At 42.5% G+C, this 62495-nt stretch overlaps 4 protein-coding genes across 5 annotated transcripts; 3 read left to right on the top strand and 1 right to left on the bottom strand.

Moving 5' to 3' along the window:
- The first annotated feature begins 2888 nt into the window (after positions 1-2888).
- Positions 2889-19548, top strand: kitb (KIT proto-oncogene, receptor tyrosine kinase b). 2 transcript variants are annotated; one of them, XM_071532078.1, is made up of 21 exons: positions 2889-3022; positions 4865-5140; positions 5224-5508; positions 6826-6965; positions 7268-7436; positions 10368-10557; positions 10657-10772; positions 10983-11097; positions 12084-12277; positions 12642-12748; positions 13628-13754; positions 13978-14082; positions 14237-14347; positions 15088-15226; positions 15345-15409; positions 15532-15623; positions 15743-15865; positions 16370-16481; positions 16967-17066; positions 17555-17660; positions 18232-19548. In XM_071532078.1, exons 1-21 carry the CDS (start codon positions 2968-2970, stop codon positions 18379-18381), a joined length of 2877 nt encoding a protein of 958 aa, XP_071388179.1. In that variant the 5' UTR covers positions 2889-2967; the 3' UTR covers positions 18382-19548. The 2 variants fall into 2 exon arrangements, with proteins under 2 accessions (XP_071388179.1, XP_071388178.1); XM_071532077.1 differs by having other exon boundaries at positions 15342-15409.
- Positions 19549-19704: 156 nt separating this feature from the next.
- On the bottom strand, positions 19705-38470 carry clockb (clock circadian regulator b). Its single transcript, XM_071532079.1, has 24 exons — positions 38375-38470; positions 36862-36955; positions 36030-36165; positions 35340-35428; positions 34344-34403; positions 33708-33856; positions 32919-33010; positions 32493-32582; positions 32187-32307; positions 31329-31442; positions 30618-30736; positions 30324-30406; positions 29974-30080; positions 29708-29855; positions 29406-29481; positions 28650-28788; positions 28342-28439; positions 27989-28108; positions 26893-27039; positions 26532-26740; positions 24846-24940; positions 24417-24547; positions 23424-23558; positions 19705-23118 (listed from the first exon to the last, which is right to left on the bottom strand). Exons 4-24 carry the CDS (start codon positions 35354-35356, stop codon positions 22852-22854), a joined length of 2517 nt encoding a protein of 838 aa, XP_071388180.1. The 5' UTR covers positions 35357-35428; positions 36030-36165; positions 36862-36955; positions 38375-38470; the 3' UTR covers positions 19705-22851.
- Positions 38471-43240: 4770 nt separating this feature from the next.
- exoc1l (exocyst complex component 1 like) lies at positions 43241-45016 on the top strand. Its single transcript, XM_071532040.1, has 3 exons — positions 43241-43361; positions 43746-43924; positions 44750-45016. Exons 1-3 carry the CDS (start codon positions 43241-43243, stop codon positions 45014-45016), a joined length of 567 nt encoding a protein of 188 aa, XP_071388141.1.
- A 1170-nt stretch (positions 45017-46186) lies between these two features.
- smc2 (structural maintenance of chromosomes 2) lies at positions 46187-57132 on the top strand. Its single transcript, XM_071532072.1, has 25 exons — positions 46187-46471; positions 46708-46857; positions 46941-47063; positions 47179-47217; positions 47311-47421; positions 47553-47597; positions 47738-47971; positions 48313-48462; positions 48769-49002; positions 49284-49443; positions 49649-49766; positions 50283-50421; positions 50542-50661; positions 50874-51078; positions 51718-51853; positions 52139-52263; positions 52475-52668; positions 52830-52973; positions 53307-53381; positions 53696-53815; positions 54433-54633; positions 54752-54868; positions 55164-55324; positions 55951-56098; positions 56423-57132. The coding sequence occupies exons 1-25, from the start codon at positions 46304-46306 to the stop codon at positions 56606-56608; spliced, it is 3603 nt and encodes a 1200-aa protein (XP_071388173.1). The 5' UTR covers positions 46187-46303; the 3' UTR covers positions 56609-57132.
- The last annotated feature ends 5363 nt before the right edge of the window (positions 57133-62495 follow it).

Genomic DNA, 62495 nt, shown 5'->3' with positions numbered 1-62495 from the left:
AGATGGCGGCCCATTCATTCCAATGAAATTTGCTCACCCAGCGCATACGCCGAAAAAGTTTCTACGACTCCTACTTCCGTGGCCGACAGCACCTGCGCAGTAGTGTTTTTCTTGGCCCCGCCTATCCCACATGAACGAGTCAAGTGACGTTCTCGTAGCGTCCGTGACAACGGCGCGTTCATGTGCAGCTTTCTAGGTTCTAGCTTCTAGCTTCCGATTGACTGTTGCTGCTGCAGACTCGGCTCTTCGGGGAAACCATCGTCCAGGTATGACTCTATCATTTATTCAAACACAGAACATTTGCTTTATTTGTATAAATCTTACATCTGATGTGAAGTGATTCAGTCTGGATAAAGTTGAGCTAAGCTAACGTTGGTAATAACGGTTAGCATAACGAGACGGAGTCAGCTAACATAACCATGGGTTAACGTCAGGCAAGTTAAACAAACAAACAAAACTCAGTTAAACATAGAAATGTTGGTTAGATCATAGACTAAACTTTGCATTTATGATGTATGCTCCACTCGTGTTGCTCCACTTGTGTTGAACGTTGTCTTGTGTTTCTCACAGCGAGTCAAGTTCATGCCACACATCGCTAGCCAGGTCCATGTCAAGGGTTTACTCGTGCTTAACCAGATGAGGAGATTTATTTTGAACTTAATTTAGAGCATTATCGATGTGAGATGGTTCACGTCGGTCATAGATAGTAATGACTTCGTAGCTTTTTCACCTCTACTGGAGCCAGTGCTTCACAAATTAAGTACTTTTCACCCTGTGCTGTAATCATCATGATGATGTATGCTAACTGTTACTTACTGCAGTTTCTTCTGTTACAGAAACTCCTGCTCTTCAAGAACCACTGACACTTCTCTGGAAAATGCTCCCAAAGAAATTAACTTATTTATGATGTCTACATGTATTTAACATGTAGAATGGAACGTGTTTTGAAATAAATCTTTACTTTACATATAACAGTTTGTCTTGGATCATCTCTTAAATAAGTCTTAGTTGTCATCACTCTGTAGTCCATTGCCCTCAAATTACTTTTCCATCTCCATCTTACCTTGGTTATTACAATTACGTTATAACACATACAACAGTGTGAGTAATTTCTGACAATATTGACTAAAGCCACACATCTAGACCACATAGTCCAAGTTAACCAACTTGCTGTTGCCTCAGTGTAGAGATAGTATTACTTGTAGCCATTATTATTCTGCTGCATACTGATTTAATCCATGGGACTGAACTACACTGGATCAAAGGTGGGTCACCTCACAACATTTAGTCATGACATAAATATTGGTACTCTTATCAAACAGTCCTATATGAACAGTGTATGAAGATAGGTTTGCATTATGCAACTTAGATGTAAGGTTTGCTAGTGAAAAAAAATCAGTTAAATTATTATCATTGGGAATATTCCAGGTTTGTTGTGTCACACCAAGGTTTATTTGAGTTTGCAAGTGTTACACTATGTAGACTGTCATAGCAAAATTTCTATAAGCTTGATCTCCCTATGCAGTGCCCAGAAACACACCTGGTTGGAAGAAGACTCAATGCCATTTACATAATAGACATTATCAGTAACTCAAGCAGGTTAACTCAAATTGGACATCTAAATATAAATTTACAGACAGTAATAGAAATGAGAACAACCATCAAAGCCCAAATATATTCATAACTTTAATAGGATAAAGAAAAGTACATAGGCATAGTCTGTAAACGGAGAATTTTGAGATGTAAATAAATATACAATAGTAAGTAGGTGCATAGAACTGCATATGCTGGTTAACTACAGCTATGTTATAACGTTATCTAGCTTGCAAGCGACCTATTTAATCAAGAGAGAAACAAAAACAAATTAGAAACCATCCGTTATTGTTCTGGAGTCTTGCCTGTTAAACCTAAGTGTCGGCGGACGTGTAGGTTGAGTTTAATGTGATCTAGTTTGATCACATACAGCTAAAAGCCTCCGCTAACAACCAGCTAGCTGTATAGCTTGTCAACAGTGGAAGTAGAAGCGGTGAATGCGCACGGAGCGTTCCCGTGGCCTGGAGGCGCGTTCACGGAGCTCCAGAAAATACACCTTTATATGGCTCTTGGTGGCTTCCAAAGAAAAATGGACCCAATGATTTCAAAATTGATAATTCAAAGACTCCATTTTGACTATGTGCTACACCCAGAAAAATTTTCCCGGAGTTTTACAGGTGTTTCTTTCCCCATGTATCTCTATGGGAAAAAGTCTTTTTGGGCCCCATGGCGTCACGTGACTTGCAATACCGGGCTTGGCCACTACGCCAAAATCGCCGCACAGCCCAGAGCTGTTCCTGGGGGCTTGGTGATAACAGGTAGATTATCTTGTGATCTCGAGATAACAAAGCTCGTTTTCTCGAGAAGAACTCGTGATCTCGAGATAACGGCATTAAAAAAAATAATTGCAAGCACGGCCGTTCTCGGCTTCTGTACTATATTATAATATTCCTATAGGGACTTATGGTGTCGGTGGTACTCAGTAGTGATTTTATAGTGACCTTAATGGTATAATGGTGCTGTGATATTTGTCTAGTATGCGTCTAAAACTTTACTATAAGTTCACTGTGTTTAGTGTATCTTATAAGGGCCCGGGTGAAAAAGTAGATGATTTGGACAGAGTTGTTTTTTTTCCGGTAATAACCGACTCATCACTTTGGCGCGTGTCCAGCCAATGCGGGACAGAAAGGAGTGGTACGGACTGAGAGGGAGATGGATAGAGAGAGGCGCTGCACTGTGTCTTTAAGGACCACTGAACTCCATCAGGGGGAGTCGCAGGCTTCAGTATCATTTTGCCGTGCGCTCATTACGGTGGAGGGACCTGTTTTTAGTCGGGCTGGACGGGATCTGGTTTGAAGCACATCAGGATAGTTATGCCTGCACTTGACCGAAAGACGCATGGGGTAGAATAATAAGCCTGATCACCGCCTAATCATGAGATGCCACTGGATTGTATTTGCCACACCTTTTATTCTGCTACCACTAACAGGTGAGAGAGCAATTCCAACCTTAACTGAATTATCACTGTAACATTCCTCTAATATTGCTATAGTGACTTATAGTGTGCCTGTGTACTAATAGTGCATTTATAGTGACCTTCGTATTTTGTGGGTTTTTTTTTTTTTATCTGCTGTATCACCAGAATATTCCCCTAAAGTATTGTCGTCTGTTCCTATAATATTCCTATAGGGACTTGCAGTGTGTCTGTGGTACTCACTAGTGAGTTTATAATGACCACATCATACTTTTTTATATAGCCTAATATTCCCATAGGACATTATAGTTTATACTTTTACTGTGGAATTTGTTATGTATCCCTATAAAATGCATTATAGGATTAGGCAACTAGCCTATAGTTATTTTTCAATCGATGGGTAGGCCATACTGTGACTAATTATTAGACTATAGTTTTCTGATGTAATTAATATAAGAGTCATTGCACAACTTATTTATAGCAGGGTCTTAATTGTCACCCTTAATTGATAGTAGTCAGGTGTAAATGGCGGAGAAAGCATTATTCTGTCATCACGCATGTTTGGTTCGTGGGTGACATGTTTGACTTTATCTTAATGATTACTGTTCCACACTCTTCCTGGAAAAGGAAGTGGTTTACACAGCGCGGTGTTTAACAGTTGTCTCCTCATCCTGTTGGCTCAAGTCAGATCAGATACGCAATTTGCATAACTGAATGCCAAGGTATGGCTTTGGGCTGCGTCTGCCTCTCCCGGGCAACAAGTGTGTGTGCGTGTGTGTGTGTGTGTGTGTGTGTGTGTGTCTGAGCCGCCTCCGGGGGCAATTAATTATTTACTGAAATAATAGGGATTACGTTGCGCTGCACAAGGCATAAATAGCCAGTATCCTACCCTGCAAAGCTATTTACACAAACACACCCAGCAGCTCCTCGACCTGGGCTCATCGACTGGGACTGCTGCTCTGATGGATTTTTGTTTAGTCATATAGCCTCAGGTTTGCTGTGAAACCTTTAGCTTATTCAAATAGGCTCATTGCACACAATGTCCTACTGGAGGATAGAACCTGGGCTGTTTATAGGGATCAGGGTTCTGGTATAAAACAACATACACTATATAAAATGATACAGCCAGCTACAACACATAGACTGTTTTTTTGTTTTGTTATTATTGGTCCTTGAGGCTGGTGCCTATTTGCATTCAACTGCGTCACTCCTTCGACTGCATCTGCGCGGGCCCCTGCCTGGCCCTAAGGCACAACAGTCACATGGAAATACTGTTATAGAAATGGAGACTTATCATGTGGAAATCTGCACAAAGAAGCCTTGAGGGGGGCCGGGGGATGTTGGGGTGAAGTTGTGATGAAAATGTTAGCGCAGTCTACCTCTCCTAAGAGTTTGGATTCAGGTCCTTAATGCATGATTACTCAGCGGGGAGACAGCTCATAATTATTGATTGTTCAATTGAGCTGATGGTGGTTATAGATAGCAGCCTGTCTTAAGGGGCTCTGGGCCAACATTCTGTATAACCATAACATTCTGCATTACATTCTGCATTCTATTCTGTTCTATTCTATTCTATTCTATTCTATTCTATTCTATTCTATTCTATTCTATTCTATTTTAATCTATTCTGTTCTGTTCTATTCTGTTCTGTTCTGTTCTATTCTATTCTGGTCTGGTCTGTTCTGTTCTTGCTCTTGTTATTCATCTCTCTTCTGTCTGTTTCTGTTCTGCCTAGACGAGAGAGCAGATAACTCATCTATACTAGTGAGATCTGTACCCAGACTCAACCCGTCCCAGCCTTTACAATCACACAGCAGGCCCACCGTATCCCAACATGCTGTCTGTCCTCCGTTCCAGTCTGGTCCAAGCCGGTCATCTCCCCCAGCGGGCCTCACACGGTGGTTCCCAAGGGGGGGAAGCTGGAGCTGCATTGCCATGACGATGCCACGGTGTCTGGTGCCCCCTCGGGGGTGAGGTGGCAGAGGGACAGGGGGCGCAGGCTGGAGGGAGAGGTGGAGGAGGGCGGGGCCACTTACATCAGGGTGCCGGCCGCACTGGCTTACCACATGGGCCGCTATGTGTGTGTCAACAACAACACGCTGGAACACAGCTCCATCTACGTCTATGTGAAAGGTGGGTGTGTACTGACTCTCTATTTGCCTATTTGTTTATCAAATGTCTCTCTTTATCAGTCTGACTCACTCTTCTCCCTTCAGACGCTCAGAATGCCTTCCAGCGCACCATGGTGAACAGCATCCTGGTGCGCGCGGGTGAGAACTGCACCATCCCCTGTCTGGTGACCGACCCCGAGGTTACCCTCCTGGCCTTAGAGACCTGCGATGGGCGACCTTTGCCCTCCAGCATGAGTTACCGTAGCAACCCCCAGCGCGGCGTCATCATCAGCGGTGCCAGAAAGGAGTACGAGGGCTGCTATGTGTGCGTGGGGCGGCTCGGAGGAGTCACAGTGACGTCCAGCCAATACACCGTGGATGTACGACTAGGTGAGTGAGAGATGGGATGGAGGAGAAAGGGGGAATATCTAGTTTCCTAAGCTACGGTTCATGACTCATGGCTGCCTAATGGCTCTCCACATGGTAATGCTTTACTAGGTTTCTCATTCGGGTCTCAGGCTGTTAATAACGCTAAGAGAGTGAGGCGAAGAGCGATGGAGTGAATGCTATAGGAGAGAGAAGGAGGGTGAGGCTTCATCCATCTTTACAGAAAGCATTTGTACCAGGAAAAAGGCGGGTCTGCAAGTTCTGTGTAAAGACGACTATTCACACTCTGGAAATCTGACCTCACCTGTGTGTGAGGTGATGATTTAACTCACAGCGATCGTAAAACAACAAAAAATATAGTCATACGCATCCTGGCAGAGACGACATATCATTTCCCCCTGGGCTCTCCTGAGCGATATTAAGATGAAATGTAGCATAAAGGCAGTTTTTTCAGCGGACGTCAGTGGAAATTGATGACGTTTCTACTTGTCCCGGCACTGTATCAGCATTTTCAGCTGGGCCGGCAGTGGAGAGAGAGGGCTAAAGAGAGGCGAGCTGGGGCGGGGGGGTTATGGTCTGGCTTCTGTTTGAGAGGTGGAGTAATGGAGCGAGGGACTAAGAAACACAGCGGTGAGGGAGGGAGGAGGAGAGCACGAGAGAAGGGGGATTAGAGGAGATTCATGAAGCACAAAGCTTTGAAACAGAGCATGAAGCCACTGTTTGTGGTAAACACAATTAAGCTGGCCAATCCAAACACAGCCGCCAAACTGACAGCAGCAGGCAGTCACGTCAAAAAGAAGTCAGCAACTGTATGTATGCATGAGTATGTGTGTGTGTGCGATGGCCATGTGAGTCTAAACATGCATTAGTGTGTGTGTGCAGCAGTGTTTTACCTACCATTGAATACGCAGAGGGAGCCAGCCCATCTATAGGAGCTTCCATCCTACATCCAAGATATTGATTTGTACTGGTTTCAGTTTTACATTTTTGTATCACATAGTCTAAATTGTGTTTCAGAGGCAGTTCCACCTCACCAAGATATATGTTTAGGGGGTTTACATGCATTTACATTCACAATTTAGGCATTCAGCTGATACTTTTATCCAGAGTGACTTGCAGTGAGTGCAAAGTAGAATAAGCTAAAATTCCTAGATCACCAAAATTGCAAGACACTAGTAGGAAAGAAAGCAAAGGTCAGAAAGAGAAGAGTCAAATGTCAGGAAAATAAATATAATAAGAGAAAGATGGAAGTTTTTTTTTAGAGCGTGCCTGTTTAGATGAACTCAAATTCATATGAACCTTTTGTACCTCTTGTTCCAGTGCCTGAGGTGCCTCCAGTGCTCACGCTGTCCCAGAGAGACGTCGTCATCTTGAGGAGGGGAGAGCAGTTTGAGCTGACGTGCAGCTCCTCCAACGTCAACCCAGACTTCAGTCTCAAGTGGGACTTCCCCTCCACAGCGGTGAGAGGACTGGCTGCTTCTCCTGTCCTCTCTTTGTCTGTCTGTGCTTACTGTCTGGCTGTCAGACTTTCTCTGTCTTTCCATTTGGCTTCTCTTGCCTTTTTTAATGGAATGCAAGATACAGTCAAATATTTAGACCATTAGCTGAGGCGAGATTTGAGGGAAACTTCAGCTCACTATCCCGAAAAGTACTCTATATTGACTATATATTGATTCAACATAGTATATGAGACCAACTATCTGTCCCATGATAGCATGCCAACAGTGGATCTGTTTGACCTTTGCCCCCTGACGCCCTGCAGAATCCTCTCGAAGCCCACACCTCTCACATCCTGTCTGGTTCCCGCGGTTACAAGCGTTCCACCTCGCTCTGGATCAGGGCCGTCAACCAGTCAGACTCGGGCGTCTACCGCTGCCACGCCCACAACGAGAGAGGCGCCAGTGCCACAGCGCTGCAGCTGGACGTCCGCGGTGAGTGTTAAAGGAACGCCCCACCCCCCACCCCAAACCCAACATTTGTTTGTAATTTTTATGAAATCACTTTTGGATGGTTCTCAGGTATTTATCATCTGTCTTTTGCATACCATGCAAATTTAGTGGGTGTCATGGGAAACATTTTGCATTATTCAAAGTGTGTTATTTCATACCTCAGATCAAGTCTCTGAGACAGATTTTGAGGTTAAAGCTACACTTGGCAAGATTTTTATATAAATATACACCTATCTTATCAGCCTAAACCACAAAGTGGGGCTGCAACAGAGATGAGCGTCCCATCCCCGTTAACTGAGACATGGTAGATTCGCCCTATTTTCTGTTGGGTCGGGTGTGACAGTGTCTTTACAGGTCTCCCCAAAAAATTGATCAGACAGCTGCAGCTGATTCAGAACGCTGCTGCTCGAATCCTCACTAAGACCAGGAAAGTGGATCACATCACTCCAGTTCTGAGGTCTTTACACTGGCTTCCTGTCTGTCAAAGAATTGATGTCAAAATACTACTGTTGGTTTATAAAGCACTGAATGGTTTAGGGCCAAAAGGGCATTCTGCTACGTTATGAACCATCCAGACCTCTCAGGTCGTCTGGGACGGGTCTGCTTTCTGTCCCCAGAGTCAAAACTAAACATGGAGAAGCAGCGTTCAGTTTTTATGCTCCACATATCTGGAACAAACTCCCAGAAAACTGCAGGTCTGCTGCGACTCTCAGTTCTTTTAAATCAAGGCTGAAGACTTTTCTGCCGCTGCCTTTTATGACATCAAATAACTATTCATCTCTCACACTGCACTGTAACCTTTATTCTTGTATTTTACACCTGTCTTATTCTATTTTAGCCTTTTTTTTTTGGGGGGGGGGGGGGGTTATTCTCTTAGCTCTTTAATGAACTTTATTTTTCTTGGTCTTTTATTTGAATTTTATCCTTTTTGTCTCTGTCTTTGCTTTTAATGTTTTATGTAAAGCCGAATTGCCTTGTTGCTGAAATGTGCTATATAAATAAACTTGCCTTGCCTTGCCTTATAACCGTTGCGTACGCACAAAACGGGGCCTGAAAGAGGCGTACGCCACTTCCCACGCAAAAGTTGTGATCTATAAAAACAAACTTGAGGGGAGAATGTGTGCACCTGTACGTAAACTCTGACCCATTCGTACGAACATTTTGGAGACAGTGGGAAACGGCGACTGAGATGGCAAAGTAGTAAAATAAAGCAAAAAATGGCCTTTACACTCAAGGTGCTTTCACATCAGGGGCCCGGATCCGAGTACACTTGACCCCAAAGTCCAGTTCGTTTGATTAGTGTGAACACTGTGTACTGGACCCGGTTCGTTGATCCGTGCCCGGGTCCACTTGAAAAGGTGGTCTCGAGTACGATTCATGTGTACTCGGGTACGCTTCGCATTAGGTGTGAAAACTACTGTACCAAAACACAGAAGTGGACTGCTATTTACAATGTGACATCATAACTATTCGACTGTCCCGTTCAAAACATGGCCGCGAAAATGGCCGCGAAAATGACCGCGAAAGGATCTCTCTGGTCTACTGAAGAAATAAAACGCTTACTCGCAATTTGGGCAGACGAAAACATACAATCACAACTGGACATTACACACAAAAATGCCAAGATTTATGGATTAATTCGAGAGTATTTACATGCGCATGGGTAAAATAGAACAACAGAACAATGCCGTGACAAACTAAAGAAAATGAGGCTGTAATATCAGAAAGTGTGGGATGCGGTGCGTAAGTCTGGCAGCTCAACTGACGAAAAAGACAGATTTCTTCTTCTTCTTTGTGTTTATTGGCGGATCACAAACCAACTAGGTGCATTCTGCCACCTACTGTATCGGAGTGTGTAGATACGTAAGTGTACTCGGGTACGGAACATTACTAATGTGAAAGCTGAGTGGCGGGGGAGTGGAGAGGGGGGACACTCATACTCAGGCACGGTACAAAGCAATCGTACCTAATATGAAAACGACCTCAGTTAATTTCCAGGCCGACTCCACATCAACTTAGAAACCCCTCTAATAATAATAGTCCTTGTCGGTAGAACGTCTAGGCTACAACTAAATAGTGTCTTTGTTGCTTTAGTTCCAAACCCGATCATTTGTCCAAAAAGCATCTATATGTCATTATAGGCTGACATGGTGTGAATCTCAAGTACGTACATTACAGTCTTTTAGCAGAGACCCAGTTTGTCACAATTAAATCCCACAAATTCAAGGTGTTAGGCAATTGGACTGGAAGTCTCAAGGTAATAAATACTGATGCGTTATGACGCACGGGGCGCATTGGAGACGCCGGTGCCAGGCGCAGCCCTCCTCTTGTTCACCGCGGTGTCACACTGTCTGATCCCTGAGTCAGAAAACGAGAACACAGAACTCGTCTATGCGTTTTTTATTCAAATCAAATGAATGTGAAATGCTGAGCGCGTGGTTCCGTTCACTCTTTCCAAAAACAAAAGGCACATTTACGATACCTGGGTCAGCATCTCATCTTCCTCTCTAACGTTAAGTCAGTGTCACGCTGTGTTTCTGGCACAATGCCACTAAATAGGGTTTCCCCTGTCATCGAGGTGTAACGTTCAAGAGGAGAGAGCTCTGGTATCTCCTCGACCCACCGGTGGTGCTGACACAACAATCCAATGCACTTCTTGGCGTCAACCTTTATATTGGACAATTTATTTTTTAGTTTTAGTTTTATAAAGGTTCTGGCTCTCGGAGCTGGCAGCATTAACTGCTGCTGTGACATTTTGCCTCTCAACAAACTGTTTCTGGTTGGTGACGCCCGAACTGAGGCCACCGGGGAAATGTATCTTTAATGCACTAAACATCACAGATTGACGATATCTAACAGTGTAAGAGTATCCGAGGGTGGGTTTTCCCTTCAACTATTTCTGTTGTGCTCCAGATCGAGGCTTCTTCACTATGTTGGGAGGCCCGGGCCTAAGCCAGGCTGATGTGAAAGAGGGGGAGAGCCTGAGCCTCAGGGTGGAGTTCGACGCCTACCCCGTACCCAGCAGCCTCAGCTGGGCGTACAACGGCAAGCAGCTCCGCAACACCACCGAGCACGTGATCACCGTCCATCGCAGAAGATACAGGTACTGTGGACAGTTAGGCCACACAAGTATACACATGCCCACACACACACACACACACACACACAGATTCTCACGTTTTTTCATTTCTTTTCTCATCAGATACATCAGTGAGCTGAAACTAGTGAGGGTTCACGGCTCAGAGGGCGGGATCTACACCTTCTCAGCCAGTCATGATGATGCATCTGTCAATCAGTCATTCCCTGTCTATGTCAGCAGTAAGTCCTGTTTGCTCTCACATGTGTTACATTGCTTTGCATGATTCAAAAAGCTTAATATGAATGCTTTTCAGTTCAGTTCAGTTCATTTAAAATGTGGCTTTACCTATGTTTTTCAGTCAACCTTTTCTGTCTTTGTCTATCCATCTGTCTGTCTCTCGGTCTCTCTGTCTATCCATCTCACCCGCCCTCCTGTTCTCTCTCTGCAAGGTAAGCCAGTCATCATCTCCCAGGAGGGGCCTGTTGATGGACAGGTGCGGTGCATTGCCGCTGGATACCCGGCCCCTAAAATCAGCTGGTACTTCTGTGAGGTGCCACACACACGGTATGCCCAAAACACATCGAACTACTTTCCTCAAAAGATTATTTATTGCTTACAGTGGCAGGAAAGATGGGAGAGAGACAGCAATTTTTAATTTTTTTTTTATAAGTGTTCAGTTTCAGTTTAGTTTTTATTTATTGTAGTTTCAGTTCTAGTTTTAGTATTTTTGGTAGAAGTGGTATTTTTTAAAGGTGTAATAATCGATGTCCAGAGCAGGAATTTTGTATTATGCAGGTATTGTGAAAACAATGAATAAAAAATTACCATTTAGCTCAGAATAGTCCCAAACAAGTGGGTCTTAGTAGTGCCATAGTGCCATCTTATGGCGTAGTAAGCACAAAATAGCTAAAAATTCTCCACCCAAAATTGATTCCCTATTAAACAAAAAGTAGACATGATAGTTTGTTTAATTTTAGTCTAAGTTAAGTCTTGATTTTAATTTTATTTCAGTGTATGACTATTTTTTTACACCTAGTAAATGTCTTAGTTTTTGTTTACAATACAGTAATACCCTACAATACGTGTCATATTTTAACTGTAATAATCATGACTAATGATGCAATAACCCGTCATGACAATATTCTTCATGAGTTATTAAATAATTTGTAAATTTGATTATGACATCATCAGTTAAAAATATGTTATACAACGTATGAACAAATAATATGATGTTACGACGTATCCATGAAATTTATGACATTAACAGTTTTTATTACATTTTCAACCCATTTAAAAGGATATTTTATGACATTTTGAGAAGCTATGACGTTATCCAGCAGGTGTTACATCATCAGTTGCTATAGGAGACGAGGGGATGGGCACTCCATGGCTCAGTAGTATGTATTTACAGTATAGTGGAGCTAATCCAGCTCATGCTGTAAATCACATGAAGTAAAAATGCTAAAAATTGGTCTTTTGTATAATAGAGAGGAGAGGATGATAGAGGAAGGATGAAGAAGCATCTCTAAGCCTTCATCACTCTTCCACAGGTGTTCGCACCTGCCCAACGCCAGCCAATGGGAGGCTCCGGAGGTTGCCATGGTGACGGAATCAAACTCCGCCTTCGGGAGGAGTGAGGTGGAGAGCCGACTGAACGTCAGCAAGGAACACGCACACTACCACACCCTGGAGTGTGTGGCCACTACGGAGGGGGAGGAGGCTTACACACTGTTCTCAATCAGTGGTACGCTAGCGTGACAGGACAGCAAAACACACACACACACACACACACACACACACACACACACAAACAAACTCATTGACCCTGTTTCTGTGGAGGCCAGGTGTGTGGTCACTGGGTGCAGATTGAATGGGATTAATTGTATGCTGACTGTGCAGGCTGGGATTATATGGTGGAGACTCGCTAATCCTGGACACACAAACAAACACCACTGCTGCAGCTGTCTGCCTTTAAACTGGATGAGGAGGATGTGATTTGTGTATGTGTGTGTGTGTGTGTGCGCGCGCGCGTGTAATTTAAATGGTGTGTATATTCCAATGCCATGTGCGTTCTGACTGCTGGTTTGTTGGTGTGTGTTTCCTCGCAGAGCGCACCGTTCCCCATAAACTCTTCACTCCTCTGCTAACCGGCATGGTGGCTACTGGTGTCTTACTCAGTCTCATTCTGGTGGTGCTGCTCTATAAGTATCTGCAGGTAAGATAGCAAACAAATTATAAATGCCACATCATTACCGTCAGGTGGAAATCATATCATCTTATAACTCTGGGGCCCATGAAGCCCATTCAAACCCATGTATTAGTTTGGAAATTCATTTTTTTCCATTTTCTGAAAAGCTGATTTTCAGAAATACAAGGTTTTCATCTGGCAGCATCAATATGCAGAGACCATTTTACGTCTGTTGATTGCAGTTGGCATCACAGAAATATAAAATCCTACAATAGTCACATTGAAGCAGAATTTCTGGCTTAGGGCCCATCGCTCATTCACTAATGGCTCATGCCTCCATCCTATTGATTTCCTCCTTTTTGGGTAGGCTGCATATATATCTGTATATATGGTATGGTGATAAGATAGAAGCCTCCCACTGAGTGCAGTGCAGGGAATATCCTGCTGATCAATTCGAATGTGTCCTAATGAATTTGAGATGAATCATTCAGCCATTCAGAACGCAGACATGCTGAGTTTAATCTCATCATGTGCTCCCAGTTGTATTTCCCTCTTGAATGGCATTTTTGACATTCTGATCACGCCTGGAAGCTTTGACTAAACCCATATGGCAACTTGCTCTCACTGCACTCAGATGAGTCAGACCTCTCCAGAGTTAGCTTCTGAATTCACGGTGGGATCATCAGGCGGCAGTCTAGAGTCTAGACACAGTCGGACCGCTAGAGTGCTTAAAGTAATATGAAGTGGATGAAAGTGGAAGGAAAACAACACACAGTATATGTATGTTATGCAACCATGGAGTGATGTGCACCAAACATTTCAACACCAGCATATGGAGACATACAGGACCTCAACTTTCTGTCTGTATGAATGCCTGTCTCCAATGTTCTCTCCAACTTCCAACAGAAACCGAAGTTCCAAATCCAGTGGAAGGTGATAGAGAGTATCCATGGCAACAACTATATTTATATCGACCCCACCCAGCTCCCTTATGACTCCAAGTGGGAGTTTCCCCGGCAGAAACTACGCTTCGGTATGACAGCGTGTGTGTATGTGTGTGTATGTATGTGCATGTGTATATGTGTAACAGTGTTTGTGTGTGTGTGTGTGTGTGTGTTGTTAGACAAACATGAGGATGCATGTCGCTGAGTTAGATACACAGTAGTATTTTTGGGATTCGCTTTGTGATTTGTTTTTTTCTGAAGTAACTGTAAAATATTGATGATTTGTGTGTGTGTGTGTGTGTGTTCCTATAGGTAAAACCCTGGGTTCTGGGGCGTTTGGAAAGGTAGTGAGGGCCACAGCCTACGGACTCTGCTCTGTCGATACTGTCATGACCGTGGCTGTTAAGATGCTCAAACGTAAGTGTGTGTGTGTGTGTGTCTCTCTCTCTCTTTGCACCTCACTGTCTCTCTGTCCCTGCCCCCTGTCCGTCTCTGTTTCCGTGTGTTGTAACGAACATATGAGACACTGTTGTAATGTATGATTGATGAAGTCCCGCTGATGTCATCCCAGCCAACGCCCACGCCACCGAGAAGGAGGCGCTGATGTCAGAGCTGAAGGTTCTCAGTTACCTTGGAAACCACGTGAACATCGTTAACCTGCTTGGAGCCTGCACCGTTGCAGGTGAGAGAAGCATGAGTCAGAAAGCCACACCTGTGTTCATTAGGGCTCTGTGGGATTTGGTGGGTCCATGTGAGAGAGACCTTTCTGGGCTCTATAAACCACTAGCATATGCACTCTAGCTTTGTTATTTTATTGGGTTTCCCTTATTTATTGATTGATTTTGTTGTTTATGGTAATGGGTATTATGTATCAGGGTTAGACCAATATATATCGCTTTGCTGACATATCCGGAGAATATTGGCCTTTTATTAAAAATCAGATATTGGCCCGTCAGTGTCGACCACCTCCAACGGCTATTACGGCTATGAAGCAGTTTGCTTAATAACACATTAAGTGCATAATCGATCAATATTACACTGGTTGTCTATGGGAAGCCCTTTTGGATGCATACTTAATATTTATATTTGGATTCTACACAAGTATGCATAAATATGTTATTATTATATTTAATTATTATAGTTGTAGTAGTAGTATCCTGAGTTTCAATGAAAAATTTGTTTCCCATGGTCTAAACACTGCTTCAGTGCTAAGAATAAAATTATGGGGGAACAGTAAATACTTAATCTTTTGGAATTTTTGAGAATGACAGTTCAAATTGAAAGACTGAATATATTTATATTTTGAATCTGTAGCCTATCTGCAGTTTAAATATAAAAAATATTGCTATCAGCCTTCAAAAACCCATATTGGAGCTTTAAGTTTCAGTGTATTTTGGTTTTTTAACGTCTGTCTCCTGTCAGGTCCAACTTTGGTGATCACAGAATACTGTTGCTATGGCGACCTCCTCGATTTCCTGCGCAGGAAAAGACGTTCCTTCCTCAACTCCCAGATCCCTGATGGCTACTACCGCAACGTCTCCAACCAAAGCGAGCCTGCAAGGTGTGTGTGTGTGTATTCTGAATTGTGTCTTTGAAACTATAATTGGTTATCCATATCAAAATTCAATGCTTTTGTGTGTGTGTGTGTGTGTGTGTGTGTGTGTGTGTCCTGGCAGCAGAGAGGAGACTGGAACAGGATACATGCCCATGCGTCCCTCAGAGAAAGAAAGGTCCTCCCAGTCAGGTAGAAAATCTCTCACACTACATTTACCATCATGCATTTCACCAAGCCACAACTCACTCCTCATGAAGTCTATGTAAATCTGTGCTTCATTCAGTAAAGCGGACAATGTAACCTTCCTCTAGATGACGTAGACGAGCTGTCGCTGGATTCTGAGGATCTGCTCAGCTTTTCCTACCAGGTGGCCAAAGGAATGGAGTACATTACTTCCAAGAACGTAAGGCTTGCAAACTGCGTGTCGATTTGCATACGAGTGCTGTGTGTCACTCATTCACTGCAGGAACCGGTTCCAATGTCAATATTCATTTCCGTGTTTGTGTGTGTGTGTGTGTGCAGTGTATCCACAGGGACCTGGCAGCCAGAAACGTTCTGCTGACTCATGGCAGAGTGGCGAAGATCTGTGACTTTGGCCTGGCGCGAGACATCACTACTGACACCAACTATGTGCTGCGGGGAAACGTGAGTCTCTCTCCTTCCCTTCCCTCATTCCTTTCCTTCCTTCCTTCCTTCCTTCCTTCCTTCCTTCTCTCTCCGTACTGCAAACCAAGAGGGGAGGAAAAAAAGAGGAGGAGCACCACACACACTTTATCTGTTCTGTTGTCAGTCCAAATTGATCTTCATTGATGGATCCCAAGCTGTCCCATTCCAGCCCAGACCAGTTCACTACTGTTTCCTCTGTCGGAGTTTGATGATTTTTTTCACGTTCAGACCTTAAAAACGTATATTAAAAATAACCTGATGAATGTTTTAGCATTGAAACGTTGTTCTCAATAAAGACGCTCTAAATGTAAAGTTCAGTAGACAGTGTGGTCTTCACCTACGCACCTGTCACCTTGTATTCAGGTGTGCAAAAGCTCTACTGTTTAATACTATGTATGGACATGTGGGGGAATTTTGGAGATATAAGATGTGCTTTTTCTGATTGAGTGAATAATGAGGCATCATGGTCCCTGCTTCCTGCAGGCACGTCTGCCAGTCAAGTGGATGTCTCCAGAGAGCATCTTCGACTGCGTCTACACCTTCGAGAGCGACGTGTGGTCCTATGGCATCCTGCTGTGGGAGATCTTCTCTCTGGGTAAGCAGACAGTTAGAGCTGTGGCCTTACATCTGTGTCATCATCCATCTGATCTGACTCCCTATTAGAGCCTCTGACGATGATCCCCAGCAGTATCACTTAATGGGACAAGTCATATAGATTTAAGTAATGTGTAGCTCCAGAAAGTAGCATTTATTATTTATTCCCTACATGAGATATCTAGCATATCTACAAAATGATTGACAGGAAAATTGTATTATTGATAGCAACAAATAATGTTACTTTTTAAAGTATTACTAACTTAAGTCATTGGTTGGCAAAATGATGACACATACACTGACTGGATTCTCTGTATCTGAGATAGTGAATGCTAAACTTTAGATGATAATTAGATTTGATTTAGATATTTTTTTGATAGGATAGGATTTTTTAAAAATAAGGCATGATGATTTCTACAGATATCAAGATTTTAAGTGTGTATATAACCATATGTGTGTGTGTGTGTGTGTATGTGTGTGTTCCAGGTAACAGCCCATACCCTGGGATGCAAGTGGGCTCAGCATTTTATAGGATGATCCAGGAGGGCCACAGGATGAACAGGCCTGAATTTGCTCCTACCGAGATGTAAGTGTACATGTGTGTGTGTGTGTGCGTGTGTGTGTGTTCATGTTTTTTTGTGTGAGATCCTCTCTTTTATGATGATGGATATGCTCGACATAAATTCATAGTGCACCTCATAGTAAGCATCAAACAAAAAAGTGATAGGATGGGGTCTAAAAATCAAGCATAAATTCATACTTTTCTGTAAATATAATTTCTTATTTATATCAGTGGCTGTTTGCCTTATGATGATCGTGATGATACCTACCTTTTGATTAATATTACACTGGCTGTGTGTGTGTGTGTGTGTGCGCGCGTGCATACAAAACGGTTTGAGGTTTGTAGTATGTGTATAGTGGCCATGATGTTCCCCCATGTTTCATCTAATCTAATTAGTGCTGCAGGATTTTTCAAGCAGTTCATTCTGGTTGATGGAGCAGCAGTGCAGAAACGTCTCTGAAGGCTTCAGCTGTTTGTATCTCCAGTGTTTAATCACGGTCCCGTCTCTGCAGGTACGACATGATGCTGTCCTGCTGGAACCAGGACCCTGTGAAGAGGCCTCCCTTCAGGAAGCTGGTGGAGCGGACCGAGCTGCTGCTGTCAGAAAACACCAAGAACGTACGCATATGCAATCATTAATCAATGCTTTATCTGCACTATTTGTATACGAAAATTGTATAAGAATATTATCATTATAAGAATATTATCATGATTGATGATAAGAATATAATCAGGATTTTGTACTAGTATTGGTACTAGTACTAGTATAAACATCTGCCCATGTGTTTTCCTCCCAAAAAAATTCATTTCTATATGTGTGACTTGCAATGACTCAACTGATATATCATATTTTTAATCTTTACCTAATCAGGTAAATGGACAAAGAGTAGGCTACATTTATAATTACAGAAACAGCCTTGGAGAAAAGTTGCAGAGAGAGGGAGAGTTAGGCAAAAAACTAGAGGCTGTTTATTTGTAGCTGTTTTCATTTTTGAATGTCTACTTGAATTATGACTTAATAAAGAGTTTGAGAGTAGCATGATGGGCGTCTCACTGGATAACTTTTACAAAGTTTCCAGTCACTCTTCACAGTCAAATAAAGAACATATTCCAATCTTTAGGGACAAAAAAACAACAACATCCACATAAAAACTTCCATGTAATTGAAATGTGTGCTGTTCCTCCTCAGGTGTACCTGATGCTGAGCAATGCCCCTGTTCCTCCAGACCAGCAGAGGGCGCCATCGCGGAGGCTGAGCTCAGTCTGCAGCACCACAGCCCCCACCCAGCCTTTACTGCTCAGCACTGCAGACGTCTTCCTAGACTATGATACTGTGTGACGCACGCACACGCACACACACACACACACACACACAGTGCTATGAAACACGCAACCCCTACCTCCCTGATCATTCTCTCCATTTACCACACAAACGAAAAGAGCCAAGATTAAACTGCAAACTACTAAAAACATGTTCTCTCCCTCACTCACACACACACGCACTGGCCTCTATCTTATCTCCCCATTGGCGTAATGATCTCTGTGGTAGGTATTTCAGGTGCATGTCTATATAAAGCTATATAAAGCCTCCATCCATCTCGGCCCACCATCAGATGTAACGTTACCCATCAGCAGCGGGGAGGGGCTTTGGCTCGCAGCGGGCGACAGATTATATCTTAAGAAGCTTTGGGGAAAACACAAACAACAAGATAGGCGCTGATGGGAGTGAGCACCTGACCTTGGGAGGTGATACTGGATCGGGGGAACGGATGAGCAGAGAGGAGCACTATGCAATGTCAAGAACAGACTGTGACTGTTCTTTGTATTGTATTTGTCTCCTGTTTTAAAAAAAACCAAAACACTGTAGACCAGGTAGTGACATCTTTAATTCACCGCAACATTCACCGGATTTACAAATTCCTATTCTGAGAGATTGTCAGTCAGCCTAACCTTCAAATTGTTTTTAATAGGCCTTGAAAATGAAAAAGACGATTCAGAGCTACCTTCTGGTGCTGTATGTCTCTTTGAAGTGTACTGCATATGAGCCATATCAAAGTGGCATGCAACTGATGACACTAGTGATACACAAGTGAAGCCATAAGAGACGAAAACAGCGATGCTCACCTGTGCGTTGTAGCTTTGGACACTGTGACTTACAAAAGACTAACTAGTGCATTGCTGTATGGATCGTAGCGGTAGCTTTAGAATAGTCCTCTATGTTTAGCAGAGGCATCGGCCAGGCTTTTAGGACTGTTTGTGTGCTCTTTTTACTTGTTTTTTTTTTTGTTTTTTGGTCAAACATGTATGCAATGTAAATACATTATAGATGTGCCTTTAGGGGTTGTCTGAAAATGCTGGATGCATTTGATTTTGGTTGTCACACAGTAACTGCTGGGAGGGCAGCCATCATAGGAATGTACTGTATGTGCAAAGGAGCTTCTGCAAGATACACTGTTTAAGGTTTTGGGGTTTATGCAGTTTTGATACAGTTGGTTGACTTGTAATAAAGAACGTACCTGTGATGGTAAAACTTACTGGATAGCGTGTTCTTTCTGTGTTTGAGAGTCTATCCCATTTAGCCATTCCTGTGAAAGAGAAACCAAAACACCACAACAGAAGTACAGAAAGCGTTTATCATGTATAATATTTGCAATTGGTTTTATTTTCAAATTGACCAAGAGGGGGAGAGGGGGTTATAATAATCGCAAACATTTTTGCTTCAAAATATTCATTATTACATTTGACTTTGGGGTAGATAAAGGAGCACAGTTCATGAGCAGAAGAAGGGATATACATACATACATACAGTACAGGTAGGCATAGCACCGTTTCACACTGAATACTGGTGTTGTTAACCTTGTGTATGTGTAGAGTATTATACTAGAACTAGGATTCTTAAGAACCAAATTGTGTAGTGGATAGGTGATCTGTGTGTCTATATGAAGGGGGGCTCGCTGTCCTGTCAATGGCATTCCGTTCCAAATATCCTACACCTCGATTTCAACAGTTTCTCAGACCAGAAAGTTATTGTAATGTTTCAAAAACAAACACGATAGAACAGGTTTGTCATACTGGTGAAACATTCAGATGTTCCTAAGAACTTCTACAAATGCAAAGCCACTAAATGAGGTTGAATTCTAGGTTCTATATGTGGATCCTTGCAGTGAGAAACATGATTTCTTTTACACCCCTTGCTTTCCTTCATCACAAAGCCTGTCAAAGGTTCCTCTTTTTCTATAATCAACAGTTACAACATCCATTAGTCTCTTTAAAACACCTTTACATTCTTTGGGCTGGGTATCAGTGACACATACTCAAACTACAAACATTTCAACATTACCCTTTAGGGCGATGCCTCAAACACAAACTACAGACAAGAGGATCTGAATTTGCTAAGCGATGGGTGGAAGACCTGGATCAAACAGTAAGCTCCTCGTTGTACTACCCCTCTACCATTCCTTGTTTGTGAATAGATCCCAGGAGAACAGTCTTCATTTTAATCCTGCCAAGTCACACTACATGCTAATCTAAATTTACCACTCAAGATGCATCTCAGAGGGTTACTATTTGAACCTGGTATGATGTGTAATTACTGTGGTAAATGTTTTTTGAGCAGAGTTTGTCACTGGAAAACAAGACGGCGCCCATTTTGTTTTGAGTCTGACAGGTGACCAATGCTCTGCATTGCTAAACATCCATTCAACTCCAGTCATACATCCACTTCCATATGAAAATAAAATGGGTTACAGTGATTCATATCATGCATACAAATTCTCACTCACACAAACATGTATTCAAGTGGAGCTGTCCCACACCTGGGCTTTCAGAATACTCAACCAGAGAGGAAGTTTCTTGAATATTACAATTATTTCTTTTTACTGCAACGCAAGAACTGATTGGCTATCGCCAGGGGAAACCAATACTGACCCCCCCGAGTGATACAAGAAGTAAAATCGAGGAGACACAAAATTCGCACCTAGTGCAAGCACACACACACCCACGCACACACACTCTACTACACTCTAAGACAAGACAACACATTCTAAACACTCCTTTTCCAACCATTACACTTCCTCCAATCCAAGGCTTTTCTGTTTGATATGGCTTACAACTGTAGTACATGGGTTGAGCCCAATTCCATTTCTACTCTGAAATTAAAATGGACCGGGGCCCAGCCCTGGTTTATGTTTCAACTGCTGTTTGAGAACTGAGTGACAACTGAACTGAACTGCATGATGGCTACTGAGGCCTAGGAAGAGAAAGAAGGATGAGACACTGATGATACAAGAGACCATGAAACATTTACTTGAAATGCAGGTTAACTAGTCAAGTCAGTCTATTGCCATCTGGGTCAAAGTTGAAAAGGGTTCCCTCTATTTCTTACAGTAATTCAAGAGAAAAACAACATATTTTGGTTCTTCTCTGGGGAGACTTTCCCCTCCAAACTGTTGTAATAGAGAAACAACAAGGAAGACTGAGAAATCTGGGTCAAACGTGACTCAGCTACCACACCCTTTATGATTATTCCTCCTTCCTATTCCTGTGGTCTTTGCAGCATCACTGTCTAATCCTTCCTGGTCTGGTTCCAGACTGAGGCAGAAGCAAAACTTTCCACATTCCTGAGAATACAAGTACCATCCAGCAAACTCCAAATCCTTACTAAGTCAATTATTGTAAGACACAAGGGGCAACACACACACATATACCACGTACACACTCATGCTCACTCAACACACACACTAGCACACAGAATCACACACGGAGATTACAAATAACTAGGTCTCGATAGTGATTTACTGTACACAACCACATCAAGTGCTAAAATATCATGGGAGTTGAAGATATACTGTTTGTTACGTATAGGGCTCTGATTTTAAAAAATAATCCCTACTATATACACACGCATGAACTTCATTAAGGGTAATATCTTCTTGGAAAATATATACGCCTTTGAATAGCCTGTTCAAAAAAAAAAAAAAAAATCAATTGACTATAATGTTATTGGCACTTGGAATCACTAAACCCGTTGCACGTACAGTGATCATCCTGCAAAGAATTAAGTTAAACTGTATCTAGTTTCTTGTCGAACATGATTTGTACTTACAAAGTTAAAAAGAGCCATTTTTGTCTCAGAGACACAGTGTTGAAAAACACAACTTCCACAAAAACCCAAGCCCAATCATTTTTAAAACAAACTCTTGACAGAACTTTAAAGCCTTATTCTGGACTTTTAGAGAAGGGGGAGATAGGGGTCTGAGGGAGCACCGTTTTCGCTCCATCTTTGACCAGAAAACACTAGAAGAAAGTAAAAAGTCATTTTTCAAAAGCGACTAATAAAAGCTTACACAGTTATTCTTTCCATGCAATCATATAAAATACTACATTTCTGTTTTCCTGTTAGGCTATATTGGATATTTACAAGTTTTTATCATACAGTAAATCTGTACAAGACCAGTCCGTTTTGACACACCTTTGAAAGAGTCTCTCATTACCGTGGCGATAAGGTGTTCTCTGGAGTTTTGTCAGGTTTCCACGGAGACCGGAGTTCACACACAGCTCCGCCACTGCTAAGGGAAAGGGGGATTCTAATCCATCCTGTTGCCATGGTGACACGAGTTCCTTGTGGGCTCAAAGGCTTTCCTCTTTTCTATGATTAATTTCTTTCAGATGGAAAAAGGGAGGACAACAATGTGGGGAGATGGAAGTTTGCGACGACCACGCAACCAAAACAAATCCATGTATCGATCCTTTTCGACTTTAAGTTTTGGTGACGTCCCTCCCAGAGTTTTCTGACGTCTTTCCCCAGACCTTACTGTGGCTGGCTGCTGACACTGTCAGTCCTGTGTGAGGATGAGGCTTTCTGCTGTTTCTGGGGCTGGGGTTTCAGCTGCTGCTGGTGCCTCTGGTGGTGAGATTGTTGTTGCTGTTGTTGCTGTTGTTGCCTTTGCTGTTGCTGCTGTTGCTGTGGTTGCTGTTGTTGGTGCGTTGCCTGGGTGAAGGTGCCCTGTTGTTGGAGTGGGAAAGCCGCCTGCAGGATCAGCTGGGTGGACTGGTTACCATGGAGGAGGCGGGTGCCCTGACAGTGCAATAGTGTAACAATAATAAGAAAACTAAGCAACGAAGAGTCGTCATTCTCATTCTTTAAAGTAAATATAAAAAAAAAAAAAAATTAAAAGTTCAGCCTGTGAGTGTTGCTTACAACCACTAGATTCTGGAATACTAGTTGCTTTTGCTTTGCTTTTTTCAAGATTACTCACTGCAGCACTGCAGACAACAGTAATTTTCAACACAAAGCATAGGAATTATATGGCATCTTGACAAAATGCACTGCTAGGCCTACATCTGTTTGAATCCATGACATTTGCAGCCCTCTATTGTTACCTGTAGGAACTGTTGCTGTTGCTGCTGCCCCTGCTGGCCACTCTGGGCCACTACAGCTGTCTGGTTTTGGGCATCGGGCTGAGCTTGGGGCGGTTGGGCCGGTTGCAGGGTCAGGGTCTGGGTCTGCCCCCCCTGCTGAAGGAACAGTGGAGTTAACAGGTAACTAAAAGGGATACATTACACTCAAAACAAGTGAGTTAAACTAGGAATGAAGATTAACTCAGCACTAAGATGTTTCTGAGAATCCCTGTGTAGGATATCTACTGCTGTCAGAGTGGTATGCATCTCATTATAACAGTTTTATTACTGTCCTCTATGCATCTGGATTCTCTGGGAATCCACTTTTTCAAAATAGTTCTGGATTGGAAAGAGAAATTAAAAGGGATGCCAGTTATTGTAAAGACTGATGTAACAAAATTTAACCTATGAAATTTAATCTATGACTAACCTATTAGCCTATCTTTTTTTATTTAGTCCTTATGTTTCAAGGACTTGGTGAGGCTTAAGCAACATAAAGTAACAAATAACTTGTTTATGTTTAAAATGTCTAGAATAATTTAGGGGTCCAATTTGACCTTTCTGGAACCTGCCTTCAGACCTAGACTTTAAAAAACACTGCCTTGTTATCTACCTTCGATGGTTTTCTCTTGTCTGTTATCATTAATTTGCCTTCCCAATTATCAACATCAGTATCAAATATCTTATTATAATATATATAATAAAATCAAAGACTTAATTTATCTAAGGAAGATTTGCTGCGCAAGTAAGCCACCCTTCATATTCCTACACACAGTCCTACACACATTCTCACCCGGGGGCTGCCCAGTACAAGTGCAATCTGTTGGCACTGAGCAGCTGGGGTTTAGGTGCCTCACACATGGGCACCCTGAACGTAGTACTGAATGGGCCCTACTCCGAATGGTGTTTATCCCTCATCTTAGGTTGATATGGCTTCATTAGTTTCCTCTATGACTCACAGAGCCTTTCTCTTACCTGTTGCCCTCCGAAGGGGTTGTACACCACCTGTCCCATGAACATGGAGGTGGGCACCATGACTGCACCACACGCCATTGGAGCCGTCACCAGTTTAGTCACCAGCTGCTGCCCTGCTGGGAAACTGGAGAGAGGAGAATGGAGGGGGTGGGGGGGTGGGGGTGGGAAAGAAGAATGAATAAAAGGGAAGAAAAAAATTAATTGGGATTATTGTGTGCATGAATTAAAATCCATTTACTACCATCTGAACAGTATGACTTCAGAAGGGAATTCTGAGTGCTAAGAGGCAGTGGTATGCTCATTTAGAGTTGGCATATTTGTATGTTTGTGTGCCTGCAGATCTCTCGTGCATTTTATGAAAGGGTGAGTGTCAGGTGTGTTTGTCGTCTCCCTACCGGATCTGACGGTCCTGTGTGAAGGTGGCCACGGTTGTGCCTTGCTGTGTGTTGCTCTGCGGTAGGCTGGTGCTGATCTGCAGCAGGTTGGGCTGTCCTGGCTGGGAAATCATCATGGTGTTGGTGGTGTAGAGCGGGGCAGATACTGAGCCCTGGGACTGGGGCTGAGCCTGGGGCGGCTGCTGGGGCTGGCGCTGGGGCTACAGAGTGGCAATGTGGGAAAAAGAAAAGAACGGTGGCATTAATTCCTTCAAATGAACAGAGCAGACTGAATAAGGGCCTGTTCACACAATTCATGTGTGCTGCCTCAACTGAATTTTTTGCTGATTAAAACAAAAAAACAGGTCAGTAACACATACTTTGTTTCCATGGCAACTAGCTGCAGTAGCTGCCACTATCAGCAAACAGTGTGTGTGTGTCTAACTCTTACAGCAATTACCACAAACTCCGATCACAGCTTAAGATAATGTAAACGGAGCATAAACCCATCTGAGATGTTATAGATTGACACAAAGAGAGTAAATAAATTACATGGGAATAGTAGATAGGAGTAAATAAGAGTTTTAAAATCTTTTACAACCTATGATCTAAACGGAGTAACTCCAGTATCACCGTGGGACTCTTTTCTAGTACAATTGTAGTTCAGCTGTATACTCGTCTGACGGGTTACGACCAGAAACCCCCCTGTGACCCAAAGATACATTTGTTTTATAAATAAAATGGTTCAAAACAGCATTGAATGTGCTATAAAACTGTTTTAACAGGGTAGGTATTGGCCTTTTAGGGACTGGTGGTTTGCTCTTGAATACCTCAATTGATGTGTAGGTGGAAGACACAGTACAACTGCTAAATATTGACAGAACAATATGGACTAACCCTCAAAAGTTTTGTGAACATCTCCAATTATTAGGCTTAATTATTTGGATAAGTTGGATACCTGCTTGAACTACTGACCTGTTTTCCTATTTTGTTTTATATTTTTTTTAACATTTGTTTATATTTATATCTGTACATGGTATGGCTTGCAATGGAAAACAGTCTTTGCTAAATCTAAGGCTCACATGAATGTATATCTTGACCATCTTAAATAAATAAGATGAAAACAGCTTTGTGTGTAATTGGCAAGTGTGTTTGCGTTTTGTTTGCACATGTTCAGGTTCAACAGGTTTTCCTTGGGGTGACGTTAGTGCTGAGACTTTGGGATCGTTGTGAGTATTCTATGAAGTCTTTCACACATGACTATGCTCACACAGCATGCCCTGTGGCTCTTCGTGTCATCTGAATGTGGGGGTTAAACTGAACAACTTCATAGGAACACTGCTTGTTTTGTGTGGTTAGAGACATTCTCTAGCAAAATGTGACCAACAGTGTCAAAAGGCAATTCACACAGGATTAGTATTATCAGAGGACTTCTGTCTTCACCAAAATATGGTAATTTGTGCTGGAATTTTTACTTGACAAATTACATACAAGGCAGATTTGCCGAGGATTAAAATCAATGATCATCTCAATTATTACAAATCACTGAACGTCCCCGGATAATATTAGTCCTGTGTGAATAGGGCTAAACTCTGTTCTTACACCAATTCCAAGACAGTAAACCAAGGCAATATGCAGAGACGTTGTGGCCCAATCAAAAGAGCAGTGAACTTGAACAAACATAGGAGCGTCTACATGGGCTGTGTGTGTGTGTGAGGGAGGGGGGGGGGGGGGGGGGGGGGGGCCCACCTGTGTGAGGGTGTTGGTCTGCTGCTGTAAGCTCTGCTGAGGGGGTGGAGCCTGCTGCTGGATGGTGAGCTGCTGAGTTCCTGAATGGACTGTGTTTATGGCTGTCTGCTGCACCTGGTTGGTCAGAGTAGTTGTCTGCTGGACCGACCCCACCTGAGGCAGCTGGACATTCATCGCGCCGCCCGGCTGCTGCACGAACATCTGTCGCCATGGAGACAGCAACCGTCAAGCCACAGTGGTCTGTGTGTCTATGTTTGCATCCAATGCAGTGATTGGCAGTGCCACCCTGCTGCCCAGATGACTATCCCGTGTGTGCGTATGCGTATGCGTGTGTCCGCAATGCCCTCTCCTACCTGTATGCCCTGTCCCTGGACTCTCTGCAGCTGCTCCTGGATTTGTCTGAGCTCATCCTGCTGCCGCTGGATGTTGGCCTGGATCATCCTGGTCCTCTGCTCCAGCTGCTCCTTTAGGTGCTGCATGGCGTTCACCTGGGCCGAGAACTCCATCACTGGCTGTGGGTGGAGGGATAAGAAACAAGTCAGAGCAATGCTTCACTCTGGTATACCATTTGGAGTTTTCAGTACTTATATCCTCATTTGTCTTCTTGAACAGTCACCATTTTACAGTTTTCCGGTGTTCTGGCGTCACTTTTTGAAGTGGTAATGATTATGCCTGTTAATTTGTCGAGTAGCAACTTAGCAACTAAGTGAGCTGAAAAAATGGCCCAAATGCCATGCGTGAATTCAAACTGCAGGAGGCAGGTAAGGCCAGAGGTTGATGGCTAACAGTCATACCAGTTAAGCATTTTGAAAAATCAAAAAGCTGTACAAATGAAATGTCACATTAAAACTCACCTTTATTGGTGAATAATAATTAGATTTTTCCCCCAAAACATAATAGGCCTTGCAAGTAAATCATTAAAAAGGCTAAACAAAATAATATTTAATTGAGGCCCAATGCCCATGTGTTTTCAGACTAAGAATGAATTAATTTTGCTTTCTCTAACCTTAAAAAAGTAAAAGAAGCAAACCAAATGCTCTCTGGCTTCAAGTAAACAGACTTGCACCTCCTTGGCTCTAAGTACGCAGATCTGCATCTGAATGAGCTGCTGAATGCCTAAACATGTCTGCAACACTCACCTCCCTAAATGTGCAAATGGATACAGTTTCCAACAGTTACAACAGAGTAAAAAGAATAACAGTCATGTGATCCTCCTATCAGAGCCTTTTCAAGAGGCTCCATTTCCTTTGGCAAAGTTTTAAATGGGTTGATGAGGTCGCTAGAGAGGGGCCTTTAATCCGTATGTGAATGGTGAGAAATGAACACCACAAACTCCTCGACTAAGGACACTTGGAAAGTTATAATGTAATGAAATGATCCGATAATTGGTTTAGCAAACATAGAAATACCAGAATAAACAAGTCTGGCACCACTGGATTGGATTTTCACCTGTACGTTTGTTTGTAGCTGCTGTGGTTGTTGTTGTTGCTGCTGCTGCTGCTGCTGCTGCTGCTGTTGGTTGATCATGCCTGGGGTTACACTCTGCCCTGTGGTCTGCGAGCTCATAGACTACAAATGTAGAGATGAAAAAAATTAAATGAGTGCTGGAGAATTATGGGTACTGCAGTGCATGGCTTTGTTATATTACATTTCCTTGACCACATTGTGTTATAAAACAGCACTGAGTGGAGAAAATGCATCTGTCTGCATTCATGGTCACAAAAAACAGCTCATTTTAGGACCTGTCAAAACAGGAAGGTATGGTTTTCTAAGTGTTGCCATTTTGGCCAATCAAGTCTCACCTGGCTGCTGATGGATGAGCGACGCTGCGATGTCATCTCCATGGTGGAGGCCAGTGACTGCCGGGGGGGTGTGGCCGTGTCCATATGTAGCTTGGAGGCTGTTGCAATAGAAACAGAATTAACAATGAGTCAAAGTCTTATTCAGTCCCCACTGACTATCATATCAGCTTACTGCAAGGCTTAGTCATCCTATTCAGCTGCAGTGCTGATGTACCATTGATCCCTCTCTAGTGTATGTGTCAGGGTGTATCTGTTTAGTAGTAAGCGTATGCATGTATATACAACTGCCTGCGTGTGAATGTCCTTACAAGTGCAAGTGTTGTCAGAGACATGCGATGAGGACTTGCGGGAACTGCGTGAGGATGTTGAGGCTGTTCGGCTGTGGTCAAAGCGCTCCAGCGCCTCCTTCAGGCTGGACGTGTTCAGTTGGGACTCCGAACCAGAGTCCTGGCTCTGAAAACACCCAAGTAGAGGAGAAACAAGACACTTGATAGTTGATTCCTTTTAAAAGAAGTTGTTACGGCAAAAGAAAAACTGGATTAATGTGACAAAGAGGTCAACAGCTTCCTTTCTAATATTCTCAAATCTGTAGGTGAATTCCATGCATAGTTTAAATTATGATACATAACTATCTATTGCACTTTTCTTGATTAAATCATTGACTAAAAGCAGAGCCCCATTAGTTTAGATAAGGTCAGAGAACATCATTGATTATCAGATTTCCATACAGTGCAACAAATAAGATACAGTATGTCAATAGGCAGTAGTGACTCATTGAGAAAAAAATGGGAGGAAAAATAAGCTATTTCTAGACAGCTCTAAGAAGCTCAGTGTCATATGCTCACTGTAATTTTTGTCTTTTATTCAGTTCACAATGTGGAGCTGTTATACAACAAATCTACAAGCCCAAACACTTGAGTCTTTTTTTGTTATTCCTCTTGTACACATGACAATTAAGTGACACACATGACAAGTGTGTGACAATTTCTTAGTTTACTGGGATTATGCATTTGTGCAAACAAATGAGTGCATAGTGTACAACCTTTCTTGTAGCCATTTCTCACCTTATCCACATTGACCTCTGGGGTAGACTCTTCGATGCCCAGCTCTCTGCGCTGTTCTGCCCTCACCTCTGCATAGCTAGAGACAGCGTTGGGGATGAGAGAGACAACTGGTGAGTGAGTGAGTGAGTGAGTGAGAGGGTGTGCATGAGGGTGGATGAGAGGTGCAAAGACAATTCAGAAATGTCTTGAAGGGGTCACCAGCAAATAGATCAATAGAAGACTCTTAACAATGGTCTGAAGTGTGTATCAGCAAATGGTACAGAAGAATGGAGAGATAAGAGAGAATATTCGGCTGGTGGTACCTGACAACTGTGTGTGTACAGACAATAAACTCGGGCCGGGAGTTCCACTGGTGGTAGGTGATGTAGTAGTGTGTCTGGAGCCAGATCCACTGTTGACCCTTCGTCAGGAAACGGTAGTAGCATGACTTCCCTTTACCATACTGCATCACTGGACAGGAGAGACGGAGGGAGACAAGCAGAACAGAGTGGTTGTAATCAATAAGCAGAAAAAGGAGATCTTACAATGAATATTCTTGAGTGAATGTGTGCGCCCGTGCGAGACTCACAGTGTTCATGACACTTGGCTAGTGTCTCTAGGTCGTCCACATGGTAATAGTCATACCCTGATGTTCCCAGAACCTCAAAAGGCAGGTAGCCTATGATTGGTGGAGCTCTGAAAGGAGACAATGGCATCGTTATCTATCACACTGATGCAAAAAAAAAAAAAGGAAGGTAAGCTTCACATAGAGCTGGAACTCAAACATCAATAGTGGCGACCCACACCAAGTCAGATGCTCTTGGGCTTTCTTTAAAATGAGGCAGCTCAGATGTTAATATGTCATTGAAATGTCTCATAAATGTTGCTAGGAACAACGCACAATTAAATATCTGTGTGTGTGTGTGTGTGTGTGTTCACCTGTGGTCTAAGAAGAGGAACTTCCACTCTAGACTGTGTCTGGAGGTGAACTCTTCATTGGGCTCCTCCACTGTACACATCTCCTATGAACATGACAAAAAATATACATATTTAGGGTTAAACACACACATTCCAAAAGGGACACTATGTTTTAAGTGTATTCTGTTATAGACGTGTATGCTTCTGTGTGGTAGTTGTATTTACTAACAGCAAGGTAAATAATAAATAATAATATTAATAAATGACTTGATTGAGTTGATTTTACTCAAGTGTGTGTGCATGTGTGTATAGTACCTTGATAAACTGAGGCTTGGCCAGCCGGACAGTAGCTACAAAGCAGACCTGGTCATCGAAGGCAGGCTGTAGCGACCGCTGTAGCACCCCTGCCAGACCGTTCCTTGTCACGTTGGGAACTACACAGCAGAGAACAGAATAACTGAAGAGATGTTTTGCATTCAAGGACTTGAATGACCCACTATGTGGGTCAAGGAATGTGCACAATGTGTTTGTGTGTGGCTCAGTCGATAGGGCACGAAGTGAGCGCTACCAAGGTTAGTGTTTGATTGTGATTTATGACACAGATTCTTAAAATTGTATTATAAGGCACTTTGAAAAGTGTCCATCAAATGGTGAGCCATGTTTAAATATTATGCCTCGAATCTTAAAACTATTATCTATTTATAAAACCAATAGTGCAGGTCTGTTCTGATTGGCTAAGTCACGTTCAAAGCCATTGTTAAATACCCAATAAATACACAAATGTGACTGCATAACAGTTTACTGAAATAACTGAAAATAACAACTCATACCACTACTTATGTGTTTTTGTTTAGTTGCTGTTCAAGGTATGGTATTATATGGCATAAAAATGAAAGATTGACTTGAAATACAGAGAGTTCCGTTTCACTTTTGTGGCTAACAATTGCAGTCACTCATGGCAAAAAGCTTCATTAAAAAATAGTAGTGCCACTGACATCAATGAATGTTGTTATTTAAATGGCTTACCATTGTTGAGTGACTTGAAGTTGCCAATGAATTTAACATATTCATATACAGGGGGCTCTTTGGGGTCAATGGTCCCTCGCAGCATGTGACAGCAGAACTCCATCTGGTTCTTACCTGGAGACAAAAGCAAGCAAAAAACATTATTTACTACAGGATACGAATATTGGCATCTGGCAAAAAAATAAATAAGATAGCTCAGAGCTACAACTATATCTACTGCATTGTTTTCCAACAGGCAAAAGATAGATATAACAGCAATTACTTTCTAAGTGATTTAGTTGTGATGAACATTGGCACATTTTGGCAAAAAGTAGTACGATTTTGTTTGGATGCTATGTGAACAGAAACTAGAATGGTGTGATATGATTGGCGCCTGTGCATTTAACAGCAGCCATTATAAAGAGGGATATCATTATCATTTTCCATGAATTTCAATGCTATTCTTATTTCCTTGGACAGTCTGATCTCCATTACTGGATAATGGATATTTACTTATAATCTCTAAACTTGAAAATAGTTTTTGTTTGACGAGACTTGCCTCAGATTGGACAGGTTGGGAACAAATATGGTTTTCTAGTTCAGTAATATCTAATTTTATTTGGGTGTTAACGCCCAAACACACATTTTCATGAATCCACAAAATCATATAATAGCTCCAAGCTGTGCATCTTGATGATGTTAAATGAATGGTATGAATGGTATTCCCCTTTACACACCCTTCAGTTATGAAGGATTTGCACCTTTTTTGTAAAGGGTGACCTATCAGTCTTACATACAAACACACAACATGGTATGATATGATTGGATGATGTCTAATACAGCAGCCAGTATGGTGCAATATGACTGGGTGGTACTAACTCTTTAGGTAGTCGGAGCCAAGGCTCTCTTGGTCGGTGGGGTGTGTGGACAGAGCCTTGTACACTTCGGAGTGTTCCCCAAGTGGCAGGAAGTTTAACAGGTTCTGGTCCACCAAGTCCGCCTGGAGGACACGCACACGCACAAAATTTGAATGACATGCCAAATCATTGTTCAGTACACAAACGACATACTGAAATGTTTAATCTTAACCACACAAAAATCCTGTCAAAACCTGTTCTACAACACAATAACAATACAACACAACAGATGACTAATCCATGCCAAATGAGGGAAAGAATCACTCACCGGTAGGTGCTCTAGCAGTGAGGTGACGCTCTCAGAGACGTATAGGATGTTCCCATCGGTCATTATTGCTATAAAGAACCCATCCAGAGCCTGATAACACAACACAACACAACACAACAGAAAACATTTAAATATTGGTCTCTAGCAATAGAATAAGTAATAATTGCAGGCTGCTATCAATTTCATTTTTGTAAATTCAGGAGCTATTTAAAATGGTGATTCAAAAGAAAATAAAAAAATCTATATGATGCAGCTTTTTTCTTATATGTACAGATGAAATTCCGATCCAATTGGATGTATTGAATCGGAATTGATTGCAACCATGGTCATGAAAAACACAACATAGCAGTAACATTAACAGTGGACATAGCACCAGTGTTGTCACCTAACAGACAGGAAGACAACATAAAATGCGATATTCCTGACCTCCAGCATGAGCTGGGTGAACTCCTCATTGCTAAGAAATGGAGGCTTCCAGTCCTGCCTGATTTCACTGGACTCCGACTGGGCTGCAATCTCTGAAGGAGGACAGGAGAGAAAGCACGTGGAAATTAAGTTCAATTCTATTTTACTGTTATTCCACCTTACACACAAGTGCACAGCTGAAGGTCACAGCACATTTCAAAAAGAGTAAAAGAGAAAATAAAATACAACACAGACAGTAAGACAACATAGCGCAAGAATGCAATGGAAGTACACGGTAGACTCAGCAAAAACGAGACAGTAAAATATATATAATAGTATAAGTGACTGTTGAACGGATATTCAAGTATTTCATAATCCCAGTATTCAGATCGTAATCAGCAGGGATTACGAGGCGTATGGGAGTGCAGGATGTAGATATAAAGTGACTAAGGCATTGAATTCATTAGTATCACAACAGCGTCCGGGATGTAGGTATAAAGTGACTAGGGCACAGAAATCCAGTAAGGCAGTATTAACAGTCACAGTTAATAATCACCGGTAAGCAGTAAAGAGGCAAACACTAATTTACAGTCTGTATAAATTAATATTATAACGGTTGTAACTCAATAAAAAGTGTAATAAAAACAGGAAGCTCCTGTTCCCTTTTACAAGCTCTAGTACTGACGAGAGTAAACAAGCACACAAAACAGTGCACAACATGGCAAACCTAAATATAGCCTAACCATAACCCTCTGTGAAGTATTTAACCTAAACACAGGACGTGAGGTAAGGAGGATGGCAAGTCCTGACCTTTGTGTTTACACAGGAAGTCGATGCTTTTCTGCAGGATGGTGGACTTGTCCATCTTCCTGGTGTTGCCTGGCAACATCGTGCCAAGTTCCTTGATGAGGACATTGAACTGGTCTCTCCGTTTCTTCTCAGACTTGTTGCGGGACACACTGCAATTCATATCACAGTATAATTTCATTCCAAGTTTTATTATGCAGTTATATTTTTCAGCACACTGTTAATACAGACAGACAGAATGAACGTTCCCTCTTCTGTGTTTTGTCCAGACAGTCTTGTTTTGACATTCACAGAGCAAACCGCCAGCGTTAAAAGTGAGCAGATGTAAACTGTTTGTCATGTGACTCTGCAAACAATGTAAAATATGCTGCATTGACAGTCTGGACAGTATGGCTGGTGTGTATGGCATGTGATAGATTCCATATATAAGATATATATGGATATACTATCACCAGCTAAAGAGTTTCCACACTCGTTTTCAAGTGTGTGTGTGTTGGTTAATTAAACAGGAGTAGAATCTGGGCAAGAGATAAATCCCTGTCACACCTTATTACTTTTTAGGATAAGGATGATGATTGATGAACCAAGCACATACTGCAATTAACATCAGTCAAGTGTTCGTCTATATGTCTAGCTCACCGTTTTGCTTTGTCCTTTTCATCTTCTTCCATCAACCCATCAAAGATGCTACAATCATCCCTATGAAAGGAGAGACAGAGACAAATATTTACACACAGTATTTCCCAACTCGCTCTGTGTTTGTTTGTGTGTGTATGTGTGTGGGGAGGTGTGTGTATGTCTGTGTGTACACGTTTGTTGGCAGCTTGAAAGCAGATATGCATCGTTAATAATAGCTAATGACGGAAGTTGGCTAATGAGAGGATTCCTACATGCCAGGAGCAGGTTTATTTTTGGGTCACACAAAAAAACAGAGAGAGAGAGAGAGAGAGAAAGAATGTGTTGTGCTTGGCAGAAAGCTTACGAGTATATTGGTGACACTGGGCGTGTTCTTAGGATATGTATGAGGTTTCGACTAATATGGGCTTTTGAAGGCCAATACCAATACTGACATTTTGTACGGACGCTGGCAATATTTTGTGATCTGTAGTTGTGTTCAATATCTTTAAATCTGACAATTTTCATTCCCAAAATATTACAAGAAGTCAGTGTTTCCCGAAGAATTTCATGTTTAACAAGGTGGAAAAGCCTCTGAAACTGCATTTAGCAGACCATGGGACACTAACACTCCATTGAAAGCCAGACTAATGGAGGCACGGTGAGGCAGGTTTTACAGACTCCAACACCAGAAACTGTTAAGTAAAATTAAAACACTCCCACACCGCATTGGAATGTTTTCTCTGGTCAGCCAACTGATATAAAAATAATAGTAATGATAATTAAAACATATTCTCTAACTGCGGTTAGGGAGGAACCTCCATCATATCTGCGATGGACGACACTGACTGGCCAATACATGATTTTAATAAAACACCAATATCAGCTTCATATAGTCGGCAACCGTTACATCAGTCTAACCCTCATCTATACATGTATCGTGAGTGTGTATGTACTCTATAATGTACTCTATAGTGTGTGTGTGTGTGTGTGTGTGTGTGTGTGTGTGTGGTAGCATACCCTATGCTAGATGTCATGGTGGCTGTTGATCAGGGCTGTAGCTGCAGTGACTGGCTCTTTAGGCGTGAGGTAGGCATTTGGAAGCGCACCTGGACCGAAAGAAAAACAAACATCACTGTATTAGTCACTCTCACTCCCAACACATTCACAACCAACACATTCACAAATGCATGCATGCACACACAGATACACACGTCTTGACAGACAGGTTAACTGATCCAGCTCCAGTAACGAAATGTCGGAATAGGCCGAGCTATGTTTTTAAAATTATGTAGAGTTGACGGAAAATCCTTGTTGATACATACAATAAAAACATTTAATGTTTTGCCCAGTATTTCATTGTACAACACTAGTCAGGATTATCTGCATTCCCAACTGACGTTCTATGGTAATTCCTTATATACTGCATGGGATCAGATTTTAGTGAGGATTGGACTAAATTCTGAATCATAACACAGATGTCTCAATTGATGTGAGGACCATATTATTTGTCAAAGAATCATAGGTTAAAGTGAGCACAGTAAATTGACAATATTTAATGAGCAGTCAAAAATAGGTCTACATATAGGGTAATCAGATTTAACCAATTAAAAGACAGAAGGTCTGCATGGCAAAACCTCAAATTATTTCATAAGCTAATTTGAGCCCAGCACAGCGGTGTGTGTGTGTGTGTGTGTGTTCGTTTCTCACCTCACTGCAGCTTATGCGCGCGGTCAGTTCCTCGTCTTCGGGGTCAAAGCTGACTCTAGGGTCAAAAATGATGTTGAGGTCATTGGGGTCGTGAAGGGGCACCAGACCATGGGCAGAACATGGTGGTCAAGCAAACCTGCGGGAGAAGCCAGAGCAGAAAACTGGGGTCACCAGGGGTCATCAGGTAAGTTGGGAGTGTAACTTTAATGGGGTCAGCGGGGGAAATTCTTGACCATTTGGATGAGAGAGCAAGCAGTCCAGGTTTGCCAAAAGCTGGAAGAATTTTAAAAAGTCTTATACAGGAAAACTTCTAACTTTTTGCCTTAACACCAGAAAAAATGTATCTGCCAAGAATAATTTTTACTGGCCAAAAAAATCAATATACATTGTTCATAGAAATCTGTTACCCTTCCCATTTTCAGTGCTATTTCATGTATAGAACCAGATAGAAGTTTGTAATTCATGTTATTCATGTAATTCAAGTGCAGCAGAACTCAATATAACCAATGCATTCAAATGTTATCATCTCAACAAGTTACCGGCCAGTGTGGCAGGTGACACTTATTTATCTATCCACCCAACACACAACACCATTTGGTATTTGGTAGGTGTTAATTTCAGACCCTGCTGCCAAAAATGTAATACTGCCTCCAAGAAATAGTGTGGGTGCCTGTTTTGGTACAACTAATTCTAATAAGTAATAACAATAGAATAAATTAGCCCAATTACAAGTGTTCATCATTCAATTATTAGGCTTAAAGTACTTTGGAAACTCTTTTTGAGCACAATGACCCACTTATTAAAACACAGTGGTAAAATACTGTGAACTTACTTATTCGGAACTTGTCTCTGTATGCAAGGCTGGGTCTCTTGGTGTCCTATCCCTTCAAGGAACTGACAAATTTTACTTCACCTGAGGGCCACACCTGTAATACAAAAGTCCAGACTCATTCACATACACCAAATCCTGAGTTCACCACATTTACAATGCATTCAAATTTACAGAGGCCCTGCCTGCGACTAGGGATTACTATACAAATATAGTATGTTGGTAACTAGTTGCAAGTGCAAACCACGAAATTTGTGATAAGTGAATGAATATCTCAACCCTGCGGTTCCCAAACTTGATCCCCAAACAGATACCCATTAGACAACAAATCCCCATTTTATATTTTGTGCCAAGAAACCCCATCTGAGAGGATTCTGTTGCTAGATATGACTTGGTACTGAATTATATTACTGTATGTACTGCACGCAGGAAGTAGGTACAGTAAAACCTATGAGCAAAATAATCACCCTGCCACATTCTCTCATTTCCACTGAATGAATTAATAGTGAAATTACACTATTATTTTATTTAACGTTAGTTGAACCCTCTCAAGGAGCCCAGGTGGTCCCCGGACCCCAGTTTGGGAAGCCCTGGCCTGACCTACAGTAAGTTATTCCTAGTGGCCAATAACTGGAGCCACATTACATCGTGCTCTCTCATTGAGCCATTCTGCTTAACGCACAGCTTCGCCAATGAATGCACCATAAACTGTGGTATTAGCAATAATGTCCCAATAGTAACCATGTAATACAGACAGCCAAAAAGCCAAAGATACCCACAGTAAAATGCTTAAATGCCTCTTTGAGCCACAGGTGTTCGTTATACAACCAAAAGAGAGCAAACCATATAGCTAGCTAACAAGCTAACTAAGCTTGCTACCGAGCAAAACTGCATATGTAACTGAAAGATTCAATGCTCTTACTGGCCCCGTTCCCTTCCGCAATACTCTCAAATATTAAATGACACAGTTACGGTACGTAAAGCATGACATATTTCTGAAAAAAACATGAGGAATATCAGTCACCATTGGCAAGCTGGCGCCCTGCCTCAAGCTGTCACGCAACAACTGACATTGAGCACAAATAATCTCTAAAATGTTACCGTTGGTCATCAACCGCTGCGAGAAAACTGCCACTAAACATCGGCACGGAGATCGATCCTTGCAAAAACCGAAGAAATAATACATGTCGGTCGCAGTAAAACATCTAAAACCAGCGTTGGTCGAAACATTTTCGCGGCAGATGTATGTACACACACATACACACACACTCCCGCACACACACACACACACTGGCATACATTCACACGCTCGCCCACTCGTACACATAGACACTGGCTGCTCTGAATGTGGGTCACTGGGCCTTGCTCTCCCTCAAGCGTGCGGAAACAGTCCCGAAGCCTCCTCTGCAGTCCGACCGCTTCCGCACGCTAAAAACACCGTTTCCCGGCCACAACTGTTGTGCTATCCATAATCGGCAACCGCTATTAGCATTGGACATGTATTAAAAACCCTTACCTTCCCGGATAATCGATTGCAGCCTTCGTGTTTTGCTTATTTAAACGTTGCATCGGGAGGTTGGTGAGAAAAACAGGAGGCCTACTTCATATTACGACGTACAGTCATGCGCAATGGGGACAGTAGGGCGCACTATTTTGCAAGTACAGTAGCAGCAAAAGCAAAGAGATGGCTGAGTGATCTTCAGAAGGGAAATTACAACGTGTGTTTGTGCCATTTACAGCTAGACTAGTCCAACGATTTTATAGTGACGCCTAGTTAATGATAGAGGATGAAAGGTCAGGATAACGATTCTGTATTTGGACAGCAAATGATTTCACATTGAAGAGACTGTGATAAAAATAGCCGAACAGGAATTCGGTTTGTTCGTCTAGGGCTTTTTATGAAATATTGCGTAGCTGTGCTTTCACTTTAAATGATAAATACCGACTTGTTCTTTTAAAATTGATTTCGTTGTCATTTTTTTACCATATGTTTCGTCGACGCCACATTATTCCGATGCATTCTGATCTGTTAGTTTAACACATTATCACTGGGCATGAGCATTAGGAAACACTGCTTATGTTTTAGTGAATGAGATTGTAAATTTGACATTGGAATGTCGCCAAGAGGGCGCAGTGTAGCACAGGGATGGCCCTGCTGAGAGCAAGGGGGTTTCCCCTTTTATCGACACCCAATCACAGGCTCCACAGGCCGTGACGTTATAGCTATACTGTGTTGAGGTTCCCCTATCTGAAGTTCACACTATTGCTTATTTTGACATTGGAGACCTATTTATGAGACATGGGAATAATATGTGGAGTTTCATGTAAACATTGTACATTTTCTCCTTTCTTTCCAAACAGCCCTATCATTTTCATGTAGATAACTTTATATAAAAAAAAAGTATAACCTTTTGGTAAAACAATTTTTGAAAGCAAAGTTTACAAAGTGCCAAATGTCACACTTAAACAAGGTTATGACAGTCACAAAAGCCAAGACAGAGCCTAAGGGTGGGAGTGGGATACAGACCCTGGTTATGGTAAGGTGTGGGGTGTGAGGTTATATCAGTAAACAAATATTGTGAAACACATAGTAGTAATGGTAATTATTTATATAGTACATGTAGTTTATGTGGATTCATATGGGGGCTAAATAAAAAAAAAGAAAAAAACAATGTATATTTCTATTTCCATTTTAGACTAATTTTCAATCAAATAGAGACTAGCACAATAGTTTTGGTTGTGCCATGCTCCTGTACATCACATAGTGGTCACAATACATCAGTTCTGCAGACAAAGGAAGGCAAAGATTAGAACAGCAGTCTATTATTATCAATCTATGTCCATCTTCATGGAAATCTGTCGAGAGTGCCTCTCCTTCCTCTTCCAGCTTCCCAGTGTTCCTCCTATTTGGAGTGATTATACCCCTGCAGCCTCTCAGGATCTCTCTTCCTCATAATTCTTTCCCCAATCCTCTTCCTCTCTGTAAACTCCATTTACACCCCCCCCCCCATTCCCCCTATTCTCCTTTTCTGTATAATCTATATCTTCCTTCCTTCCTAAATTCCTCCCTGACCTCCTCCTCTTTTTCATATTCACATTCTCTATTCTCTTTTCTGCAGGCCTTCTACTTTCTCTTCCTCCCCCTCTCCCATTTCTTCTTCTTCTTTTGCTTCCTCAGCTCTTCATGGCTCTCTCTTCCTTGCTGCTTTTCACCAGCATCTTCTCCTTTTCATAATCGTCCTTCCTCTTCAGCATCATCCCCTTCCTCCCCCCCTCCTCCACGTCCTCCTTCCTTATCCCACTGTTATGCAGATCGTCCTTCTCATCCTCTCTAGTTCTCTCTACCTCCACCACCTCCTCTGATATTACTTCCATGTTACTTACTCGTCTTTATCCTCTGTAATCATGCACCCATCCCCCCATTCCCTCATCACAATAGTGTGCACGTCACCCTCCTCTTCCTCATCCCCTCCAGCTCCACAGTAAATCACACTTTGGAAATCACAGGCAACACAGGCAGACTGGTGACTGGTAGCCAGTATAACCTTATTATTTGTCTCACAAAGGTATTTCAGTGATTTTAATGTGTTATTTTTCTCTAGCAATTTTTAATATATGTCCTTCTGCACCTATTGGAAAGCTCATTACATCAACAGAAAGCAATCCAGTTGTAGGCTATCAAACTCATTAGTCAATAATTCAACAAAATTCAGTCATTACCAGGCAACACATAACACAAATAATTCATATGAATCTAAATAGTGTCAATTAGACAACAGCTACCCTAGAAAAGGCGTATTATGTTTCATAACCTTGTTACATATTGAAATGAATGGGTACAGCTACTGTAGCTGTAAGGTGCCAAAGGTGCCAGAGTTGAAAGTTGAAACATTAAGTTCCTGGTGTAGAAAAACATCACACAAAATTTCACAATGTCAGTGTATACCTTAAATCAAGCCCAGTTAATATGTGGATTTAATGTAGAATTTGTTGAAGTATTTACTATGCTCTGTAACATAGATCTGGATCAGTGTATCAGAAATGTGTCAATTCAGTTTCCATTTTAGGAGGAAACTTTCCAAACTCTTATGTCCTTCACTCGTAATTGCATTGGGTTGCTGTGAGATGTGATATGCATGTATTGATGTATTGGTATTAAATGAAATAAACATGCAATAGACACCTAAATAAATATTACTTTAATTGCCATGATTTCACAGTCTAGTGATTTTCACAGTTACACACCTGCATTATTTCCACAAATTAGTCATGGATAATAAAAATGCTCACATAAAGCATCAAAAATATATTTCATTCAAAATGCAGATCTAAAGAGATTAATGTCACTGTAATGTTCTCCATGGAATAGAAACGAGAAATCACTGGGACTTTTATTCTCTTGCATTCCATCATAGGTTACAAAATTCCTCCTCTCTGCTACTCCCTCATAGCTTTGGTCATCTCCAAATACCACGCTAACCAGAATCCTTCCAACGCTCATAACAGAGTTAGACCGGGGTCAAAGTTTATGACAAGTAAGTATGATGGACCTCATGTGTTATTCATGAGATTCAACACTTTCATATTCCCTTCCCTCCCTACTTCCTGCACATCCTCTCATCTTTCCATCTCAGAGGTAAAAAGCCTTTCAAGTGAACACCCACAAAAACCATCAACAACAACAACGGTGGAGCACTTAGCTGTGGAACGACCCGTCTGTGTTTTCACAAATGTGACAAATCTAATGGAGCCACACTATTTCCCGCTAACAAATCAAATCAGCCCTTTTGGCCTTGTTCACTGCGGTGTGGTTTGCTTATGGAAAAGTCGTTTTGACTTGCATCTCACTAATTGGAACTAAAAAAAAAACATGTTGAAAAGTTAGGCTGCCTCCACCTGTCAGTGCATGTAGTAACGCATTGTCGTGTGACTCCATGATCTCTAAAGAAGTGTAATATAAAGTAACATCCTTTCTGCACTTGTAAAGTGTCTCCACATAAGTGCTTCAGCCCACTGGTACCTGTTCTCAGAGATTGAATTACCGTCGGATAATGGAAACTGGCAGAGTGCTATGGGACATCCTTTCCCCCCACAACAAACGTTTAATCACAGAGAAGTGTTGGGCACCGTGCCACATTATAGAGCAACCTCTATATGTGACTGAGTGAGTGAGTGTGTGTGGATGAGAGAGAGAGGAAGACAGAGAGAGAGAGAGAGAGAGAGAGAGAGAGAGAGAGAGAGAGAGAGAGTGTGTGTGGATGAGAGAGAGAAAGACAGAGAGAGAGAAAGTGTGTGTGTGTGTTTGGGTGTTTGGATGAGAGAGAGAGAGTGAGTGAGTGTGTGTGTGGATGAGACAGAGAAAGGCAGAGAGAGTGAGTGAGTGAGTGTGTGTGTGGATGAGAGAGAGAGAAAGACAGAGAGAGGGAGGAGGAGAGAGAGAGTGAGTGTGGATGAGAGAGAGAGAAAAACAGAGAGAGTGAGTGAGTGAGTGTGTGTGGATGACAGAGAGAGAAAAACAGAGAGAGTGAGTGAGTGAGTGTGTGTGGATGACAGAGAGAGAAAAACAGAGAGAGGGAGAGAGAGTGAGTGTCTGTGTGTGTGGATGACAGAGAGAGAGAAAGACAGAGAAAGGGAGAGAGAGAGAGTGTGTGTGTGTGTGGATGAGAGAGAGAAAGGCAGAGAGAGGGAGCAAGAAAGCGAGAGAGGGAGTGTGTGTGTGTGTGTGTGTGTGTGTGTGTGTGTGTGCGTGCGTGCGGCGAGGGAACACATAATCACATCCCACCAAACTATATGTTTACTGTATGCTTCACCTCAGCTGCATTCCACTGCAGTAAATGCAAAACTAATGGAGGCTAATCCATATTTTGCAAGAAGCCTTAATCAATATTGGGATGGCCAGCCACCAGCTAAGCACCAGGCCATCACAGTGGGGCTTAATTGAGACTGTAATAGGGTAAATTGATGGGAAGGTTGGCCTTTAATTGCTGCCTCTAAGTCCCTCTGGGGCTTGTTGGTATGAAGATAATATCATAATGAAAGATAGTAACATGGATTGTCAACCCTGACCACTGCAGAGTGTGTGTGTGTGTATGTGTGTGTGTGTGTGTTGCAGAGTGAGAGCTCATGCCACACGCACAACCACATACTTGCGGGTTTTTCTGACCAGAGGAAACATCACCACCACCACTCTCTCTCAGGTTCCCAGTCTTCTCTGGTGTCACTCTCTCCCCTTTTCTATTTCTATTTCTCCATCTCTCTCTTTCTCTCACTTCTCTCATCCCGTGCCACTTCTCTCCCTCCGTCCTCTCGCTGACACTCGCTCCGTCCGTCCCCTCTGATCGCTCCTCGCCTCTCTCTCTCTCTCTCTCTCTCTCTCTCGGCGATGTCGTCCCTGCTGAAGGAGGAGATGCAGAGAGTTTTGTTCCGACCCGAAGGACAGAGGCTGGTGGAGTTTATAGAGATTGAAGAGCCGTCGCAGGGAAGACATTTCCTCTGTGTCTCAGGTAGGCAGGTTTTGTACATCTGATACGTGTGAAACTAATTCTAAGTTATTATAAAATCATAAATACTGTATATAAAAATGCTAAATTGTGTCTGTGTCTCTAGATATGAATTGATGGGAAAGATTTTGTTCTTACAGTATGTTAGAAGGAAATCCTTGGAGTGTAAAAATTTAAAATTATGACATTACAGTTTTATTTTGCAGGTTTTTTTTTTGTTATAGAGTATATTTTTGTTGGATAAAGTAATATTAAGATGGATTTAGTTGTAGAGAAGCCGTTCAGGATATGTGACGAACATGATATGTCCTTGCATCTCTGCTGCTGCACTGCACCTGTTTACTTGGGGGGGGGAAAATCAGGTTTTCTTTTCCCGTTGCTCTGCAGTTTTGAAGAACAAAGTTGTGCAGCTGTGTATAGTGGGATGTCAGAAGCCTCAGCGATCCTCCAAGTCCGCATCCAAGAAGTCCCAGACCAAGCGCTCCACTTTTCAGGACTCCTACAAGAGGACAGAGGTCTGGTCCCTGCAAGACCTGAATCTTGTGGATGGACGGGACCCCGATGTGGTGAGAGATTTTGTTTGTTGCTGCCTGATTTCCTATTAATGTTAAGAAAAGGAATCCTGCTTTGAATTATATATCATAACATATCTGTTGTAATCAGCTGGAATCTTGGGCTTCACTCCTTAATATTGTGGTGAGATGTGATGAAGCAATGTGCATCTCAAACTATATATTAGTCATTTCAAACTGTAAATGTCTCACTGTGATTTTGTATATATGTGTGTGTGTGTGTGTGTGTGTGGACGCCGGGAGGAATAGCAATTGTCATAGGGGATTCTGAATTTAAAAAAAACAAACAAAAAGAAAACAAAGAAACAAACTTAATCTATTTGTTGTGCACAGACACATCAATAATAATGTCGTAATCTGGAGACAGTCATTCAGACACTTCAATAAGCCATTCTGGAGTGGTCAATGCTAATAACATAATTCATGCTTCTATCAACAACATTTACTAGAGTCATCTCCTCACCTTTAGACATTCAAAAGTCTCTTCTTCTCCTGTTCAAAACGCAGCAGACAGGATTTTAGCTGGTACAAATAGATGAAACCGCCTCTGGCATCTCTTCCCCTGGTTACCTGTCGGGTTTAGAATTGATTTCAAGATTTGACAGTAGGTCTGGCCCAAAAATGATATGGCAGATCTTTCAACCCTTTATGAGCCAGTGTGTATGCCTCAGATCTGCAGGATAAGGAAAGCTTTAGGCCTGCAGAATCATCATCTTTTAAAACCACTTCTTAAAACTTATTTCTACAGACTTGGCTGTCTTCTTGTTTTGACTCATTTGAATTCATTTTATGGCCAACGATTGCTGTTTACTCTTACAGGATGACCCGTGCTTCCTGCTGCACTTTGACGAGGTGCGTTCAGTGACCGCCATCAGCTGCTCGGCCAAATACGCCCTGGTGCGCGCCCTGGTGGCTCTGAGCGACCAGCACTGTCAGAGGGCGCTGACCCTGCGGAACTTTGACTGGGCCTACATCAAGCCCACCTCCTTCTACTCCAACAGGGGAGACTGCGTGGTTCTGACGCAGATCTGCTTCTACGCATTCAACCTGGTGTGTCTGTCCATGTGCCCCGTGCCCCTGGACTGAGAGCGGAGTTACACGGTGACTGTGTGTGTGTGTGTGTGTGTGTGTGTGTGTGTGTGTGTGTGTGTGTGTGTGTGTGTGTGTGTGTGTGTGTGTGTGTGTGTGTGTGTGGTGGGTCAGCAGGTTTATGGATGTCACTGTGTCTAAGTGGTGATGAGCAGGAGGTCTGGATGGAGCGAAGGCTTGTGGTTTGTCTTCCATTAAGGGCTTTTGTCTTGCTGAGACTAATATTCCAGGCGTCTTCACTGCTAATGCAAGTTCTGTGCTACTTGATAGATATTTGTTAGCTGTGTAATCTACTTTTCTTTTTGTTTAACTCTGAATGTAAAGGATCCTTAAGCCTGTTGTCGCCTTAATATGTTATTGTAAAAAAAAGAATAATTTCAAATGCAAAACAAATAAAACCGAATTCAGCATTCTTTTTTGCCGTTATATTCCCATAGCGACTTGTCTGTGGTACTCACTACTTTGATCTTATCATTTCTGTGTTATCACTATAATATTCCTACTGCAACTCATAGTGTGCCTGTGGTTCTCAATAGTGAGTTTACAATAACCTTATATCATACTTCGTGGTATTTTCAATCTTCTATGGTATCACTATAATATTCCTATAATAATCCTTTAGGATATCATATATAGTTTATAGTTTTGCAGTGACTTTTATCGTATCCTTCTCAAATGTATTACTACAGTTCTTTTTCGTGAGGGAATTTCCAATTTTATTTTTGTTTTTGTCAGAACTTTCCCTGCATCCTTCATCCAAATTGTGTGTACATAACATATTATTTCAAGTAATATTATTATGTTAGGCTATTTCTGACTGATGGCAGGAGTTGGTTTTGGTTTTGGTATTTTACTATCTCTGTGTGGTTCAGCTTTCTACCGACAGGTGGCGCCAAAGCCCTGCTACATGCCAGAGGGCTTTTAGTTGCCTTAAAGATTGCCTGACAGAAAACAATGAAAATATATATTTTAAACCACATCGTCAATATATTACTCACATTTTTTTAAACAGTTGTATTTAAACGTCGATCATTATATTTAATGTGTACACATATAATGTTAAAATAACTAAAATGTATTCGTCCCATCTCCGGCGCACAGCGGACGGAAGAGCGGCACCATGTCTGCCGCCAAAATTCAAGTTCGAAGAGAGAAGGACGAGTTTTCGTGTTGTTGTCCGTCCTGAACACTGGCTCACAGGCTAGTGCTTCAACTTTTACTGGTTTGGAATTGAAAGTCCATAAGCCTCGCCTCTGAAATTTGCGGAGAAAGGACAGCGCAAAGATGCACATCAAGTCTATTATTATTGAGGGATTCAAATCCTACGCACAGAGGACGGAGATCAACGGATTTGACCCTCTGTTCAACGCCATCACAGGACTGAACGGCAGTGGCAAGTCCAACATTTTGGACTCGATATGTTTTCTTTTGGGCATTTCCAATCTCACCCAGGTAAGTGAGTTGCCAGTTATTAACCCGCTAGAAGGTTCAACGTAAACAGTGGATAGCACTGCAATAACACTGACAAAGAGGAAATAATTTTGTCACGCTAACGTAAAGTTATCTCAGTGACGTTATGCACTGAAGCGTCATCTTCATCATTTCCCCCTACCATAGTGTTAGCTCACACAGCAAAGCCGGTCATTCTTTTCATATTACCATCCCTTTCTTTCGTTTTCACTTGACAGGTGCGAGCCTCCAACCTCCAGGACTTGGTCTACAAAAACGGGCAGGCCGGTATCACCAAGGCCACCGTGTCCATTACCTTTGACAACTCCAACAAAAGCCAGAGCCCTCTTGGGTTTGAGACCCACGACGAGATCACCGTCACCAGACAGGTTGGTGAAACAGGAAAACATAGCTTTTGAGTGCCCTTATGTATGTGAAAACAGGGTTACACATGACTGTTTTCTTCTCCAAGGTGGTGATTGGTGGCAAGAACAAGTACCTCATCAATGGGGTGAATGCCAACAACACCAGGGTGCAGGACCTGTTCTGCTCTGTCGGCCTCAACGTCAACAACCCACATTTCCTCATCATGCAGGTCAGAATGCCATCTGTAGTCTTCATATCTAATGGAGATTTGTTTTCTGCTGTTGTTGCAATTCCAATCACATCCCTGTGACTAATGTGTATGCATCATATTTTGAATGTTTTAGGGGAGGATCACCAAGGTTCTAAACATGAAGCCACCAGAGGTAAAGCATCTACATCTCACATTTAGACCTCTTTGATACATCTCTTCCTGCCTTTTTCCAGTCTTCCATTCATGTCTACCTCATTTATTTCAGATCCTTGCCATGATTGAGGAGGCAGCAGGCACCAGGATGTACGAGTGTAAAAAGATTAGCGCTCAGAAAACCATTGAGAAGAAGGAGGCCAAGCTGAAGGAGATTCAGACCGTATGCACCCAATCTCTCATCTTTTGACCAGTGTTTCCTCTGTTCATTCAGCAGTGGTAAACTGCCACCACTAGTATTGTCACCACTGTTAGTGATATTTGACTAATTCCCTTTTGATTATTCTCCTTAAGATTTTGGATGAGGAAATTACTCCCACCATGCTGAAGCTGAAAGAGGTAAGTTGTTTCAAAATTCCTATATTGATGGGGTTTTTTCTGTCATTTTCAGCTATTTCTGTTGTCCCAATCATTCTTCATAAAACAAAAAAAAACCCTTTTTACAATCTCCACTTTTTTTTTTTTCTCCACCCCTGCAGGAGCGTTCATCGTACCTGGAGTACCAGAAGCTGATGCGTGAGATCCAGCACTTGTCACGGCTGTATGTGGCCTGGCTGTTTGTGTGCGCAGAGGAGACCAAGCTGAAGTCGGCGGAGGACCTGAAGGGCATGCAGGACAACATTACCCAGATGCAAGCCTGCATGGCCGAGAACGAGCTTAAAGTCCAGGAGCTGTCTGCCCAGATTCAGGAACTGCAGAAGAAAAGGGACCAGGTACTTGGGAATGCTATTGAGGAATAACACCACACCCTTGCACAAATTCACAATTCTTCCTTGTGTTGCCATCAGCAGTTTCTTCAGAATAATTTGAAGATCCATTTAAATCTTCCTTCTTCTCATCTTTGGATCAGTTTTTATTGTTGAAAATCAGATTCTGTGCCGTGGGGGATGATCCCGATGGCTTCAAGGGAATTTTGGAAGGAGAATGGCACATTCCCATGAAAATTCAATGTATTGCATGTTTTTACTTTCTAAGTGCTGTAGGGAAAAAGATGCGGGAGTCATATTTTGTTGTCTGGCACCTGATCTGATGTTTGTTATCTGCTGCTCTGTAGGAGGTGTGTGGAGTATTGAAGTCCCTGGAGGAGACTCTGTCTGAGGTGCAGCGCGTGGACGCCAAGGCCCAGAGTGCCCTGGACCTGAAAAAACAAAACCTTAAAGATGAAACCAAGAAGAGGAAAGAGCTTGTCAAGAATATGGAGGAGGTGATGAGACCAGACTACTGGTTGTTGTCTTTTTTTCCCCTCAGTCAGTTGGTGTCAAATGGACCTCAGTCGTGGATTAAATAGATCCTATAGCTTTGGTTTCCCTTTGTGCTGGCCTCATCTGTGCTCATATGAAGGTGTTTTTGAATTAAAATTAAAGTCACTTGTGTCAACTTTTGTAATCTGTTGTCAAAGAAGAGCTTGTTAGCAACTTAAATTCATATACCGTGAGGGCGACACTTGCATCTGATTTTCGATCAAAACTCTTCTCTCTGCTCCTCCATCTCTCCCTCCCGCCATCCTCAGGACAAGAAAATGCTCGTGGTGAAAGAGAAGGAGGTTTCTAAGCTGACGGAGAAGCTGCAGGCCCTGCAGGAGGAGGGCCAGCAGGACAGCACAGCCCTGGAGGCAGCCGAGCAGCATTTCAAGGCGGTGTCGGCGGGCCTCTCCACCAACGAGGACGGGGAGGAGGCCACGCTGGCCGGGCAGATGATGACCTGCAAGAACGACATGAGCAAGGCCGATACTGAGGCCAAGCAGGTGAGGAAACCACTCGGACACATGTCTGCATGCGGATGTGATGTTTCAGGTTGGTTTGTCTTTTCAGGATGTCAACTTATATTTATTTCTGTATATATGGGTAACAATGTCAGCTTGTCAGTTTAGACTTAACCTTTTCACTTGCTAGACAATGCCTGGATATGCCTTGTGGACATGCTGCTTCTCAAATGACTCCTTGTTGGGAAAACGCATTACTGGACATTATCTGTTTCTACTAATCTATCATACATTTTTGCCTTTGTTCGTCTCTGCCTTTCTAGGCCCAGATGACCCTGAAGCATGCCCAGGCTGAGCTGAAGACCAAGCAGGCAGAGGTTAAGAAGATGGACAGTGGCTACAAGAAGGACCAGGACGCCCTCCAGGCTGTCAGGGGCAGCAGGGAGAAACTACAGGCTGAGCTAGCCAAACTCAACTATGAAGGTGTGTGAAGGTGTCATTCCCCTAATCATAAAACCCTATTTCAACGCAGTGTGAGTCATAGTAATTGCAGAATAACAATGCTAGTATTTAATTCCAGTGTATTGCAGTATGTGCTCAAAGACAACTCCCGTTCTTATTATACATTCTGTAATATTAGGAGCTTAATTATGGGTGTTTGTGTGTGTGTGTGTGTGTGTGTGCGCAGATGGCAAGGAGGAGAGTCTGCTGGACAAGAGGAGGCAGCTGTCCAGAGAGGCTTCTAAACTTAAAGAGACTTATGAGACCCTTGTGTCTCGCTTCCCCAACCTGCGCTTCGACTACAAGTAAGGAGTTGTATAAACTGAACACTCGTCTCTCTGACTGTACTTAAAATTACAAAGAAAAGAGTTTTTAGTTTTTCTGTTTTTGTTTGTTTTGTTTTTTAGACAAAGAAGTCCCATTCATTTCCAAAGGAAAATAATCTTTTTCCTACCTTGATCTGATTTTTGTGTTCCTGGTCACATCCCTTTTAATAGAGCAAATTAAGTTAGTCTATTCTAAATGAAATTATCTCATATAAATCCCTCTCAACTGGCTATAAACTGATTGACTGAACTTAAAGCTCACTGAGTTAAAGTCACTGTGTTTGTCTGGATAATCCAATTGCAGCCTGATTGTAAACGTGTGTGAGTGTGAGTACACATTACTGGAATCGGTAATGGGGAAAATTCCTAATGGAACCTCCCATAAAATTTGTAATCACTGTCTCACCATGTTGCCCCGGACCCCTGGAAATAGGTTTAATGACCTTTGCCAAGCAGCAGTGTGTGTTGTATTGATGCTGTGCTGCTGTGCTGTAGGGACCCGGAGCGCGGATGGGACCGCAGCAGAGTGAAGGGGCTGCTAGCCAACCTGATCACAGTCAATGACGTCTCCTACGCAACAGGACTGGAGGTGGTGGCCGGAGGACGACTCTATAACATAGTAGTGGACACAGAGGTAAGATGGAGAAATATCTGTGTATAGGAGTGTGTGTCTGTGTGTGTGTTCTACAGTAATTATATTTGCATACCAGCGGGACAGTGTAACTTAAAGAGGTGGTCATTTTTTGTCTGCTAGGTGACGGGTAAGAAGCTGCTGGAGAGGGGGGAGCTGAAGCGAAGGTACACCATCATTCCTCTGAACAAGATCTCTGCCAAGACACTCAACCAGAATGTGGTTAACACCGCCAAGAGCCTGGTGAGAGAACATGGCCTTACTAACGATTTAATTCAATTTATTAACCCTAATTGAATCGCTGTGTGGAGCAAGGATTTAGAATTGTGATCATCCAATCCGTCTTGCAGTCTCTCTTGTGTTGCATGACACAGCACTCACACCTTTCTGTGACTCTCCATCCCTTCTTCACTCCTGTTCTGTCCCTTCTCTTTCCCCTCTCCCTCCTCTCTCAGGTTGGAGAGAACAACGTGCACGCAGCTCTGTCCCTTGTGGGCTATGAGGCTGACCTCCGTAAGGCCATGGAGTATGTGTTTGGCTCCACGCTGGTGTGCGACACCCTGGACAATGCCAAGAAAGTGGCCTTTGATAAGCGGGTGATGACCAAGACTGTCACCCTGGGAGGGGACATCTTTGACCCGCAGGGAACTCTGAGTGGAGGTGAGAGCAAGGGAGATGCATGCGCTCCATGGAGAGTCCAAGAGTGTGTGAGTCATTAAGTGACTCATCAATAACTAAGGTCACTAGGTGGCGCTTGTAGAGAGCAAGGAAATGACAAACAAGAAAAATATGCATTAAAGCTGTGAAGTGTACTTCACCATCGGCCATCTTTTGCACCCACATAATAATGTGTTCTTTGTCTTTGTATGGTGTCTTTTCCCCTGTTCTTTTTAATTGTTTTCAACATTATTTCCCAGGGGCTACAGTTTAATATTTACTGGCAGGCTAATACGGGTACATTTCATACATTTTCTGTGGACGGCAACTATTTTATACACGTTAATGACTAGGAAAATGTTAATTGTGAAACCCCTACCGTGCACACACATGTACACAAAGGATTTATTATCAATCTTAAAAGGTTAATGTGATATAGATAATTTGCTCTGGGACAGTTATTTTGACCAAGAGGCGCCTCCACGCCTCTAGATGACAAAAAATTGGCCCTCTTACACACATGCATCCACAACCTTACTAAATCACTTTTCAGTCCTAGCCACACTGTACAAATAGTCTGTGTTATCTTGTCACACCAATGTCTCTCTCTTTCCCTGCCCTTCCTCTCCCTCCTCCCTGCAGGAGCTCGCTCCCAGTCGGCATCAGTGTTGTCCAGTCTGCAGGAGCTGAGGGAGGTGCAGGACAACTTGAATGACAAGGAGGCCCAGCTTCAGGACACCGAACGACAACTGGCCAGCCTGAAGGGAACTGCTGAGAAGTATGCAGACACACACACAAAATACATACACAAGTCGAAATGACACAGAATGCACTTGTAGGCGAGTCACTTGTCTTGAGTTCCACTTTTACATAATTCCTTAGAAATCATAATACAAATCCCACCACTTCTCCAGACTGTAACATCAGCAACTCGGTGACCTGCATCTTGGTTCAGATCTTCTCTCTGTATTTCTCCACCCTCCACTCTGCTATAATCTTTGTCCTTGCCTCCCCCCTTCCCTCTACCCTCTCTCCTCCACCCCGCCCCGTCCCCTCCCTCCAGGTACCGTCAGCTGAAGCAGCAGTATGAGCTGAAAGTCGAGGAGGAACAGATTCTGCAGGCCAAGCTGCAGCAGAGCTCCTTCCACCAGCAGCAAGAGGAGCTGGAGAGGCTGCGCAAGGCCATCGGTCAGGATGCAGAGACGCACGCACACTTAAAATCACTACATGTATCGAAGCACAATGCATATATACTGTATACAAACAGAAATAGTGATGTGGCCCAGGCTTACTCGCACACAGATTCAATGGCAAATTGCAGTTGAAATGGGAGATATAACAGAGTTGCATTAATTGCCATGTTTTTGAAACTTAAGTATGCGTGTGTGTGTTTCTCCAGAGGAGAGTGAAGAGACTTTGCGCAGCACTAAGGAGGTGCAGAAGCGGGCCGAGGAAAAGTACAAGGTGTTGGAGAACAAGATGAAGAATGCTGAGGCGGAGAGGGAGAAGGAGCTGAAAGCCGCACAGCAGAAACTCAATGCAGCCAAGGCCAAAGCTGATGCCTTCAATAAGAAGCTCAAGGAGAAACAGCAGGTACACCGTCCAGAGGCGCACACATAATCACACTCACAGAATAGCATATAAACCTCAGTTGCTCGTCATCTCCATTAGACCATATCACATGCAGCGATTTCCATAATTGGGGTCATTTTTCCCATCCTCATTTTTTTTTTTTTTGTCGTGTGTGTGTGTAGGAGTCTGACGCGGTGGGCCTGGAGCTGGAGGAGCTGCGGAGGGAGCAGGCTGGCTATGAGCAGCAGATCCAGGCTGTGGACGAAGCCTTGAAGGCCATCCAGGAACAGATAGACAGCATGGCCTGCACTGTGTCCCAGAACAAGGTATGGTGTCCCTGCGTGTTTGAGAAAGGCACATAGAGTACTTGTCATAGCCAAATTTGAAAATGGGTACTTGTGAGGACATTTTTACCCATCCTCAGAAGAGGTTAGGCTTGTTTTAGGCCTAAGATTCAGGTTGAGTGTTTAGAGGTGTAATGCGTTTGGGAATTAATGAGTAAAATAGAATGTCCTTACAGGTCTATGTGTGTTTGTGGTCTCTGATTGAGTAAATCATATCGATCACCGCTCAAAACAAGCTATTGTGTAAATGTTCTGGTGCTGTTCTCATGTATTATCCCTCTTTCACCATTCTTCTTTCTCTCTTCCGCTGTGTAGGAGGCGGTGCGTACAGCCCAGGAGGAGCTGGCGAAACAGAAGGAGGTGATCATGGCACAGGACAAAGAGCTCAAGGTAAATACAGTCTCTCCTTTGTGTCTAGGTTTTTACCCTCGCTTTGAGAGGCTTAGGTAGTAACATTGCTAGTGGGTTTCACATGAGGATGGGTGGGGTTTGAAGACTATCGAAAGCCCACACAACAAACTTGAAGGGCAAAAATGAAGCTGTTGGAACGATGAAGATAATTTTGACTTTTATTAAACTCTTTCCACATTTTGAGTTTCCTGCTGGCAGAATAAATCTGTTTATTTCTCTTTCTTCCACTGTGGACTGTTCATCAAGTGATTTATTTTTTTTTATACATTTTTTTAATTAATGGAATTGTACAGGGGAAGAGCACGGAGGCCAATAAAATACGGGAGCAGACCAACGAAGCCCAGCTGAAGATCAAGGAGCTAGAGCACAACATTAACAAGCACCGCAAAGACAGCCAGGATGCTGCTGCCAAGGTGTGTACACACACACACACACTCACATACACATTAAATATTACCTCAGTTGTTCCTCCACTCCACCCACTACAATAATATTTAATTGGGGAAAGATGACTTGCAAGCAGTTTCATAAATCTTGTAATCTCTACTTATGTGAACTTTATCTTTTTATCGGAAAGTACCTCTGGACCCCTTTCTGTACATTTGGTTCCTCCACCTGAAGTTTTGATATCTATTTATCTACATCTGTCAACTGAATGAATTGATAAGATGAATAGCTTTTTACAAGCAAATTTTTCTCTACATTATGTATTTGCCTTCTCCACGACACACTGCACACGCTGCATATACACTGTAAATTAATATTTTTTCTTCATATTCATGTTTTTGCATGTTTATGTTTTTCATTTCTTTTAATGCTGCATATATCGTAATAAAAAATTTTTTCATTTAATTTCATATCGTAAATATTTTTAATTCATTTTCTTTCTCAGTATGTTCCACTGCATTGCGCATGCTCTAATTCATATCATACTTTTCATGTACTGTATGTATTTTTGCTTAATACATTCTATAATGCCCCATTTGGTCTACTCTTTCCCTCTCCCTCTCCCTTGCCTTTGTTCCTCCAGGTGTCCCGGATGCTGGAGGAACACGACTGGATCCAACTGGAGCGCCACCTGTTCGGGAAGCCCAACTCCGCCTACGACTTCAAGACCAACAACCCCCGTGAGGCCGGCCAGCGGCTGAAGAAGCTGGAGGAGACCACCACCAAGCTGGAGAGGAACGTCAACAAGAGGGCCATGAACATGCTGAACGAGGCGGAGGAGAGGGTGAGGGCGGAGAGGGGGTGGGAGTTTGTGGTGTGAATGAGTGAAGGCCATGAACACTAATCACTGTTCCCTCTTTCTTTCTTTGTCCCCCCTCTCTAAATCTTTTTCCCTCCTCCAGTACAACGACCTGATGAAGAAGAAGAGGATCGTGGAGAACGACAAGTCAAAAATCCTGCAGACCATCGAGGAGTTGGACCAGAAGAAGAACGAGGCTCTCAACATGGCCTGGCAGAAGGTCCGCTCTCTTCCTGCACCTGTCCTTTGTCCTTTCCTTCCTTATTTTTGCCCATTAGAAGTGGTAGAACCTCAGTGACAATCATGTCAGAAATTAGTTTTCATTTTTCTGAACAACTAACTGAATATTGGTAAGAGAGAGAGTAAAAACACTTCCCACAACACTCATCAGTGTAGGGGCTTCAGTGTGATTTGAATGCACAATGTTTACTTAGTTAGGATTCTGTATGTACTGAACAGTTTTGCGACACATTTAGTCTTGTTATTGTAATCGTCATGTTCCCTTGCTTGTGCAGGTAAACAAGGACTTTGGCTCTATTTTCTCCACCCTGCTGCCGGGGGCCAACGCTCGGCTGGCCCCTCCCCAGGGCTGCGGTGTCTTGGAGGGCCTCGAGTTCAAGGTGGCCCTGGGCAACACCTGGAAGGAGAACCTCACCGAGCTCAGCGGAGGGCAAAGGTCAGAAAAAGCACTTATATGTTCATTGATCAGGAATAGGTTTTTTTTTTTTTTGTTTGTTTTTTCCTTAAGAGAGCAGGCAGTCCACTCCCCTTAGGAAATGTGTTTTTACTGAGGCAGTAGGGAGTATGAAAGGGAGAGAAGGTTTCAATTTTCCATGGATGATACTGGAATCATTAACTTTTATTAACACCCTTCCTTTTATTACAGACTGCATTTAGAGCTGGTGCTCTTGGATTTTTTTCTTGGTTGATCATAGTGCTGAAACAATTAGTCAATCGACAGAAAGTTAATGGATTATGATTTTGATAATTGACTGTTTTAGTGATTTATCAAGTAAAAAATACCAAACATTTGCTGGTTGCAGCGTCACAAATGCTAAGATGTGCTGCTTTTCTCTTTGGGGTTTTTTAGTCTAATTAAGCAATTTTAAGACGTCACTTTGGGTTCCGGTAACTTGTGATGGGCATTTGTCATATGTATTTATTTAATGAAAATCAATAGATTATTCGATAATGAAAATAATCGTTAGTTGCAGGCAGCCCGTCATTAGTTGTTAGTCATTAGTCATTAGTGGATCAGTGGCTCATTGTGTGTGCTTGTGTGTATTTGTCTGTGTGTTTCAGATCACTGGTGGCCCTGTCTCTGATCCTGGCCATGCTGCTGTTTAAGCCCGCTCCCATCTACATCCTGGACGAGGTGGATGCTGCCCTGGATCTCTCCCACACACAGAACATTGGACAGATGCTGCGCACACATTTTAGACACTCCCAGGTGTGTTTACACACACACACACACACAAACACACACATTCTAGTGCATACACATACAAAGCCTTAAATTGTTGAAGTGTGCAGAAAATTAGCAGACATTTGTTTAATACTGGCATTGGCACGAAACCACACAGTAGCTATTTTTAGTCCTTTGTGTGTATTAACATAATCGTTAGATAGGTATTGGCTAAAAGTTTGCACCACAATTTTGGTAATGCTGACACGCATAACATTCCCGCTCCTGTTTGTGGTCGTGTGCCTATGAGCAAACCCTAACCAAAAGGCCTACTGCCAGTCAATCTTGTAACTTTACCTCTCCTTCCAGTTTGTGGTGGTGTCCCTCAAGGACGGCATGTTCACCAACGCCAACGTTCTGTTCAAGACGAAGTTTGTGGACGGCATGTCTACAGTGACGCGGACCGCCCTCAGCCAGAGTGACGCCAGCCTGCCTCAGAAGGCCCAGGACAAGGCCCGTCCAAAAGACAAGAGGAACAAGCAGCTCATCAGCTAACTGCTGCGCTGGAACATTTAAAATTTGCTCTGGCATTGCTTCTCTTGGCACCACATCACATTGTGTAACACTACACAATATATATAATGTTGTGGTATCTGTTTTAAACTGCTGGTGATCACAGAATTGTTTATATCTGTCTATTTCCTCTTTGGGTAGTAACTGCTCAACATATTCTCGTCAGTTTATATTTGTTTACAACTGCGTTTTTGAGTCTGGTCAAGAACTTGAGGCTAGCAAGCTGTTTGCCTGTACAACTGTTGTGTTTTTGTCTTTCTTATACTGTGTCCCCTCTGTCTTCAACCATATGCGGTTGTGGTGTTGTCATCTTTGTTTATGTATTTTTTCTTTTTTTAACTGTTATTCCCTATTTTGTCTAATCTGAGTCACTCAGTTATCCTCTGTCTCTTTTCTGGTCTGCTGTCAATGCTAGTATGCTCAGAGGCACAATCGGTAAGCAATTTAATCCTTTTTATATGCAGCTAATGTGTCTATATTTTGCTAAATAAAGCTTGTCACATATACATGTATTGTTGATCCAGTTTTTCTTGAAATTTTTTAAAAGTTGAAGATGCATGTCACAAATCAGCAAAGTGCAAGTGTCTTGAGGAATATGAATATGTTAGAGATTATGTGGTTTTTTTTATGCATTGTAGAGAGACGGGTGGAGCAGTACATGTCAAAAGAAACACAGCATGATATTCTTTAAGCTCAGGATATGGCAAAATAAGGGAGATTTCCTCACAGGGTTTCTAACATGTCAGTGCTGCAGTACAGCTCCCTGTGTTACAGGTTACATTATACACCTCTCATGAGGTTGATAAACCAAAACACTCATATTTTTTTACAGTGACACTTAACTCTTCCTTACATCCCTTACAAATAACGAAAATGCTATACAAATATCACAAAATCTCATGCAGCTACTACAGGTCAAAAAATATACCACAGTAAATACCATTAAGTACAGTAAGGGCACAGAGGAAAATAGAATGTCACTAGGACCAGTTGTCCTGGCAACAGACCACTAGCATGTTTATTTTTAATCACCATAAGCAAAAAATACAATTGCTTCCAATTTAATTTCATTGTTTCAACATAATACTTATTTGGCAGAGGTGTTGACTTCAGTGTTGAGTCTCAGTTAGTAGTTAGAGATGTCAGGCATCTCGCCTACAGACACAGGACAGCCCAACACGACCAGTAATGGTCCTCTTTCAAACGTAAGCAGTAACGTGTTTGAAAAGTGATTTTTAAAAAGACCTAGGTGACCTATAACCAGGGCCGGATTAACCAACCACAGGGGCCCCCCTCCCCCCGGTACACAGCCACACACCGTAACTCAAGATACTAGACTGTTCACAAATAATACACAAATAAATGTAAACCTTTCACGGGTTCAAATTAATCTGAAACTCAGTTTTAGCTATTTCAAACTGCCATTCCTTGTGTCTAGAGCTCGCTCATTCAATTTGAGAGAGACATTTGTCAGACCCCAAGGCAAGCCTTAGTTTTAGGTGGTGGGGCTACCCATTGTATACAGATACCCTTTGTTTATTGCAGATTGTGGATTTAAGGAGGCGAAGTGACAGATGGCGGGAATGACAGACCAAAAAAATTATTAAATGTTGAAATTTATTGAAAAGGTTTGACTATGTCTGTACCTAGACCCACCTACCCCACCAGTATATAAGTAGTACTCTGTATCTTAGTTGGATGATATACACTAAATGCATTGCTCATATAACATACAGTCAATAGGTGGCAGTTTAATAATTGTGGTTGAGGCCTCCATAGCAATAGAAATAATGTTTAGGGCCCCCAATGTCAATAGAGGCTATGACTTGGGCCCCCATAATCATTCTAAACTGTGGCCCATGGTTAGGGACCTGATTAAGTGTGTGTGTCAGGGTCCCACCTGGCTGCACATTTCAAGTAGAATTAGTGAAATGCTGCAAAATGCATTGAACACGGATGCAGGACTCAGAATCTTTCGGGGCCCCGAGGTATGTACCCTGCATGCCCGGTTGGTAATACAGGCATGCAGTCCACAAGCACAAACATAAGAATATCGAGGATCTTGAAATGTTCTGCATGGAGAAGATGGTCCAAGATTGAAACCTGTTTTGCAGAGAAAAATTTGTACTACTCAATGAAACATTTTGTGTTAAACTTGTGTTAAAATAAAAGTGTACAACTCCCTCATATGAGCCCAAAATATGACCTTTTACAACCATTTGTGCTCATTTTCATGAAGGGTGCCAATAATTCTGGAGGTAACTGTATATACTGTATATAGTCTCACTCCTCTCTCTAACACACAAACATATTGTTGTTATCATATGAAAACCTTGTAACTCCAACTTTACTGATTTGCATGTTGTAACTTCAATTGAGGATTATATGCTGCTCTATGGGTTGAATAAACTCTATGACCCTTGGTGCTTATGAAACCCCTTCAAAACCCTCTGGAAATTTGAAAGATGCATGGTGGTCAAGCTAAAAAATAAGGCTGTTTTGATCAAGGGTCACAAAATGCTAACAGTATTATTTTAATTATTCTTCTATTCCTTATAGCCAGTGTGGTTTCTACATTGATTTTGTCCCACTTGCCAATCCCATCCCTGTTGTAAGCAATACTGCCCTTATCCACAGCTTCAAAATGTTGCTTGTGCATCTTGGACCTAAAGCTTGTGATACAACAAGCAACATTTTGGAGAACATGACAAGGCAACGTGTCGGTCAACAGGAATTGAAGTCAGACTTACAGCATAATACCGCAGCATTAGAAGCTGCCATGTAAACAATGTAAGATTGTTTATCCATCTACTTGGGCTGTGTAATCCTGCAATTTTGACCAAAATGTTACACAGTGTCTGTATCACGGTTATAAAAGTGCTGACACACCTGGCAGTTTTCTAGGGCAATGTAGGCCACACTCCCAATACCAACTAACCAAGTGAAAACACAGGATTAACATCTATCCAAGTGTTGCCTTGCAAAAAGACTTTCCTGTGTTATTAAATCAAAAATGTAAAGGCAAGTTCTTGATTGATCTTGAGCATCATATTTGCCCAGACATTTATTTTCCCTGGTCATCTCTGCCTGAACAGGTGAACCAAAACAGAATCTGTCTGTCATAAGGAGCTGAATTCTACTCCCATTGACTCAACAATAAGTCCATTCCGTTACACAGAAACTTTCTCCCTGAACACCCTCATTGTGCCACAAGAATCAACTGTGTTTGACTGCTTTTGCATCTGCTCTGTAGTTGTGAGTTTGGTAGTTGGTTTTATTGTGTTGTTGTTTCTGCACTGTTGTATTGTCATCCAGTAACAAAACATCCATGGACTGGATTGAAGGAGAAAGGGTCATCTATAGGCCCATCAAGGTATGTGAGCATTGTTTATTGCAGTTAAATAGATTTTGAGCTGTAATTAAATGTAGCATAAGAGGCTTTTGAGTGACATTATTGCATTGCATTATTGCATTTCCTTCAAAGGCATTGTTAAATGTACCGGTGTACAGAGACACTGTACAGCTCTGCTGGGAGTGGAAGTACTATGAAGTACAAGTAAGAACCACTTTTGTTTCAGGCCCGCACAAAATAAAACACCTGACAAATTCTGGTAAAGTGTTTCCTATGATTATACATGAGAACATCTGATGTTTTCTATTGTCTTGTAGAAAAAAATGATGGTGCAGTTTTTGCGGCTTCAGCAACAAAAGCAGGTCCCATCTGAGCTGACAGCTGAGGACATGACTGGCTGGCTGGTGGAGCAGGGCAAGAAATCACTCAGGGAGCGGTGAGACTTACTGAGACACATAGAGACAGTCCACCACTCAACCTATCATCAACTGCTCATGTTAAAGGAATAGTTAGATAATTCAGTCATTATCTACTCACCCCCATGCCAATAGAAAATCGGTTTGGATCAGAAAAGTTTACCTGTTTCAATATGGGTGCTCACTTATTGAATTTGACAATTAAATACAAAGTAATTGGTTTAAAACAGTATTTCTACCAATTTTTAAATCTTGTGCCTTTATGTTGAAGGCTAAACGGCCAAACCAGAAGTCTTGTTTCTGGTAATTCAAGTTAATCTTACCTATCGTAGCCGGGGTGCGTGCAAACGTTTTTTTTTAAAATCAACAGTGTGATCAACAGTGGCGATTTCAGCTAAATAATGATGTCACTTTGGGATCTTTTGGCTTCAAGAGACTTGGATTATGCTGTAACAGCTGCATGGAGCCATTTTATGGTTATTTTCTGTTACTTTTTGAACTCTGAAGACAGGTCTCCAGCAACTTCAGTTGTTTTTCAGAAAGCTGCAATGTACTTCTTTTCCATGGATCTCCGGGACTGTTGTATGGACTAACAAACTTTAACCGATTTTATACTGGCATGGTAGATAATGTAGTAGATAATGAGTAGATAATGACTGAATTTTCATTTTTGGGTGAACTATTCCTTTAAGCTAGTCTGTTACTAATGAGAAGAAAATAGAGCAACAGTTAAGATGAACCTTCTGTTTTCTTTCCATTTGAAGATTGTGGAGGTTTGATCTCGAGAGTTTTGATCAAAGTGTCCAGCCTCTCCTCACGCTGGTAAGACCAAGATCATGAAAAGACTCAGTTTGGAGTAAATGATCACATAACACTAGATTGATCCTGTAAATATGTCCAATCTTGTTGGTGCATCTCATTTGTTTCAGATGTGGGAGGTGAACATTAGCATGAAACTGATGGTTATTGAGTTTTTAGCCCGAATCGTGCTCAACTCACCTGAAGCCAACAGTCCTTGTTTTCAGTAAGTCACAGTTATGAGATAAGATGAAAGTTGAATGATTCCTGTGGGGAAATTGTGTCTTTTCAGAAAATGTGTATTTCAACTCATTTTGAGCAACTCTTATTGACAGAGACCCTCAGATCATCCGTCTGGCTGACAAAGCCATCAGGAGCCTGATGGAGAAGCAGCAGCCCAGCTCCAGCCTCCTCGGCCCCCAGGAGGTGGTGATGCGGGTTGTACCCAAAGTCCTGCAGGGCTTCTGGATTAATCCGGCGATCCTCTTGTCCGTACCCCCGCTGCAGCTCAGCGACTTGGCCGTCGGACTCACGAAGGCCGTTCAGGATAAGCTCTCTGCCTCTTTGACCTTCACGGACCGCCAGGCCTCCTTCTCCCGCTCCATCCGGGATGAGAAGGTCCTTTCTATCCAGAGCAAGGTCAGAGAGAAGTACACTCCAGACGTCCTGCTGGAGGAGCTGAAGAGCTTTGGGCCAGAGCTGCTGACCCGGATCGTTGACGTTACAGTGGGGGAAATCTGTGTGATGTTCGAGCCACAGAAACACATGGAAATGTCTGAAGTGCTGACCACCAAAGAGGTAAGAAGACCTACGCAGATGTATGATCGAGTAGCTGGATAAGATACTGTATAGTAAAAAAGAGAACTAAAATTCAAACGGCTTCTCCACCTGTTTAGGTGGAACTAGATGATTTCACGCAGCCAGCTGTAGTGGATGCTCCCGTGGTTCCTCTGAGCCTCCCTTGTGAAGCTCCTGTGGTTCCTCTGACCCTCCCTGCTGAAGCTCCTCTGGTTCCTCTGACCCTCCCTACTGTGGTTCCTATGAGCCTCCCTACTGACGCTCCTGTGGTTCCACTGAGTTTTACTGCTGAAGCTCCTCTGGTTCCTCTGAGCCTCCCTACTGAAGCTCCTGTGGTTCCTCTGAGCCTCCCTAGTGAAGCTCCAGTGGCTCTTCTGACCCTCGCAACTGAAGGTCCTCTGGTTCCTCTGAGCCTCCCTGCTGAACCTCCTCTGGTTCCTCTGACCCTCCCTACTGTGGTTCCTCTGAGTCTCCCTGCTGAAGCTCCTGTGGTTCCTCTGACCCT

Source organism: Centroberyx affinis, unplaced genomic scaffold (genome assembly GCF_046629955.1).
Source record: "Centroberyx affinis isolate AG114_WGS23_722 - 3 ecotype Tasmania unplaced genomic scaffold, CSIRO-AGI_Caff_v1 ptg002161l_1, whole genome shotgun sequence".
NCBI lineage: Eukaryota > Metazoa > Chordata > Actinopteri > Beryciformes > Berycidae > Centroberyx > Centroberyx affinis.
This window is presented reverse-complemented; position numbering and strand designations above follow the sequence as displayed.

Bases quoted from the DNA above. Each gene is read 5' to 3' on its own strand.
- exoc1l (XM_071532040.1), top strand. From the start codon at position 43,241: ATGTCGTCCCTGCTGAAGGAGGAGATGCAGAGAGTTTTGTTCCGACCC. The intron at 43,362-43,745 runs GTAGGCAGGTTT...GTTGCTCTGCAG, and splicing joins ACATTTCCTCTGTGTCTCAG to TTTTGAAGAACAAAGTTGTG. The intron at 43,925-44,749 runs GTGAGAGATTTT...TTACTCTTACAG, and splicing joins ATGGACGGGACCCCGATGTG to GATGACCCGTGCTTCCTGCT.
- smc2 (XM_071532072.1), top strand. From the start codon at position 46,304: ATGCACATCAAGTCTATTATTATTGAGGGATTCAAATCCTACGCACAG. The intron at 52,974-53,306 runs GTATGGTGTCCC...TCCGCTGTGTAG, and splicing joins GCACTGTGTCCCAGAACAAG to GAGGCGGTGCGTACAGCCCA. The intron at 54,869-55,163 runs GTCCGCTCTCTT...TTGCTTGTGCAG, and splicing joins TCAACATGGCCTGGCAGAAG to GTAAACAAGGACTTTGGCTC.
- clockb (XM_071532079.1), bottom strand. The intron at 33,011-33,707 runs GTCAGGACTTGC...GTCCTCCTTCAG, and splicing joins CTTCCTGTGTAAACACAAAG to AGATTGCAGCCCAGTCGGAG. The intron at 30,081-30,323 runs GTGAACACACAC...GTCTCCTTTCAG, and splicing joins TTCCTCTTCTTAGACCACAG to AGCTCCACCAATCATAGGCT.
- kitb (XM_071532077.1), top strand. From the start codon at position 2,968: ATGAGATGCCACTGGATTGTATTTGCCACACCTTTTATTCTGCTACCA. The intron at 12,749-13,627 runs GTAAGATAGCAA...AACTTCCAACAG, and splicing joins TGCTCTATAAGTATCTGCAG to AAACCGAAGTTCCAAATCCA. The intron at 17,661-18,231 runs GTACGCATATGC...GTTCCTCCTCAG, and splicing joins TGTCAGAAAACACCAAGAAC to GTGTACCTGATGCTGAGCAA.